This window comes from Pseudophryne corroboree, unplaced genomic scaffold (assembly GCF_028390025.1).
Source record: "Pseudophryne corroboree isolate aPseCor3 unplaced genomic scaffold, aPseCor3.hap2 scaffold_1488, whole genome shotgun sequence".
Classification (NCBI taxonomy): Eukaryota; Metazoa; Chordata; class Amphibia; order Anura; family Myobatrachidae; genus Pseudophryne; species Pseudophryne corroboree.
Window position 1 is genome coordinate 28,595 of NW_026968118.1, and position 72,089 is coordinate 100,683.

The 72,089-nt window shown below is 47.3% G+C and overlaps 1 protein-coding gene across 1 annotated transcript; it reads left to right on the forward strand.

Moving 5' to 3' along the window:
* The first annotated feature begins 11,480 nt into the window (after positions 1 to 11,480).
* On the forward strand, positions 11,481 to 59,995 carry LOC134998295 (gastrula zinc finger protein XlCGF26.1-like). Its single transcript, XM_063951351.1, has 6 exons — positions 11,481 to 11,563; positions 13,305 to 13,336; positions 16,510 to 16,627; positions 16,707 to 16,804; positions 16,959 to 17,310; positions 57,631 to 59,995. The coding sequence occupies exons 3-6, from the start codon at positions 16,555 to 16,557 to the stop codon at positions 58,959 to 58,961; spliced, it is 1,854 nt and encodes a 617-aa protein (XP_063807421.1). The 5' UTR covers positions 11,481 to 11,563; positions 13,305 to 13,336; positions 16,510 to 16,554; the 3' UTR covers positions 58,962 to 59,995.
* Positions 59,996 to 72,089: the final 12,094 nt, after the last annotated feature.

The window sequence follows — 72,089 nt, forward strand, 5'->3', positions numbered from 1 at the left end:
TGGAGACAGGATTATCCGCTGATGCATCTGAAGATGCGATCCGGACCATTCGTCCAGCAGATCCCACTGAAAAATTCTTGCGTGAAATCTGCCGAATGGAATCGCTTCGTAAGAAGCCACCATTTTTCCCAGGACTCTTGTGCATTGATGCACTGACACTTGGCCTGGTTTTAGGAGGTTTCTGACTAGCTCGGATAACTCCCTGGCTTTCTCCTCCGGGAGAAACACCTTTTTCTGGACTGTGTCCAGAATCATCCCTAGGAACAGCAGACGTGTCGTCGGAATCAGCTGCGATTTTGGAATATTTAGAATCCACCCGTTCTGTCGTAGAACTACTTGAGATAGTGCTACTCCGACCTCCAACTGTTCTCTGGACCTTGCCCTTATCAGGAGATCGTCCAAGTAAGGGATAATTAAGACGCCTTTTCTTTGAAGAAGAATCATCATTTCGGCCATTACCTTGGTAAAGACCCGGGGTGCCGTGGACAATCCAAACGGCAGCGTCTGAAACTGATAGTGACAGTTCTGTACCACGAACCTGAGGTACCCTTGGTGAGAAGGGCAAATTGGGACATGGAGGTAAGCATCCTTGATGTCCAGGGACACCATATAGTCCCCTTCTTCCTGGTTCGCTATCACTGCTCTGAGTGACTCCATCTTGATTTGAACCTTTGTATGTAAGTGTTCAAAGATTTCAGATTTAGAATAGGTCTCACCGAGCCGTCTGGCTTCAGTACCACAAATAGTGTGGAATAATACCCCTTTCCTTGTTGTAGGAGGGGTACTTTGATTATCACCTGCTGGGAATACAGCTTGTGAATTGTTTCCAATACTGCCTCCCTGTCGGAGGGAGACGTTGGTAAAGCAGACTTCAGGAACCTGCGAGGGGGAGACGTCTCGAATTTCCAATCTGTACCCCTGGTATACTACTTGTAGGATCCAGGGGTCCACTTGCGAGTGAGACCACTGCGCGCTGAAACTCTTGAGACGACCCCCCACCGCACCTGAGTCCGCTTGTACGGCCCCAGCGTCATGCTGAGGACTTGGCAGAAGCGGTGGAGGGCTTCTGTTCCTGGGAAGGGGCTGCCTGCTGCAGTCTTCTTCCCTTTCCTCTACCCCTGGGCAGATATGACTGGCCTTTTGCCCGCTTGCCCTTATGGGGACGAAAGGACTGAGGCTGAAAAGACGGTGTCTTTTTCTGCTGAGATGTGACTTGGGGTAAAAAAGGTGGATTTTCCAGCTGTTGCCGTGGCCACCAGGTCCGATGGACCGACCCCAAATAACTCCTCCCCCTTATACGGCAATACTTCCATGTGCCGTTTGGAATCTGCATCACCTGACCACTGTCGTGTCCATAAACATCTTCTGGCAGACATGGACATCGCACTTACTCTTGATGCCCGAGTGCAAATATCCCTCTGTGCATCTCGCATATATAGAAATGCATCTCTATAGTCAATAAAATACTGTCCCTGTCAAGGGTATCAATATTTTCAGTCAGGGAATCCGACCAAGCCACCCCAGCGCTGCACATCCAGGCTGAGGCGATCGCTGGTCGCAGTATAACACCAGTATGTGTGTATATACTTTTTAGGATATTTTCCAGCCTCCTATCAGCTGGCTCCTTGAGGGCGGCCGTATCTGGAGACGGTAACGCCACTTGTTTTGATAAGCGTGTGAGCGCCTTATCCACCCTAGGGGGTGTTTCCCAACGCGCCCTAACTTCTGGCGGGAAAGGGTATAACGCCAATAATTTTCTATCGGGGGAAACCCACGCATCATCACACACTTCATTTAATTTATCTGATTCAGGAAAAACTACAGGTAGTTTTTTCACACCCCACATAATACCCTTTTTTGTGGTACTTGTAGTATCAGAAATATGTAACACCTCCTTCATTGCCCTTAACATGTAACGTGTGGCCCTAATGGAAAATACGTTTGTTTCTTCACCGTCGACACTGGAGTCAGTGTCCGTGTCTGTGTCGACCGACTGAGGTAATGGGCGTTTTAAAGCCCCTGACGGTGTTTGAGACGCCTGGACAGGTACTAATTGGTTTGCCGGCCGTCTCATGTCGTCAACCGACCTTGCAGCGTGTTGACATTATCACGTAATTCCCTAAATAAGCCATCCATTCCGGTGTCGACTCCCTAGAGAGTGACATCACCATTACAGGCAATTGCTCCGCCTCCTCACCAACATCGTCCTCATACATGTCGACACACACGTACCGACACACAGCACACACACAGGGAATGCTCTGATAGAGGACAGGACCCCACTAGCCCTTTGGGGAGACAGAGGGAGAGTTTGCCAGCGCACACCAAAATGCTATAATTATACAGGGACAACCTTATATAAGTGTTTTCCCTTATAGCATCTTAATATATTATAATATCGCCACATAAAATGCCACCCCTCTCTGTTTTAACCCTGTTTCTGTAGTGCAGTGCAGGGGAGAGCCTTCCTAGCAGCGGAGCTGTGTAGGAAAATGGCGCTGTGTGCTGAGGAGAATAGGCCCCGCCCCCTTTTCGGCGGGCTTCTTCTCCCGTTTTTCTGACAACCTGGCAGGGGTTAAATACATCCATATAGCCCCAGAGGCTATATGTGATGTATTTTTAGCCAGCATAGGTACTTTCATTGCTGTCCAGGGCGCCCCCCCCAGCGCCCTGCACCCTCAGTGACCGCAGTGTGAAGTGTGCTGAGAGCAATGGCGCACAGCTGCAGTGCTGTGCGCTACCTTAAGAAGACTGAAAAGTCTTCAGCCGCCGATTTCTGGACCTCTTCTCTCTTCAGCATCTGCAAGGGGTCGGCGGCGCGGCTCCGGTGACCATCCAGGCTGTACCTGTGATCGTCCCTCTGGAGCTAGTGTCCAGTAGCCTAAGAAGCCAATCCATCCTGCACGCAGGTGAGTTCACTTCTTCTCCCCTAAGTCCCTCGTTGCAGTGAGCCTGTTGCCAGCAGGACTCACTGAAAATAAAAAACCTAACAAAACTTTTACTCTAAGCAGCTCTTTAGGAGAGCCACCTAGATTGCACCCTTCTCGGCCGGGCACAAAAACCTAACTGAGGCTTGGAGGAGGGTCATAGGGGGAGGAGCCAGTGCACACCACCTGATCCTAAAGCTTTTACTTTTGTGCCCTGTCTCCTGCGGAGCCGCTATTCCCCATGGTCCTTACGGAGTCCCCAGCATCCACTTAGGACGTCATAGAAAATAACATTCAAAACTCATGTCGACCTTTTGATCTGCAGACCTAGAACATGTCGACCTAAAGACCCTGTCGACCTAGACACCCTGTCGACCTAGTTACTGTCGACCAATAGTGGTCGACCTAGACACTGTCGACTTTCAATACCACACCCTAAACAAATAGCATCTGCGCTGCCTAGCCAAAGTCTATGTGTGTCTGTGAGTGAGCATGTGTGGTCATGCTGCTCACCTTTCTGTGATACAATCACTGTCCTATTAGTCCAGATGTCCAAACACTTGCTGCTACTTCTGGTACTACTGGCTTCTGTGCATACTGCTGTGCTAAACCTTCTGCTGGGTGTTGTGTAGGTGCAGCTGCAGCAGCACTGTTGTTATTCAGCTCTCACTCAGCAATACTCATGAGTCAGTACATCTCTGCTGCCACAGGGGGCACTGCTGTGCTCAGACATGGAGTGGACTCACTCTGTGGAGCTGATACTGAGCTGCATTGTCCTGACGACTCATCAGTCACTCTCCTTGTAAGTACAAAGGATAATAATTAATTATCAGAGAGCGCATATAGCTTTATAGCTCAAATTTATTGCATATGTATTAAAAATAAATAATATTAAATAAAGTAAACACATGTACAAAATAATAACAATCAATAAAAAATCAATAAAAAATTCCCCCTGCTGCAGCGGATACCTGGACACTAGTTCTATGTCCAGATTAATAGCACTTGGTATAACCTTATTAGCAATTAAAAAGTCCAGAACGGTATACCGTCCAATTTAAGAACAATTTTTGATGCTTGCTGTTTGAATTCAGCTGTAGGTATTTTCCACTTGTTAATAGAGATCTCCTTGTATATCTGATAACAGCAGGCTTTCCACTCCGTTAATTACTGCCGCTGAACGGCCAAGACCTTTAAATGCTTATGCTCCGGTATCTGTGTCAAAATTACCTTTTCCATCCACTCTCACTGTGCTAATAGGCCATACTTGCAAAAATGTCCACTTTATACTCACAGCCAGGAGTATATCCTTTAATTATCCGTGGACGGCCCCCGTTGTAGGTCTCAGTCACAGTTGCGAGGAGAGCACCTTTAGCGAGGTGCACCGGAGAGTCTCTGAAGCCGATCAGCATGCAAACGGATACAGCATCGAAAAGTATTACTTGACCATAAGCCGCTAGTAGCAGGAAGGACACCAATGTGAAACCGCACATTCACATTGGCGGAGAAACGCGTAAGGACCGGGGCTTACTTCACATCCCAATCAGCTAAAGACACAGCGCTGAGTCCCTGTAGGGTCAGATGACTCCACACAAGACACAGGGGGATATGTACTATGCCCCTTCAAGTAACATAAAGTGGAGCAGTTGCCCCTAGCAACCAATCAGCTTCTGTCACTTTATATACTGTTGAAGATAAATGACAGAAGCTGATTGGTTACTTTAAAACATCTCCACTTTCTCTCTCTCTAAGGTCTGTTACATTGCGGCAAAGAGACTTTTTTTCTTTTAATTATTGTATTTCAAAAGCGGAAAAAGTGACTTATGAGGTTACTCTGAATTTGGGTCACTTGCATATTATGAAGTAAATAGGAGTACCACCAATGGGAGTAATATGGCAGAGATACGTGTGTCACTATAAGGTTGCTATATAACTTATTGCTTTTCTTACATATAAAACAATCTGACATATTACACACATCTGATCATTTACTCCTACAATGAGCTAGTATTAGAAATCCCTCCTCTATGTGTAATAGTCTAGACTAGTTCTACATCCAATCATTCCTCTCAGTCTCAGAGTCAGTGAGTGACAGGATGAACTACATGAACTAAACTTCTGATAGAACTAGATTTCCCATCACTGCCCTCACCCTCCCATACGCCGCAGCCCCGCCCCCTCTTCCTCCCATACGTCACAGCCCCGCCTCCTCTTCCTCCCATATGTCACAGCCCCACCCCCTTTTCCTCCCATACGCCACAGCCCCGCCCCCTCTTCCTCCCATACGCCACAGCCCAACCCCCTCTTCCTCCCATACGCCACAGCCCCGCCCCCTCTTCCTCCCATACGCCACAGCCCCGCCTCCTCTTCCTCCCATATGTCACAGCCTCACCCCCTCTTCCTCCCATACGCCGCAGCACAACCCCGCCCCCTATCCCTCCTATTGGCAGCAGCCCAGTCCCCGCCCACAGCTGCCTCCTGCACAGCGCATGGGATCAGCCACCAGCCCGGCCCACTCTCTCATAGGCTGCAGCATCCCGTCACTCAGCCAGCACCGCCCCTGTCTCTAGCTATTGGTCGCAGGGTCCAGTAACTCAGTCACCTTTCTCCCGCTCATTGCTCGCAGTCCAGCCCCCTCTACCTCCCAACACGTCATGATGAGTGACGGGACGCTCAAATCAATGGCGGGTAGAATGGGAGGGGCTGGATGATGAGTATCTGCGGCCTGTGTCGGGAGACTGGGCGGGGCTGCTCCTGGTTGCTTAGTGACTGCGGCTGTCCCTACCCATAATCCCATGCACTATGCACACATAGGGGGAGGTATACACACATAGGGGGCGGTATATACACATAGGGGGAGGTATACACACATAGGGGGCGGTATACACACATAGTGGGACGGTATACACATAGGAGGTGCGGTATACACACATAGGAGGGCGGTATACACACATAGGGGGGCGGTATACACACATAGGGGGCGGTATACACACATAGGGGGCGGTATACACACATAGGGGGCGGTATACACACATAGGGGGCGGTATACACACATAGGGGGAGGTATACACACATAGGGGGCGGTATATACACATAGGGGGAGGTATACACACATAGGGGGCGGTATACACACATAGTGGGACGGTATACACATAGAGGTATACACACATAGGGGGGCGGTATACACACATAGGGGGGCGATGTATCTGTGGGGGTTGGTGCCGACTTCCCGCTTATTTAGTGTGCTATAATGTGAATTTCACCTTGTACTGTGTGCTATAATGTGAAAGAGGCACCAGTACTAGATAGTATAAGGGCTTCTACTACACTAAACATGCCCCCTTTTAAGTGACCACGCCCCCTTTTCTGGAGCGCACGCGCATGATTGAGTCCTTGACTTTTGCATACCCCCACTTCAAAATTTCCACTTTGACCACTGATGCTACCCCTGTATATTATGACAACACAGGCCGCTCCCCCTGTATACTATGACAGCACAGGATGCTACCCCCTGTATACTATAACAGCACAGGCTGCTCCCCTGTATACTATGACAGTATAATCTGCTACCCCTGTATATTATGACAACACAGGCTGCTCCCCCTGTATACTATGACAGCACAGGATGCTACCCCCTGTATACTATAACAGCACAGGCTGCTCCCCTGTATACTATGACAGCACAGGATGCTACCCCCTGTATATTATGACAACACTGGCCGCTCCTCCTGTATACAATGACAGCACAGGATGCTACCCCTCTATATTATGACAACACAGGCTGCTCCCCCTGTATACTATGACAGCACAGGATGCTACCCCCTGTATACTATAACAGCACAGGCTGCTCCCCTGTATACTATGACAGTATAATCTGCTACCTCTGTATATTATGACAACACAGGCCACTCTCCCTCAATACGATGACAACACAGGCCGCTACCACTGTATATAACAACACAGGCCGCTACCCCTGTATACTATGACAGCACAGGATGCGACCCCTGTATATTATGACAACACAGGCCACTCTCCCTCTATACCAGGCCTGGCCAACCTGTGGCTCTACAGATGTTGTGAAACTACACATCCCAGCATGCCCTGCCACACTTTTAGCATTCCCTAATATTAAAACTGTGGCAAAGCATGATGGGACTTGTAGTTTTACAACAGCTGGAGAGCCACAGGTTGGCCAGGCCTGCTCTATACAATGACAACACAGGATGCTAACCCTGTATATAACAACACAGGCCGCTACCCCTGTATACTATGACAGCACAGGATGCTCCCCCTGTATATTATGATAACACAGGACACTCCCCCTGTATATTATGACAACACAGGATGCTACCCCTGTATATTATGACAGCACAGGATGCTACCATTGTATACTATAACAGCACAGGATGCTACCCCCTGTATTTTATGACAACACAGGCTGCTCCTCCTGTATACTATGACAGCACAGGATGCTACCCCTGTATATTATGACAACACGGGCCGCTCCTCCTGTATACTATAACAGCACAGTATGCTACCCCTGTATATTATGGCAACACAGGCCGCTCCTCCTGTATACTATGACAGCACAGGATGCTACCCCTGTATATTATGACAACATAGGCTGCTCCTCCTGTATACTATGACATCACAGGATGCTAACCCTGTATATTATGGCAACACAGGATGCTACCCCTGTATATTATGACAACACAGGCCACTCCCCCTGTATATTATGACAACACAGGCCACTCCCCCTGTATATTATGACAACACAGGCCACTCCCCCTGTATATTATGACAACACAGGCCGCTCCCCCTGTATATTATGACAGCACAGGATCCTACCCCTGTATATTATGACAACACAGGCTGCTCCTCCTGTATACTATGACATCACAGGATGCTAACCCTGTATATTATGGCAACACAGGATGCTACCCCTGTATATTATGACAACACAGGCCACTCCCCCTGTATATTATGACAACACAGGCCACTCCCCCTGTATATTATGACAACACAGGCCACTCCCCCTGTATATTATGACAACACAGGCCGCTCCCCCTGTATATTATGACAGCACAGGATCCTACCCTTGTATATTATGACAACACAGGCCGCTCCTCCTGTATACTATGACAGCACAGGATGCTACCCCTGTATATTATGCCAACACAGGCCGCTCCTCCTGTATACTATAACAGCACAGGATGCTACCCCTGTATACTATGACAATACAGGCCACTCCCCCTGTATATTATGACAATACAGGCCAATCCCCCTGTCTATTATGACACTACAGGTCGCTCCCCCTGTATACTATGACAGCACAGGATGTTACCCCTGTATATTATGACAACACAGGTCGCTCCCCCTGTATACTATGACAGCACAGGATGTTACCCCTGTATATTATGACAACACAGGCCGCTCCTCCTGTATACTATAACAGCACATTATGCTACCCCCTGTATTTTATGACAACACAGGCCGCTTCTCCTGTATATTATGACAACACAGGCTGCTCCCCTGTATACTAAGACAACACAGGCCACTCTCCCTGTATATTATGACAACACAGGCAGCTCCCCCTGTATACTATGACAACATAGGATGCTACCCCTGTATATTATGACAACACAGGCCGCTCCTCCTGTATACTATGACAGCACAGGATGCTACCCCTGTATATTATGACAACACAGGCCGCTCCCCCTGTATACTATGACAGCACAGGATGCTACCCCCTGTATACTATAACAGCACAGGCTGCTCCCCTGTATACTATGACAGTATAATCTGCTACCCCTGTATATTATGACAACACAGGCCACTCTCCCTCAATACGATGACAACACAGGCCGCTACCACTGTATATAACAACACAGGCCGCTACCCCTGTATACTATGACAGCACAGGATGCTACCCCTGTATATTATGACAACACAGGCCACTCTCCCTCAATACAATGACAACACAGGATGCTAACCCTGTATATAACAACACAGGCCGCTACCCCTGTATACTATGACAGCACAGGATGCTCCCCCTGTATATTATGACAACACAGGACACTCCCTCTGTATATTATGACAACACAGGATGCTACCCCTGTATATTATGACAGCACAGGATGCTACCATTGTATACTATAACAGCACAGGATGCTACCCCCTGTATTTTATGACAACACAGGCCGCTCCTCCTGTATACTATGACAGCACAGGACACTCCCCCTGTATATTATGACAGCACAGGATGCTACCATTGTATACTATAACAACACAGGCTGCTCCCCTGTATACTATGACAGTATAAGCTGCTACCCCTGTATATTATGACAACACAGGCCGCTCCTCCTGTATAGTATGACAGCACAGGATGCTACCCCTGTATATTATGACAACACGGGCCGCTCCTCCTGTATACTATGACAGCACAGGATGCTACCCCTGTATATTATGACAACATAGGCTGCTCCTCCTGTATACTATGACATCACAGGATGCTAACCCTGTATATTATGGCAACACAGGATGCTACCCCTGTATATTATGACAACACAGGCCACTCCCGCTGTATATTATGACAACACAGGCCACTCCCCCTGTATATTATGACAACACAGGCCACTCTCCCTCTATACAATGACAACACAGGATGCTAACCCTGTATATAACAACACAGGCCGCTACCCCTGTATACTATGACAGCACAGGATGCTCCCCCTGTATATTATGACAACACAGGACACTCCCCCTGTATATTATGACAACACAGGATGCTACCCCTGTATATTATGACAGCACAGGATGCTACCATTGTATACTATAACAGCACAGGATGCTACCCCCTGTATTTTATGACAACACAGGCCGCTCCTCCTGTATAGTATGACAGCACAGGATGCTACCCCTGTATATTATGACAACACGGGCCGCTCCTCCTGTATACTATGACAGCACAGGATGCTACCCCTGTATATTATGACAACATAGGCTGCTCCTCCTGTATTCTATGACATCACAGGATGCTAACCCTGTATATTATGGCAACACAGGATGCTACCCCCTGTATATTATGACAACACAGGCCACTCCCCCTGTATATTATGACAACACAGGCCGCTCCCCCTGTATATTATGACAACACAGGCCGCTCCCCCTGTATATTATGACAGCACAGGATCCTACCCTTGTATATTATGACAACACAGGCCGCTCTACCTGTATACTAAGACAACACAGGCTGCTCCCCCTGTATACTATGGCAACACAGGATGCTACCCCTGTATATTATGACAACACAGGCCACTCCCCCTGTATATTATGACAACACAGGCCACTCCCCCTGTATATTATGACAACACAGGCCGCTCCCCCTGTATATTATGACAGCACAGGATCCTACCCTTGTATATTATGACAACACAGGCCGCTCTACCTGTATACTAAGACAACACAGGCTGCTCCCCCTGTATACTATGGCAACACAGGATGCTACCCCTGTATATTATGACAACACAGGCCACTCCCCCTGTATGTTATGACAGCACAGGATCCTACCCTTGTATATTATGACAACACAGGCCGCTATACCTGTATACTAAGACAACACAGGCTGCTTCCCCTGTATACTATGACAACATAGGCTGCTCCCGCTGTATACTATGACAGCTCACGATGCTACCCCTGTATATTATGACAACACATGCCACTCCTTCTGTATAGAAAGACATTACATGCCGCTCACCCTATATAATAATAGTAACAAGACACCACAGGCACTTACCCCTGTATAAAAGGGCAACACAGGCTGCTCCCCCTGTGTAGTAGGATGTCATAATCCACTACCCCTGTATCGGAGGATGCCCCAGGTCGCTTCCCCTGTAGTGTAGTACAACACATAGCGCTCCACTGTATAGTACAATGCCATTATATGTATAGAATAACGGTAGCGGCGGGGTCTGCTCCACCTGTATTACGGTAACGGCGGGGTCTGCGCCACCTGTATTACGGTAACGGCGGAATCTGCGCCACCTGTATTACGGTAACGGCGGGGTGTGCGCCACCTGTATTACGGTAATAGGACACTAGAGTGTCAGCCACCTGTACAGGGATAATGCAGCACCAGAGGCTGCTCCAGCTGCACTATAACAAGGCACCAGAGGCTGCTCCCCCTGTAGTACAGAACCTGACACCAGAGCTGCTCAGCCTATAGAATAATAATAATAATATCATTACCTGCTGCCAGACACAGCAATGGCTGCTCTCTGCTCCTGCTGCCTTGTGGGAATGATAGCAGGAGCTGAGACCAGGGGAAAATGGCCGCCGCTCCTGACGTCACTACACGGCCAGGGAACCTCTTGATGCTGCAGCTGATGCCGGACTGGTCTACCAGATAATGGCCGCCGGCCTCCTGCACTGAGGACATGTATTGTAATAGTCATTACAGAGGGCGGGGCTGTGGGAGGGGTGTACGAGGGGAGGGGCCAGTAACCTGTAAGCAGCTTTTGCCAATCATGCCCTGCTTCCTGCCTGTGCGTTCCACCTGACTTCCGGACTGTGCGTTCCACATGCAGGAAGTGAGTTTTCATCGACTGCTGCTGCCTCCCAGTGTCCGTGGAGATCAGGTAATGGCGTCTTACTATACAGGGGGAGCAGCCTGTGGTGTCCTGATATTATTATTATACAGGGGGAGCAGCCTGTGGTGTCCTGTTATTATTATACAGGGGGAGCAGCCTGTGGTGTTCTGTTATTAATACTATACAGGGGGAGCAGCCTGTGTTGTCCTGTTGTTGTTATTATTATACAGTGGGAGCAGCCTATGGTGTCCTGTTATTATTATACAGAGGGAGCGGCCTGTGGTGTCCTGTTGTTGTTGTTATTATTATTATTATTATTATTATTATACAGGGGGAGCAGCCTGTGGTGTCCTATTATTATTATACAGGGGGAGCAGCATGTGGTGTCCTGTTTTTATTATTTTACAGGAGGAGCAGCCTGTGGTGTCCTGTTATTATTATTATTGTTATACAGGAGGAGCAGCCTGTGGTGTCCTGTTATTATTAGTGTTATACAGGTGGAGCAGGTTTTTGTGTACAGTTATTATTATACAGGGACACCAGCTTGTGGTGTCCTGGTATTATTATTATTATGTGTTGGGAGTGGTGGTGATGTCCTACAATACAGGAGGAATGGTCTGATGTGTCCTGCTTTTAAAGACATCTATTATTATTTTTATACTGGGGTGCAGCCTTTAGTGTCATTATTATTATTATTAATTTTATTATATGTAATTGTGAGGATTGAAAATATTGCTCAGTATGAAGCAAATGTATATCAGACTCCTGGGAGTGTCACTGTGACATCACTTATATCTATAGTAATAATACAGGGACATGACTGGGGAGGTGAGGGGAACTGGGAGTGTCACAGTGACATCACTTATATCTATAGTAATAATACAGGGACATGACTGGGGAGGTGAGGGGATCTGGGAGTGTCACTGTGACATCACTTATATCTATAGTAATAATACAGGGACATGACTGGGGAGGTGAGGGGAACTGGGAGCGTCACAGTGACATCACTTATATCTATAGTAATAATACAGGGGCATGACTGGGGAGGTGAGGGGAACTGGGAGTGTCACATTGACATCACTTATATCTATAGTAATAATACAGGGACATGACTGGTGAGGTGAGGGGAACTGGGAGCGTCACAGTGACATCACTTATATCTATAGTAATAATACAGGGGCATGACTGGGGAGGTGAGGGGAACTGGGAGTGTCACAGTGACATCACATATCTATTGTAATAATATAGAGACATGACTGGTGAGGTGAGGGGATCTGGGAGCGTCACAGTGACGTCACTTATATCTATAGTAATAATACAGGGACATGACTGGTGAGGTGAGGGGAACTGGGAGCGTCACAGTGACATCACATATCTATAGTAATAATACAGGGACATGACTGGTGAGGTGAGGGGAACTGGGAGCGTCACAGTGACATCACTTATGTCTATAGTAATAATACAGGGACATGACTGGTGAGGTGAGGGGAACTGGCAGTGTCACAGTGACATGACATATCTATAGTAATAATACAGGAACATGACGGGAGGTGAGGGGAACTGGGAGTGTCACAGTGACATCACATATCTATAGTAATGTAACCCCTCTTTTACCTAGGGGTACAGTGTATATGTGCAACGTGCCTCCACCAAAGCTATTTAGAGCCCAATACTCTAATTGCTTAAGAAATACCCTACCCCTGTAGTGGTCGCCTATAACATTAGTATGTGATGTAAGCAGATAGGACTATGCACATTTACCTATCGTACCTTTCCTTTGTGATTTCAGGCTCTTCCACAGATACTGAGACAGTTCCACCGGTAAGTATACTGGTTTTATATGTAAGAAGTTTAGTGTTCACTCTAGGAGTGAACTGGGGCAGGGCGCCGGACTCAGCGGGGGCACACGTGTGCGCGCGGCGTAGCCGCGCGCGCGCGCCCGAAATGGGGGTGTGGCCACGCAAATTAGGGGGCGTGGTCACGCCTCCGTCATTTTAGGGGGCGGTGCGGCTCACAGACGCTACTATAGAGAGCGTCTGTGGCCGGCGACGTCACTGTTGGGGGCGTGCCCAGCACCTCCGTCGGTGCTGGGCTTCCCCCAGCCCTCTCCCAATGCGTAAATGGATGCCGCGCGCATGCGCACGGCATCTATACACGCCGGGAGGGCAGGGAGCGGGCGGCTGTTATAGCAGGGCGCCGCAAAAGGGCAGGGCGGGTTTTGCCTGTTAAAAAACGGGCAGGGCGCGGCGCCCTGCTAAAACAGCCTAGAGGGAACACTAAAGTTATAGGCCACCTTATACAGTTATATCATATAATACTCAAACCATGAACCATTCTAATAATATACCTCACCTATACATAATAATATACCCCACCTATACATAATAATATACCCCACCTATACATAATAATATATCCCACCTATACATAATAATATACCCCACCTATACATAATATACCCCACCTATACATAATAATATACCCCACCTATACATAATAATATACCTCACCTATACATAATAATATACTCCACCTATACATAATAATATACCCCTCCTATACATAATAATATACCCCACCTATACATTATAATATACCCCACCTATACATAATAATATACCTCACCTATACATAATAATATACCCCACCTATACATAATAGTATACCCCACCTATACATAATAATATACCCCACCTATACATAATAATATACCCCTCCTATACATAATAATATACCCCACCTATACATAATATACCCCACCTATACATAATAATATACCCCACCTATACATAATAATATACCCCACCTATACATAATAATATACCCCTCCTATACATAATAATATACCCCACCTATACATAATAATATACCCCACCTATACATAATAATATACCCCACCTATACATAATAATATACCCCACCTATACATAAGGTAATGCATGCAATACAAAGAATACGATTCCACAAGAAAGTTGTGGGGCTGTGTTTGAAAAACCACCCGGGTTCTCTTACTATAATCGTGCACTGTTGGGGCCCTTTCATGTCTGTGTATAAGAAGTACTCTTGGTTATATGGGTATCTACTTGGAGTAATTGTCCTCACGATTGTTGAGCAATCCCTACTTCACGGCAATGAATAGCATGGTTTCCATGGAAGATCTAATTGTAGCGCTCCTAGACAACCTGAAACAGGAAGGTAGTACGTGGAGCTGTCCACCCTGGAATCCCTGACACCCGTGGTCTACTCGTTACATATAGTGGGGTGATGATCTGTGTTTCCTGTCCCAGTATAAGCATAGCCCCACTGTAGATCCGTGGGGGTGGCTCCAGAACATACAGAAGTCCCGGTTATTGGCACCTGTCTCTGATAGGTGAGGGGTGCTTAGTCTCCCCAGTGTACCATTTCCAAGTTTAGGTGACCCTGCGCCCTCTCTGAGCTGCTTTCATCATTATACACCACCACACTCTATGACTGCTACCCGGCTGGTCATTATCTAATGTATATGGAGTCTCTAGAGGTGATATTTATACTCCTCCGATCCACCGATGTTGCTGGTCCCTGTGCTACTGTGCTGGGGGCTGGTACTTTAATAGTTAAAGGCTGATAGGGGAGTATGCAGATTAGCAGGATTTATATGGGGGCATCCTGCACTTACAATGATAGTGTGCCCGGTCTGGCCCTCCCCCCGACTCCGCCTCCACCAACAACCGGGCTCTTCCTGCGGGTTGGATGGGATGAGGGACTCAGCTCTGCCTCGGGGGGGGGGGGGGGGGGAACTGTCTGCTACTGCTGGAGTCCTGGTAGCTGTTGCCCGCACTGCTGTCTCCTCCCATGTACTAACCTGCCCCGCCAGCGCTCTACCTCCCAGCATTCTCCGTGACAACCAGCCACCGGGACGTCCCTGCTCGGCGTCCACCAGGGGAAATTAACACAGCGCTTCTCACCCGTAGCGGGAGACATCCAATTCCTTTCCCCCACAGGGGCTCTCTCACTCTCAGGGAACCGCCTTCCTGTAAGCTCCCTCGTCTCAGCCGCCAGCCTTTTTCTCTCCCCTTAGTCAGCCCACCAACAAAACCGCCACTACACGCGCCCAGCCACCTCTCTCAGCACACGGGACCTCTGGAAGCTTCTCCACGATCTCCCCCGCACACTGCACGCTTACCAGAGTCCCCTCACCTTCAGCAGGCACAGAATAATAACATGCATAAACACACTATACATTATTGGATCACTAGAAAGATCCAAGTTATTATCACATATATGGTATACATCAGTTGGCAGCATCTCTATTACCTTATAGATCTACACATTCATTCATTGATTTGCCCCATCATAGTGTCCCAAGGCCTTCAAATCACTAGGGTACTACAGTAATAGTACAGGGACATGACTGGGGAGGTGAGGGGATCTGGGAGCGTCACAATAACGTCTCTTCTATCTATAGTAATAATACAGGGACATGACTGGGGAGGTGAGGGGATCTGGGAGCATCACAATAACGTCACTTCTATCTATAGTAATAATACAGGGACATGACTGGGGTCTGAGGAGACTTGGGAGTACAGTAACACCAGGATATGTGTCTGGGTGATGACTGGAGAGGTGACTGCTGGGAATGGGACATAATACAGTAACACCAGGGGATGTGTCTGGGTGATGACTGGAGAGGTGACTGCTGGGAATGGGACATTATACAGTAACACCAGGGGCTGTGTCTGGGTGATGACTGTATCACTGTGTGTGTCAGGTTCCTATAAGACAGAGCTGGCCAAACTAGTCCTCGAGATCTACCAACAGTTCACATTTTCCAGACCACCTAGCTGGTGCACAGGTGTAGTCATTACTAATTAAGATGTGCTGAATTCATTCCTAAATGACAATTCTACAGATCTCCAGGAGGCCTGGAAAACATGAACTGTTGGTAGATCTCGAGGACCGGTTTGGCCAGCCCTGCTATAAGGTGTCAGGATGTCACTGTCTATGTCTCCATACAGGAGGAGGAGTATATAGAGGAACACAGGGGTCTGTATGAGGACGTGATGATGGAGAATCACCGGCCCCTCACATCACTGGGTAAGAGGAGACTGTCCTGTATTGTACAGGGAAGAGCAGGTATGGGGGCCCCTATATACACACATCATCTGATAATCCCATATATACATTGTACTCAGTCACTGTGTGTCTCCTACAGATGGGCCCAGTAACAGAGATACCCCAGAGAGATGTCCCCGTCCTCTGTATTCCCAGGACTGTACAGAGGAGAATCACAGGATCCCACAGGAGGATCAGGTAGGTGGGCTATGGGTTCTCACCAATAAACCTAAGTGACTGTCACTATATGATCTGTAGAGGAGCTGTGTGTCTTATACACTGATATTATACTGTTTCACCTCAGTTTAATCAAACAGTATGCAAATGTCTTTGTATTTTTTGGGTTATTTAGGTAGAACGTCTTTCTCGTATAAAGGCAGAAGATATAGAGGAAGAAGAAGAAACGTATGTGACTGATATTAAGGTAGAAGATACAGAGGGAGAAGAAGAGACGTATGTGACTTATATGAAGGCAGAAGATACAGAGGGAGAAGAAGAGACATATGTGGCTGATATAAAGGCAGAAGATATAGAGGGAGAAGAAGAGACGTATGTGACTGATATAAAGGCAGAAGATATAGAGGGAGAAGAAGAGACGTATGTGACTGATATAAAGGCAGAAAGTATAGAGGGAGAAGAAGAGACGTATGTGAGGGGTGATCAGCAGTGTAAGGAAGAGGAGATCCCTACAGATATCAGCACAGGTGAGTAATAAACACTTATTACAGAAAAGAGTCACATATTCTCCTTGGTCAGTCACTACAGCAATCTCTTATACTACACCCTCCTCTGTCAGTACAAACTAATGAGGAATATGTATTTTCCCAGTGGGGGAGTCAGGAGCCATCAGCCCCTATTATACTCCTGCTCGCCCCCTCACATCATGTCACTGTGTGTTACCAGCCCAGAGATCTGACCAGTCTCCTCCCCACACTCTCTGGTGGATCTCAGACATCAAGAGCCATCAGCACCTATTATACTTCTGCTCTAACCTCACATCATGTCACTGTGTATTACCAGCCCAGAGATCTGACCAGTCTCCTCCCCACACTCTCTGGTATATCTCATACATCAGGAGCCATCAGCTCCTATTATACTCCTCTCCCCCTCACATCATGTCACTGTGTGTTACCAGCCCAGAGATCTGACCAGTCTCTTCCCCACACTCTCTGGTGTATCTCGTACATCAGGAGCCATCAGCCTCTATTATTCTCCTTCTCTCCCCCTCACATCATGTCACTGTGTGGTACCTATGTTTTCACCTGCAGGGTTCACAGTAGTATCCACAGGATATACATTGGGATATGAGGTATCGTCAGCGGATTGGCAGTAATGATCAAAAGGTTTCGGCCTCCCAGAATGCAACAGGCCAGTCTCCTATATCCCGCCTCCTGGCTCAGGGAATTCAGTTTTTTTGTTGGTGCGGCAGGAGCTGGAACACGATCTTTGGACTGCTGATTTTGGAAGCCCTAAGCTCGTTATTAAATTTATTTTTGTTGTCTTAACTTTTTTGAGCGAGTTTTCTAAAAAGCGTCTTACACGCCACCTTAGAATGAGTCGCTCCAACAACTTCCCGCCCGGCCACGACAACGCTTACGCACGTGTTCAGTGCTGTTTCAGCGGGCACCTGTGTAGGATGTACTAGCAAGTCCAGCTGACGTTACCAGGCTGCGGCCGGAGAATGGGAAGAAGGTCAGGCGTCAGTTCTGCTTAGTGGGGGAGATGCGAGACACAGCCGCACTGTTCTCGGGGTGGGGACTACTGAACAGTCGCTGATGCGGCTGCCACCTCGGGTGCACCAGCAGTAGGCCCTAGGGATCATAGGCTTCAGGGATTAGTGTGAGGCCGTGTTCCCTGGGGTTGATGTCAGCAGTGTGGAGTAAGACGCTCCCCATGTCACCCCTCCCCCCGCTTCATGACCAGTTTCCTCTGAGTTTCCCATCATGAACTGATTTACCGCTTCCGTCTGAGACGCAGTGTATCTAAAAGGACCCGGTCGCAGTATAGGCGGCTGTGTGACTGGTGCATCTGTGTTCACTGTTGCGTTCACTGGGCATTGGTGTACAATATTTGCGTCTGGATCCCCTCAGTGTTCACTAAAGTATTGATCGATCCTGGAAGCGGGGGTGAAATCTCCCTGTATCCCACTCTCCTGAGCCAGGTGATAGAGCACTAAGTCTCTACCTACCATTGGGTACAAGGGGTTAGATAAGTGCCTGATGCATATGAGTCTGTAAACTATTACTGCTGTTTCATTCACTGTGAGACTGAATACGTTAAATATCCTATACAAGGTAATGCAGTAATATGTTTCTCCTACATACTTGAAATGTATCTGTAGTTTATTATGTGCTCATATTGCTTATTATACTAATGTATAACCTGTGACTGATTGCTACTGTGATTGCTGACTTTACTATTTCTGTCAGGTTTTTGGGTATATTTCAATCCTCAATGCTGGTGCAAAGCAGGGAAGTATCAGATTGTATGTCACTTTATAGCTTGTTAAAGTGATTTCAGTCACAAATTGTGTAGTTAACACCGTACAGGTGTGTGATTTGTTTACCATTGTGATCGGACGGTTCTTACGAAAGCCCTCACCGCCTTGCGTCCCGGCCCCAGTCACAGAATGGAGTTTAGGTCACACGGGACCTGGCCCAAATAGGGGATTCCCGCTTACCGCCAGTAACCGCCTGTTACTGACTCCACCCACTACGCAGTGGGCGGATTACTATGCAGCCACCACCAGACTCCTATTTACAGTAGGGTCTGGAACCACTGCTTTGCTCTGTATGCGTCGACACGCTGTCTTACCACCCCTGTGTGGTATTGACGAATCTCCAATAGTTGCTTGCCCAAGCATGGCACGGTAGCAGGAGGAAGGCGGAGCTTGGAGATGCTGGGTGTACCCTGGATAGCCGAAAAAATGAGCTAAGTTTCGCTTAGCCCTGCAAGTCACAAGATGAAACAGTCGTCTTGAGGCAGAAGATGTTTTATTTACCCAGTCTTAAAAGAGACTGTTCCCTATTGCTACCGGCAACTGCAATACAGCAAGTTTACAGCAGAGTGAAAATGGTATAATCCACCTCTGAAGCTCATAGGCCTCATCTTTTTATCTCAAACCAACATACAGTTCATCAGGGGGTAGTCCCACCCTGAGTCTTTTTAACCAATTGTTTTAGCTTTCACCAAAGCCTCCTGAATAATCTAAGGCATGCACAGGTTCAAGTTGAACCCCCATGGGCTTCTTTTGCACAGACATTTTACAATATAGCTGAGTGGATAATGCCAGCTCCTATACTAGGGATATGTTACCCTGTTAACCCTTACAAGAAAAACAGGCTGAAAGGTCTATGGAAAATAAATCACACAAACATGAAACAACATACTCACAGTCTACACATGTTTCAGAAGGAGACATTTGGGAGGATGAGGATTCCTCACATTCTGGGTCTGCATACAGAGATGAGGATGAAGGTCCCAGCTCAGTGGATATACCTGAGATAATTATTGCTATGAAAGCCATTCTGTCCTTAGTGGAGGCCGCAGAGCCTTTGTTAAAATCCACGGCTCCTGTGTTTAAATGTCCCAAAACAGTCAGAACTGAATTTCTGGGGTCAGAACATCTGACGGAGATTATGGAAGAGGCTTGGGTCACATCCAGCAAGAAGTTTAGAATTCCAAAGAAATGGAATTCCCTTTATCCTCTTCCAGCTGGGGACTGTTTAAAAAGGGAGGTGGCTCCCAAAATAGATACGCATGTCATTCGATTAGTGTGAAAATCTACATTACTTCTGCCTTCAACATCATTAAATGATGTTACGGATAGAAAAAGAGATGTTTTTAAAAAAAACATTTTCTCCTTGTCTGGGGCAATTGTGAGACCAGCCATGGCTTCAGCCTGGATGGCAAAAGCAATGGCCGCTGGGCTGATGCATTGGAGGATGATCTCTCATTGGCATCTAGAGAGCAAAAATCCCATTTTGCACATATTAAACAGGCGGCTATGTTTATGGAAGAAGCAGCCTTGGACATGGGTACTATTGCCTCTCAAGCATCAGCCTCAGCAGTAGCAGCTCGCAGAGCGGTCTGGCTACGTACATGGGAAGCTGTCTCAGAGTCCAAGGAGGTTCTAGAGTCTTTGCCTTTTACTGGAGATATTCTTTTTGGTAAAGAATGAAACAGTATTTTGGAGTCAGAAGCAGACTCTAAGAAAGCGAGTCTAAACCTAATTTTTCAGCTTTTCGGTTCTTTCGGACCCAAGGAAAAGCGAAAAGGAAAAGTTTTTCGGCAAACAGTCCCAATCAGACAAGTCTGGAAAGACTAAAAAGCACTGGGCTTACCAGAAGGCCTGCTTCCAAACCAGAAGATAAGCCATCAGGCTGATGGTGCGGGCCTCCACCTGGAGGACCCCAGGGTGGGAGGCCGACTTCTTCATTTTGCACAGATCTGGCAGCAGTCCACCACAGATGCCTGGGTGGAAGAAGCGGTATCTCACAGTTATGCGTTTGCCTGCAAGAAGCACCCTCCACAAAGGTTTTTTTGTCCCAGCCTATCTGCAGTAGAAACAAAGCCCAGGGCCTTACAAGAGGCAGTTCAGAGGTTGCTTCAATCAGGAGTGATAATTTCAGTTCCTCCTGCGCAACAAGGACAAGGTTTCTATTCCAACCTGTTTCTAGTTCAGAAACCAAATGGGTCGTTTCGGCCTATACTCAGTCTCAAAGTTCTGAACAAGTACATTTGGGTGCCTCACTTTCATATGGAGACTTTACCTTCCATTATTTTGGCCAAGGAGCTGGAGGATTTTATGGTATCTCTGGATATTCAGGATGCTTACCTGCATGTTCCTATAGCACAGTCCCATCAGTGCTATCTCAGGTTTACCATCCTCCAGCAACACTTTCAGTTTCAGGCCCTACCATGTGGAATCACCACAGCTCCAAAGTGTTCACCAAAAATATGGTGGTAATGGCGGCTTATCTCCGTTGACAGGGGATAAGGATTTTTCCATACCTCGACGATTTATTAATTCTTGCACAATCTCAGGAATTGCTTCAGTGTCATCTGCAACAGAAAATAGCTTGTTTACAGAGACAGGGTTGGCTCAAAAATTGGGCAAAGTCGTCCCTGGGTCCGTCACAACGGATGATGCACTTAGGGGGCTGTATTGGATTCCAGTCTTCAGAGAGTGTTTTTACCTCTGAACAAAATATCTACAATACAGTTGAGAATTCAGGATTTGCTACAAAGTCAAAGGGTATCAATTTATGCAGCTATGTATGTGATGGGATCAATGGTGTCGACATTCAACATGGTGGAGTATGCTCAATTCCATTCAAGTCCTCTTCAATGTCTGATCCTTTCCAAATGGAATGGGTTACATCAGACAATAAAAACTCAAACTATGGTCCTTCCTCTGGAAGTATGGAGGTCATTAGCCTGGTGTCCCATCTGACCAAAGGGAGACCCTATTGGCGCTCAGATTGGGAGGTGCTGATTACGGATGCAAGTTTTCAGGGCTGGGGAGCAGTGTCAGAAAAAGGTAGCTTCCAGGGGCTCAAGGAAGAAAATTGCCTGCCGATAAATTTATTGGAACTTTGGGTCATATATATGGCACTCACTCAGGCAAAGGACTTTCTTCAGGGGAAACCGGTTCAAATTTGTTCTGACAATGCAACGGCAGTAGCGTGCCTCAATCATCAAGGAGGAACGCGCAGTCAAAAGGCAATGAAGGAGGTAAGACGCACATTAAGATGGGCAGAACTTCATCATCCAGCGTTGTCCGCAGTATTTGTTCCGGGGGTCCTAAACTGGCCATTCATGCAAGCGGATGGGTTTTACACCCAGAGGTCTTCCAGAGTCTGGGAGACAAGTGGGGGCTGCCGGAGATAGACCTCAAGGCCTCTCAGCAGAATTTCGAAGTACCCGCATATGGGTCAAGAACAAAGGATACCAAAGCGATCTTCGTGGATGTTCGGTCAGTGAGATGGGACTTTCAGCTAGCCTATGTGTTTCCACCAATCGCCCTGTTACCCATGGTGATTCGGAAGGTCAAACAAGGAAAGGGCACTGGGATTCTAATAGCTCCAGCATGGCCCAGAAGGCGCTGGTACACAGATCTACAGAGACTATCAGTGGACACTCCGTGGCTACTGCATCAACGTCCAGATCTACTGTTGCAGGGTCCTTGTTGTCACAGGCATTGGGATTGGCTGTCTTTGGTGGTGTGGCTCTTAAGACGTCCATCCTTAAATCTAGAGGATTTTCTCAATAGCTATTTCAAACAATGCTTAGAACAAGGAAACTATCTTCTGCTTGTATTTATTACTGTGTGTGGCAAGAATATATCCAACTCTCTTTGTGCTCTATGGATTCCACAAGAGGGTATTGTCTGCGGACAAGCAAACGCTGGCGAGGTGGCTTCAAAATACTATCCCGGAAGGTTACTCTCGTGCTGATCTCCCTATTCCGGCTAATGTCTCATTCTACCTGTATAGTAGTGGTGCCTCAGCTGAACTGATATATAAGGCAGCCACATGGTCTTCCATCGACATATTCATTAGGCATTATGCCTTTGATACCTTTGCCTCTCAGGATGCTACATTTGGGGCGAAGGATTCTCCTGTCCAATCAGGAGCGTCCCCTCCACTAAATTTGCTTTGGGACATCCCAATGTATATCCTGTGGATACTACTGTGGACCCTGCAGGAGAAATATGTAACTATGGTAGACTTACCGTCGATAACTCTATTTCTCCTAAGTCCACCTGGATTCCACCCTGACGCACCTGATTTGCTGATTCTTACACCTACTAACCTTTTCCTTCTTGTACGGAAGGGTGTGCATGTGTGTTCTTCTCGCCTGATTAGGGCTCTCAATGATGCTCCTGCCTTGAGCTTTGGAAAAGAACTGAATTGCTTGAACCAGGAGGTGGGGATATAGAAGACTGGCCCATTGCATTCTCGGAGGTCGAAAGCTTTTGATCGTTGGTGCCAATCCTCTGATGCTACCTCATATCCCAATGTATATCCTGTGGATACTGTGGACTTAAGAGTAATAGAGTTAATGATGGTATGTCTACTATAACTACATATATTACATGCTATATTATGTACGCTATGAATGTGTATTATTTGTGGCATGGTGCGGCTGCTTGCTGGGGCGCAGGCTCGGGGCTCCTCATGCCTCGTAATGCTTAGGAAATATCTGGCGCAGCCCCTGTCATGTATCCACATGCTCCTGTAGCAGCCGGCCTCAGGGAATTGGCTAATGAACGGCTCCTGTTACTGAGTTGGCAGCATCTGAGTCTTCCTACCGTCACCTTAGGTATATAATACATTTATTGAGCTTGTGTATGGGAACCAGCATTGAGGATCCTGCACATTCCCTGCTGATTACCTGTCCCCTGGCACTAGAATGACGGCCTTCTCTGGCTTCTGATCCATGGCCTTAAGGGCACACCAGTGGTTCCTATTGGAAGTATCTTCAGGAGCGTTCACGTCTAAGTAGGAGGACAGTGTCTTTTGCAAAATTCTAGTGCCTTCCGCATCCATTACTATATAATCTTACAATCTCCAAGGTGCTAAAGGAGGAGTAGCGGGGAAAAGGCGACCAGGACCCTATCAGAGGGGTGTGATCAGACCATGAAATTACTGTCGGTAGAAAAATTCAAGTCACCAGGTTCTGGGATACAATGTGATAAATATGGAGACTGACACAGGACATATTATAAAGGATAAGCATTTATTTCTCTAAGTTACAACAATGAGAACCTGCAAATAACAAGTTATACTCAGTTACAGTAATAGGAAGAACAAATTAGAATACTCCGCTCCTATCTCAGATATTTCATGATCTGTCCCAGATGATGGTCATCGATTACGTAGTTTAAACAATATAGTTCAGTCGCCCTCAGGGTCCCTCTTGAATAACTCTGAATTTATTAAACTGTGGTGGGTTTATAGAAGTCTATATCCGCTGCAGACAGAACTAGCTTCACTCGGAACTAACCTGCTATGTGTAATTCTCTAGGCTTTATACCCTGCAAGGATACGCTAACATTGTCTTACCAGATATTACACTCAGGTCTGTGATGCTGGGTGCAGTAGTCATTCAGTATAACGTCATTTATCTTATCCTGGACAACTGTCCCCTTTCACCTACTTATGAATACAATACCCCAAACATCTTACTAGACAGTTTCCATCTGAGATACTGATAATAGGAAGATATATCTATTATAATCAGCCAGCTTAAAAGCTGTGTATATTCTTCTCACTCACTATGTCCTTCACACTAGGTCAAAGGTGAGAGATATATATTTCTAACTGGTGTCTAAAGCACTAATCCTAATAAAATGTACATATATAGAGCAATGAGGTCATACATATACAAAATGGAGTTACACATGGACAAAATGGCATCTAAAAAGTAGTTACAAATATCAGCCCATACAGAAATATATCAATGCGAGGAATCAATTGTAATGACCTAGAAGAAGGTCTATTCTCTAATATGACCTGTGTACAGCAGAGTAATAACTATAAGGGAGCATGAGGAAGATAAGGAACGGGCGTCATTACTGGTCTGTTCATCAGTGGTGGAGGATCTATCAAGATGAGGGTCTGGAGCAAGAGTAACATCTCCCATAAGGAGAAGTGCAATTAGTTGTAGCTTTTGAAAAAAAAAAAATTTAATAAATTGGGGCTGTCTGGCATTAGGGGCATAGAGAAAAGTGAGGGTGACATATTTATAATGAATTTTCCCAACTAGAATCCAAAATCTACCACTGCATTCCACCCACTTGCTTTCCAGGTGAAAGGGGCAGGATCTATGGGAAAGGATGGCTACACCACAGGAGATATAGCATGTTGGGTAGTTATTGGTAAACTGAGGGGGAGAGTGCAATGGAACATGTGATTCCTGAGTGGCTACCACCGCCTTCTGGTCAGTGAAATATTTTAATGCAAGGCCTCCCTTACGGGGAGAATTGAGACCTTTTACATTAAGACTTAAAAACTTCACCGTGATACAGAGAGATCAGATCATGGTATGAAACATCTAGGATCATCTGTGTAAAGTCCAATAGAGTCTGTAGGGCATGTGCATACTTCAAACTATCAAATCACAGAAAAAATAAAATAGGGAACAAAAATTGTAGACAAACAGAAATAGCGTCCATAAAGGAGCTACAGATTCCGTCACTAGGGAATCGTGACAGAAAGGTAGAAAAAGGTGGCGGCCGGGCCTAAAAGGGAAACTCACCGACTACCCCAAGTAGCCATACGAGAGTGCAAAATCTAGTCATCATAGTAACAACTTGTGACCGGACGGTCTTGTACGAAAGTCCTCACCGCTTTCGCGTCCCGTCCCCAGTACACAGAATGGATGCTCAGTTCACACGGGACCTGGCCACATAGGGGATTCCCGCTTACCGTCAGTAACTGCCTGTTACTGACTCCACCCACAGCGCTGTGGGCGGGTTTATGCTGCCACCACCAAACTCCTAACCTGCCGTGGCGTTTGGAAGCACGGTTCTGCTCTGTATGTGTCGACACGCTGCCTTATCTGTGTGGTATGGACGAATCCCCACTAGGCCTCTACCAGTAGCTGGCGGAAGGCGGAACTTGGAGACGTTGGGGTATTCCCGGGACAGCCGGAGAACGGGGCTATGTTTTGCATAGGCCTGAGGCAGATGATGTTTTAATGCCAACAAATAGTTCTAAAGAGAACTCTTCCCTATTGCTAGGGGAAACAGCATACAGCAAGATGTTCATAGCAGAAAGTAGTTGGTATAATACACTCTGCATGCTCACATGCCTCCTTTTTATGTCAATTTTCCACACAGTACACCAGGGGATCATGTCCTCCCTAAGCCCTTTCTATCCAATCAGGATATCTTACAAAATACCAAAAAGTAAATGACATTTCAAAAGGAGATAAGTGCAATAAAACAATATCCTCCTTCCTGTCACACAGACAACGTTTGGTATCAGTTTAACATTCACTATTGATAAATTTATCACGTAGCTTCAAAATACAAATGTTTCTGGTCATTCACATCTCCAGGCAAACCCAGTGTTTGGGATTACAACAGGAAAGGCTGCAATACAACAATCAGTCTTCCTTCCTGCATCTGCCATTCAGGGTTCGTATATCAATTAAATCAGCTACATGATGAAACAGGTTCCAAGCCCATAGACTTTATATATGGGATAAAGAGATCCCCCGTGAGGAATATCTTTCTCTAAGGAACTTACACATCAAAAGGTATTGTCATTCACACCTCTCTGCTAGGACAGGGCCATTAGCATGTCACTTCTTATATCCAGAGGATAGGAGATCCTTATTCAAAGCAGATATAGTAAGTGCATATTCCCCTCTAAAATACAGGTGACCATATCTTGAATATAAATACAGTTAAACATGCAATCCTACAATTGTGCACAGAGCACTACATATGACATGTTAAAACACATCATTAAACAAACTTTTAAACAGTCCACGCCCAGCGCCATAAGTACGTTTAACAGCGACGCCAAGCGCCTATTGTCCAAATGGTGCCTGGCAGCTGAGGATTGACCCCTTCAGTGCCGCGGCCGCCATTACACGTGTGGCTGGTTAGTCTCTCCGGTCACACAACTGTACAAAGAAAGATCAAATCTCAATGTAACCAATGTATCCAAAGGAGGTAAAGGCCAAGAACCTGGTCTGTTATCCAGTTTAGGTTCTACCAACACAGGTATAAGGGCAACAGGATGTTAGATGGATCAGCCATGCTTTGCCTGAACACCCAAACATTCTAGAAAGGTATTATGAAACGTAACAGTGGAAAGAATATCAGACCATATACCATATAGCAATTATATAGCACAGGAAATAAAGATAAAAATATACGTTTTATACCCATAACAAGAGCAAATAAATCTGGGCCAAAAATAGATCCATGTCCAGTAACTTAGTCCCAGTTGTCACATGTTACAGTAGGAAACAAACTCTGAGTGTCTCTAACAGTCTTACTCCTTTATCATATTACTTTGAGATGGAAGACAACTCCTCCGGGATTGGTTTAGGTAAAGTGTCAACAAGAATATCCCACTTTCTCTTACGTTCTAGAGCAGGCATTCCCAACCGCGGTCCTCAAGGCACACCAACAGTGCAGGTTTTAGTGATATCCAGGCTTCAGCACAGATGGTTAAATTAAAATAACTGAGGTACTAATTAAGTCACCTGTGTTCAAGCCTGGATATCACTAAAACCAGAACTGTTAGTGTGCCTTGAGGACCGTGGTTGGGAAACACTGTTCTAGAGGATGCTGGGGTCCATATTAGTACTATGGGGTATAGACGGGTCCACCAGGAGCCATTGGCACTTTAAGAGTTTAATAGTGTGGGCTGGCTCCTCCCTCTATGCCCCTCCTACCAGAACCAGTTTAGAATATGTGCCCGGAGGAGCCGGTCACAGCTAGGGGAGCTCTCCTGAGCTTTTCTAGTGAAGTTTAGTTTAGAGTTTATTTTTTTACAGGGAGGCTGCTGGCAACAGCCTCCCTGCAGCGAGGAACTAAGGGGGGGAGTAGTGTCCACCCTGCGGGGTCTGAGCCACTGTCTCCGCTGACTGGACACTGAGCTCCGGGGGGGGGGGGCGGGGGGTCTGATTCTTCTCTGCCACAGGGGACCGCTCGCCCCAGCAGCATGCTGCCACCCCCTTACAGAGCTGAAGAAGTGGTGAGTGAGTCACTGACAAGCGGGGGGCCGGTGTAAAGATGACGGCAGCGGGGAGGGAGCTCCTGGGAACGCTCAGCAGCACATGGTGCGGCGCTGTGAGGGGCGCCCTGGGCCAGCGCTTACCCTTCCACTGGTCCAGCAGCCTGTCGGGGTCCACGGATCTCAGCCAGCACCTTTTCCTCAGGCCAGTATAATCCATGAAGAGCGGGAAGACAGCGCCATTACGGGGGTGGAGCTTCTCAGAACGGACCCAGCAGCGTTCCAGCGCCATTTTCTTTCCTGGAAGGAAGAACAGGTCCCTCCACAGCAACTCCAGTTATCTGTATACGGTACCAGGGGGCTGTAGAAGGGGGGGGGGGGGGCTGTAATAAGACTGTGTGTCCTATTAAGGAGCAGTCAGCGCTGACAGGGGGTCTCCCTTGGCTAGCAAGCGCTGTGTGTGGGTTGGCTCCAATCTCTGTGTCTTTCTGCCATTCTTGGGGGGGGGGGAGGAAAACTCTGTCTGCCCTCCCCTGTGTGTGTGTGGGGTATAGCAGCAAACATGTCTAGAGTCTCTGTCTCATATGCTGCAGAGGATATCTCTTCACAGGAAGATCCCACCCCATGTAATCAGGATTGCACTGTTGTAGCGCAGATCCCGGCTAGGGAACCGGAGTGGTTAGCCTCTCTTAGGGGGACTATTTCTCAGATTTCTGACCGTGTTGCTAGGACTGAAACTGCCACTCAGGTATTACAGTCCTCTATGGCTGTAGGGCCCGGTCCTGTTCCCTCGGGGTCCCCTGCGGTACATTCTCACACACGTGATCTTGCCCACATTACGCAGGATGACACGGATACCGATTCTGACATGGCAGACGGTGATGGGGATGTGTTGAGGGGAAGGCATCACTTGCTAAGGGGGTGCAGTTGATAACTGAGGCCATGTGGGATGTGTTGAACATTACTGACACAACCCCCTGAGCAGGTTGAGGAGGCTTTTTTCACGGATAGTAAGAAAGGAATTAAATGCTATATTTTAAAAATCCTGGGAAAACCCAGAGAAAAAAATCCAGATTCCTAAAAGGGTTCTGGTAGCTTTTCCCTTTCCTGTGGAAGATAGAAAAAAAATGGGAGACCCCGCCTATAGTTGACGCGTCTGTCTCCAGACTGTCGAAGCAGGTGGTCTTACCGATCCCGGGATCCACCGCGTTGAAAGACCCGGCAGATCGCAGGGTTGATGCTACGCTCAAATATATTTACGCCTGTGCATGGCTTTCTAAAGCAAGAGCGAAGTGATCACTCTCTCTGCAGGAGGACTTGACTATAATGGATAAAGGTGACGTTGATTTGTTTTTAAGTAACATACAGGATTCTGCAGGGTTCCTGGTAGAATCTAATGTATGAAGGATCTGGGTTCCATGGCTGTGGGGATCTCCGCCATGTCTGTCTCGGCTCGCAGCGGTCTCTGGCTGCACCAATGGTCTGCGGACGCGGAATCCAGGAAAAGTGTGGAGAACCTACCCTATACAGGTCAGGCTCTTTTTGGGGAGGCGCTGGATGTGTGAATTGCCACGGCTACTGAGGGTAAGTCTACTTTTCTTCCCTCAGCTGCACCGGCTATGAAGAAACCTTTTACTCCCAACACGTCACAGGCCTTTCGGCCCGCTTGGACTAGAAAGAACAAACCCGCTCACACCTTCTTCAGAGGTGGTCGAGCCGAATCCAAGAAATCTGCACCCGCAGGTTCCCAGGACAGGAAGCCTGCTTCTGGTGCCTCAGAGTCTACAGCATGACGGTGGACTGCCCAGCCTGGAGGTCAGTCAGGTGGGAGCAAGACTCCGACATTTCAGCCACGTCTGGGTGTCGTCCAGCCTGGATCCCTGGGTGCAGGATATTGTGTCCCGGGGGTACAGGGTGGAGTTTCAAACTCTTCCACCTCACCGATTCTTCAAGCCAGGCTTGCTGGCTTTGCTGGCAGACAGGGAAATCCTTCTGCACACCATAAAAAAATTGGTGTGTCAGAAGTCATTGTTCGAGTTCCGCCTCATCAGCTGAACAAGGGTTACTATTCAAACCTTTTTATGGTACCGAAGCCGGATGGTTCGGTCAGGCCAATCTTGAACTTGAAGTTGTTGAACCCTTATCTAAAGGAGTTCAAGTTCAAAATGGAGCCTCTGAAAGAAGTGATCTGCGGTCTGATGGAGGGCGAGTTCTTGGTGTCCCTGGACATCAAGGATGCGTACCTCCACATTCCGAGTTGGTCGCCGCATCAGGCTTATCTCAGGTTTGCACTGTTAGACGATCACTATCAGTTTCAAGCACTACCATTCGGTCTCTCCTCAGCACCGAGGGTCTTCACCAAGGTGATGGCAGAGATGATGGTTCTCCTTCGCAAGCAGGGGTGAACAAAATTCCATATCTGGACGATCTGCTGATCAAGGCGTCATCCAGGGAGAAGTTGTTACGGTCCATTGCTCTCACGACGCATCTGCTCAGGGAGCACGGTTGGATCCTCAACCTTCCCAAGTCTCATCTGGAGCCGTCAAGTAGGCTGTCTTTCCTGGGGATGATCCTCGACACGGAGGTGCAGATGGTGTTTCTCCCGGCGGAGATAGCGTGGGTGATACAAACAGTGATCCGGGATGTCTTGAAGCCTACCCGGGTATCAGTTCATCAGTGCATCCGCCTTCTGGGGAAGATGGTTGCCTCATACGAGGCTTTGCAGTACAGAAGGTTTCATGCTCAGTCCTTTCAACTGGATCTCCTGGACCAGTGGTCAGGATCTCGCCTACACATGCACCAGAGGATACGTCTGTCACCAAAAGCAAGGAGTTTGCTCCTCTGGTGGCTGCAACTGCCTCACCTTCTGGGGGGCCGAAGGTACGGGGTTCAGGACTGGATCCTTCTGACCACGGATGCAAGTCTCAGAGGTTGGGGAGCAGTCACTCAAGGGATAACCTTCCAAGGAATGTGGTCAAGTCAGGAATCCCTTCTTCCAATAAATATTCTGGAGCTAAGAGCCGTGTACAACCGCCTTCTTCAAGCACACCTTCTACAGGATCGGGCTGTTCAGGTGCATTCGGACAACGTGACCACAGTGGCCTACATAAACCTACAAGGCGGAACGAAGAGCAGGGCTGCAATGTCAGAGGTGACAAGAATCCTCCTCTGGGCAGAAAGACACGCGGTGGCGATGTCAGCAATCTTAATTCCGGGAGTGGACACTGGGAAGCAGACTTCCTTAGCAGACACCATCTCCATCCAGGAGCGTGGGGCCTCGACTCGGAGGTGTTTGACGAGGTAACCAGTTGGTGGGGGGTTCCTCCCATAGACATGGTGGCCTCCCACCTCAACAAGAAGCTGCAGAGGTACTATTCCAGGTCGAGAGACCCACAAGCAGTGGCGGTGGACGCACTGGTGACACCGTGGGTGTTTCCGTCAGTGTATGTGTTCCCACCACTTCCTCTCATTTCAAGAGTTCTACAGCTCGTAAAAAGAACAAAGGTTCTGGCAATCCTCATTGCTCCGGATTGGCCAAGGAGGGCTTGGTACGCGGACCTGCTGGTTCTACTACTGGAAGATCGAAGGCCTCTGCCTCTTCGGGAGGATCTTCTAATACAGGGGCCGTTCACTTATCAGGACTTACCACAGCTACGTTTGACGGCATGGCGGTTGAACGCCAGATCTTAGCTCGGAAGGGTATTCCTAGCACTGTTATTCCTACTCTAATACAGACTAGGAAGGGGGTAATGTCTAAACATTACCATCGCATTTGGAACAAATGTGTCTTGGTGTGAATCCAAGAAGCTTCCTGTGGTGGAGTTTCAACTGGAACGTTTTCTCCTATTCCTGCAAGCAGGTGTGTATATGGGCCTGAGATTGGGATCCCTCAAGGTTCAGATTTTGGCTTTATCCATTTTTTTCCAGAAACAACTGGCTGCCCTCCCTGAGGTTCAGACATTTTTGAAAGGGGTTCTGCATATCCAGCCTCCCTTTGTGGCACCGACGGCACCCTGGGATTTGGATGTGGTGTTGCATTTCCTGCAATCAGATTGGTTTGAGCCTCTACAGGAAGTTGAGGTCAAGTTTCTCACATGGAAGGCTGTCACTTTGTTGGCCTTAGCTTCCGCGCGACGTGTGTCAGAATTGGGAGCCTTGTACTGTTAAAGTCCCTATTTGGTCTTACATGAGGATAGGGTGGAACTCGGGACACATCAACAGTTCCTTCCTAAGGTTGTGTCAGCTTTTCATATCAACCAACCTATAGTGGTGCCAATGGCTACTGTCTCCTCAATTGCTTCAAAGGCTTTGGATGTTGTGAGTGCTTTGAAGATCAATGTGAAGAAGACTGCTCATCACAGAAAGTCGGACTCTCTGTTTGTCCTGTATGATCCCAAGAAAATTGGATGTCCTGCTTCTAAGCAGACGATTTCTCGCTGGATCATGTTCACCATCCAGCATGCATATTCTACGGCAGTATTGCCGTGTCCAAAATCTGTTAAGGCCCACTCTACTCGTAAAGTGGGTTCTTCCTGGGCGGTTGCCCAGGGTGTCTCAGCTTTGCAACTTTGCCGAGAGGCTACTTGGTCTGGATTGAAAACGTTTGCTAAGTTTTGCAAGTTCGATACCTTGGCCTCTGATGACCTCAAATTTGGTCAAGCAGTTCTGCAGAAGCCTGCATGCTCTCCTGCACGTTCTGGGTTCTTTGGTACCATAATGTGGACACCAGCATCCTCTAGGACGTATGAGAAAATAGGATTTTATATACCTACCGGTAAATCCTTTTCACGTAGCCCAGCGCGTCTTTATCCTGCAGTGGTTTAGTTCAGTACTGCCTGGTTCCTAGGTAAGTTCTGCATTCTTTACTGTTTCAGTATTGTTTCAGCTGTTGCTGAGTTTTCCGGCCTGTTGCCGGATTTGCATTGTTGTGTGAGCTGGTATGAATTTTGCAACTATCTGTGTATTTCCTTCTCTCGAAGATGTCCGTCTCCTCGGGCACAGTTTCTAGACTGAATCTGGTAGGAGGGGCATAGAGGGAGCCCACACTCTCAAACTCTTAAAGTGCCAATGGCTCCTGGTGAACTCGTCTTTACCCTATGGTACTATTATGGACCCCAGCATCCTCTGCGGACTACAAGAAAAGGATTTACCGGTAGGTATGTAAAATCCTATTTTCTCTAACATCCTAGGAGATACTGGTATTGTCTTAGTACTATGGGGTATAGATGGGGTCCATTGGAGCCTGGCACTTTAAAACTTCTTCAGAGTGTGCTGGCTCCTCCCCTCTATGCCCCTCCTACCAGACTCAGTTTACAAAAATGTGCCCAAGGAGCTCCAGAGAGTTTTCTTCAAAATGTATTTTAATTCGTTATTTTCAGGCAGGACCGGTTGGCACCAGTCTGCCTGCGTCGTGAGCTCTTCCTCACAGCATGCCACCACCCCTAATTGAGTGGTGAGTACTAAACCGGGGTCCCCGGTACAGATGGCGGCATTAGGGCAGCGGGCACACGGCTTAAGTGCTGCTGTTGTCCCTCTATGCAAGCCCACACTGGCACTGATGCTGAAAAGGGGTTTTAATCCCATTTTCTTTGCAAATATTACCTTGCCAGTATAAACTATTGCGGGAACACTGCACGCCATTAAGGGGGCGGGGCTTCCTGAAGAGCGGGACCAGCGGATCAGTGCGCTATTTCCTACCCAAGGTACAAGGGGGTTTGTGGTTGGGTGGAGCGATATACTGTATGTGTATATAATAATCTAGGTCACTTATCTGAGGTTCCTAGTTACTGCCCGGCACAGCGCTGCTTTGGCTGTAGAGGCAAGGTGTGCTGGTTTCTCCCTCTCTCTCATTCCTAGCAGGCTCTCTGGATTACTGTGTTATGTAACCTGTTCCTGTGTGTGTATTATGCTGTACAGTATGTCAGGTAAGAAGGTCATATGCCAGTCCTGCAGCACAAGGTTTTCCCCTCCCCCGGGGGGATCTCTGTTGTGTGCACAGTGCAGCCCTCCTTCACAAGGAAGCAGCACTCAAGAGCCAGCGTGGCTGGACTCAATAAAAGGAATGATTACAGACATCTCATCTGTACTGGATACTGCCAAGCAGGAGAGGCCAGATATTAAAAGAAGTCTATGGCTGATTTTTATGATCAAGAATTCAGAACACAGACCATCCTCTCAGCCCCCTATACTTATTTTCCAAAAAGGAACACTACCACAAGTTCTCCAGTCTGTCTGTCTGTGATGTCAAGATGCCAGATCTGGAAGAGGGGGAGGTGAATGTAAAAAGGGGCACGCTAATGTCTCAGGGAGTGGAAGCTCTTATCTACTCTATTTGAGATGTAATGAATATCCCTGATAAGGAGACAGACACAGTTCAAAAAAATATGTTTAATTGTAAATCAGAAGCTACTGCTACTTTCCTATCTCAAAGAAATGAAACACACTCTTTAGAGTAATGTGGGTTAATCATGACAAGAAATTTCAGATTCCTATGAGGTTGCTGTCATCCTTTCCTTTCCCCCCTGAGGATGGGAAGGTGTGGGTAAATCCACCTGCAGTGGATACTTCAATGTCCTGGCTGTCACATAAACTTCTTGCTGCCAGTGCCAGGAGCTATTTCCTTAAAGACTCTGCTGATTATAACATTGAGACTACTTTTAAATACATTTACACAGCAGTGGGAGTTGCTCAGAGACCCACAATTGCATATGGATGTATTACAAGGGCCATTAGTAAGTGGACAAGTAATATACTGAAAGGTTTTGACACGACTCAGGTTGAGCTTCTCACACTCCTGTGACATGTACAGGATTCTGCAATGGGTAGCAATCTAGGAAATAGCCCTGATCAATGCTCGCTCAGTGGCTATGGCGGTGTCGGTGTGCAGAGCGTTATGGCTGCGGCAGTGGACAGCAAACGCTGATTCCAAGAGAGGTGTAGAGAGCCTTCTCTTTACGGGTGAGGCTTTGTTCGGTGATGAATTGGTCAAGTGGATTTCACATGCCACGGCTGGTAAGTCCACATATCCCCCGTCTGCAGCTCCGCCGCCTGGACGTGCTTACCCAGGCACCATTCTGCAGTCCTTTCAGGTTGCCAGATTTAAGGGCAAGGCCAGAGGTACCTCCAACGCCGCTAGAGGACCCAGAGGTAAACCGCTCAGAACACCGGCCGCTGGTTCACAGGAGCAGTGCTCAGGCTCAGCCTCTTCCATAACCTCAGCATGAGGGTTGGCCCCAGATTCTGGGGGCCTTACATGTGGGAGCTCGCCTCAAATGTTTCAGTCACATTTGGGCAAGCTCCTGCCAGGACCCCTGGGTGACAGACCTACTCTCCCAGAGCTACAGGTTAGAGTATCAAACGCTCCCACCTCAGATTCTTCAGCTTGGGCTTACCAGTTTCACACAAAACAGTAACCTTGCAGAAGACATACGAAGACTGTTACGGACGCAGGTCATTGTTCCAGTTCCGCCTCAACTCCAATACAGGGGTTATTTTTCCGGCCTGTTTGTGATGCCGAAACCGGGTGGTTCGGTAGGGACGATCTTAAATTCAAATCACTGATCCCGTTCTTCTGAGTTTTCCACTTCAAAATGGAGTCTCTGAGAGCGGTGGTCTCAGGTCTGGAATGTCAGCATCCGGAGTCTTGCCTCCGGTTCTGGTCCCTGCGGCCTTCCTGTTAGCTGGCTGGTGTCGCTGCGGCGGATAGGAGCTGCAGCAGCGAGGTCCTCCAGTGCAGCTTCCGGGCGTCTGGAGGCCAGGGTCCAGGTCCTGTGGAGTGGAGCATGTCAGCCGGAGGTGTCTGTTTTCAAGTGTCCTGTTGCTGGAGTGCTGCGTCTGGGAGGCTGAGGCCAGCGGTAGTGGCTGTGTGCTGGCTCCACATGTGTCCTCTGTGCAGGGAGCCACCATGTTGGAGACCAAGCCAAGCCAATAGGTATCCCAGTTCACGTGCAGTCTTCCCTTATAAAAAGGGGTTGATGGTTAGTCATGGTGCCAGTTCTTCAAGTTACTTGCTGCTGTAAGGTACCCAAGCTCCGCGCTCACAGGTTAACCCCTGGTATCCTGGTTCTCTTGAGTCCGCCCGGTGGTTGGTTCTGTTATTGCAGTCCTTTGCTCCTAGTCCACCTGCTCTTGCGGTTTAACCGCTGGGTCCTCATCTGGTAGAGGGTCTCCATGTTTTTTATGGTGCTCACAGCGATCTTCTCTTCAAAAGTAGACTCAAGGCATTATGGGCATCTAGTGATGCCATCGGTCTCTGCAATGCTCCAGCGGTCTTCCAGAACTTTGTGAACGAGATATTCAGAGATCTTCTTTACAGTTTTCTAGTGGTATACTTGGACAATATTCTCATATTTTTTCTAAAGATTTGAAGGTCCATCGTAAGCAAGTCAAAGAGGTCTTAGGAAGAATTTTTTTTTGCAAGTTAGAAAAGTGCACCTTTTGAGGTACCCTTCATCTCCTTTCTCGGTTATGTCATCTCCAGACAGGAGCTACAGATGGATTCAACCAAGGTCCAAGCGATTCGTGATTGGACTCTTCCTACCACTCTAAAAGGGATCCAGCGATTTTTTGGCTTTGCCAACTTTTACTGAAAAATTTATCAAGAACTACTCCACTGTCATCGCCCGAATTACCATATTAACCAGGAAAAGAGCTAATCCTTCGATTTGGCCACCCGAGGCTCTGAAAGCCTTCATGTTCTTAAGAGGCCTTTTATGTCTGCTCCAATTCTTTGCCAACCCGATCTCAGTCGCCCCTTTCAGGTGGAAGTTGATGCTTCTTCGGTGGGAGTCGGGCGGTTCTCTCTCAGCTCTTTGAAGATAAGAAAAGTCATCCTTGTGCATATTTTGCTCATAGATTCTCCCAAGCAGAGCAAAATGATGCTATTGGTGAACAAGAACTGTTGGCCATAAAATTAGCTTTTGAAGAGTGGCGATATTTATTAGAGGGTGCTCAACACCCTATCCCTGTTATCATGGATCACAAGAATATTCTGTACCTCCAGACAGCTTGTTGTTTAAACCCATGGCTAGCCAGGTGGGCTCTCTTCTTCTCTTGGTTCTCCTTCAAACTCTTTAACCACCCAGGAACTTTAAATCGAAGAGCAGATGCACTTTCTCGTTCTTTTCAAATGGATGATTCACTCAACTCCTCTGAGAAACAATTTATTCTGAATCCGGCTTCATTTGCTTCAACTCGTACTGTTCCTCTAGCTCGTCTGGGGAGAACTTTTGTGGCACCTTAACTTTGCAGGAAATTGCTTACGTGGTCTCATTCTTCATCTTTCATGAGTCATACCGGTGGTCTTAAGACTCTCAAGTTCATTCAGCGATTCTACTGGTGGCCTCATCTTAAAACGGATGTCTTTGAATTTGTAGCAGCCTGTTCCAAGTGTGCTCAACATACAAGTCCACGAACATCTCCCTCGGATCATCTTCATCCACTTCCAACACCTCAAAAGCCTTGGCCTCACATCTCTATTGATTTCATAACCGATTTGCCAGTCTCCAGAGGGCACAACACCATTTGGGTCATTGTGTAATGATTTTTGAAGATGGCTCACTTCATACCCCTCACCGGTCTTACCCTCTGCTCCTCAGCTATCCAAATTGTTTTTCTCATAAAATTTTCATTTGCATGGCCTTCCACAGGAAATAGTTTCTGATCAGGGTCCTCCAATTCCTCACCATGTTCTGGAAAGCTCTCAGCTCTGTCCTAGGAATCAAGTTGAACTTCTCTTCAGCCTACTATCCCCAGACTGACGGACAGACTGAAAGAGTCAACCAAGATCTGGAAACTTTGTTACGGATGTTCATGTCCCCTGCTCAGGAAGACTGGATGGATTACCTCCCATTTGCTGAGTTTGCATACAATAGCCTATATCATTCTTCTACCAATTCCACTCCTTTCTTCATTAACTGTAGTTTTCATCCACGAGTTCCTTCTTTCTAATCTCTCCCACCTCTTGAGGTTCCTGCTGCTGAATCCACTCTTCGTCAGTTCACTAAGATTTGGAGACAAATTCATAAGGCGCTACTTAAGACTTCCCAGAAATAAAAGACCTACGCTGATCGGAAACATAGGGCTGTTACTAGTCTCAAAGTGGAAGATCGTGTTTGGATATCCACCAGAAACCTCAGACTCAAAGTTTCTACCAAAAAGTTTGCTCCAAGATTCATCGGTCTGTATCCTATTAAAAAAGTGTTGAATCCTGTTTCTTACAAGGTGAAACTGCCTCCCTATTTGAAAATTCCCGATACCTTTCACATTTCTCTGTTAAATCCTCTTGTACCAAATAATTTTTGGGCAGCCTTCCCTTAATCTCCCAAGGTTCAAGCTGCTGAAAATGATGAATTCGAAGTTCATAAGTTTCTTGACTTCCGCAAGAGGTATGGTCGTCTCCAGTATCTCTTAGATTGGAGAGGATATGGTCCGGAGGAAAGATCTTGGGTGGCTGCAGAGGATGTTCATGCTCCAAGACTGAGTTGTGCCTTTCATGCCAAGAATCTCACTAAGCAGCGTGGGTGTTCGGAGACCACCCTAAAAAGGGGGATACTGTCAGCATCGGGAGTCTTGCCACGGGTTCTGGTCCCTGCAGCCTTCCTCTTAGCTGGTTGGTTTCACTGCGATCGATAGGAGCTACAGCAGCAAGGTCCTTCGGTGCGGCTGCCGGGTGTATAGAGGCAAGGGTCTGGGTCCTGGGGAGCGGAGCATGGCAGCCGAAGGTGTCTTTCCAAGTGTCCTGTTGCTGGAGTGCTGCGTCTGGGAGGCTGAGGCCAGAGGTAGTGGCTGTGTGCTAGTTCCACATGTGTCCTCTGTGTAGGGAGCCACCATGTTGGAGACCAATCCAAGTCAATAGCTATCCCAGTTCATAACCAGCCAATCCGATACAGGCTTCCCTTATAAAAAGGGGTTGATGCTTAGCTATGTTGCCAGTACTTCAAGCTACTTGCTGCTGTAAGGTGCCCTGCAGAGCACTCTGCCAGGTTAACCCCTGGTATCCCAGGTCTGTTGTGTCCACCTGGTGGTCAGTTCTGTTATTGCAGTCCTTTGCTCCCAGTTCACCTGCTCTTGTGATTTAACCACTGGGCCCTCTGTCTGGTAGAGGGTCTCCGTTTACGGATGGTGCTCTCAGCGATCCTCTCTTCAGCATTGTTTAAAAATCACAAGTCATCTTTTCATTCAGTATTCTTCAGCATCGTTTACAAGTCACTAACCTTTCAGAATTCACTCAGGCCTCTCCTAGTCGTTGTGTATGATTGAGGTCTCATTAAAACTGAATTCCCCTTTATTCAGTGTATCATTCTCGGTCATTGTCCTCATTGCCTACTCCTCTACATCTTCAGGCCCAAGTCTTCAATCCATGTGTAAGAACTGCATTCAGCCACCTTGTCTCCTTCCTTTGCCGATAGCTGCTCCCCCAGTCAATGATCAGTCGTCAGATCCCCAACTCAAGCCAAGCGTGACATGGAAGAAGGGGAATTCCTGGTTCCTCTGGATATTAAGGATGCATATCTTCACATCCCAATATGGCTGCCTCTTCAGGCTTACCTCATGTTTGCACTGCAGGACAGTCACTACTAGATCCAGAAGGCAAAATATAAATGGAACAGAGAATAGCGCTTAATAAAAATGGAGGCGGCCTGGGTGTATTCTGGTGACTCCCAATCACCCAAAAGACTAAGGCGGCACTGCATGATCCATCTACCTGCATCTAAAGTACCAGGAGAACCCTACCAGGTCCTGCGGCCGGTGTTTTGCATGAGGGGAGGAGGAAGGAATTCCGGAACCTTCCAATTTTTTGCTCTTCTCATCGCCCCATGCTGGGAGCATGACACGGTACGGTTCCAATTTTACTATACAGTGAATCTGTCACTTTTATTGGATACGAGTATCTTATGAATTTTAACTAAATAAACCAACTTTTTTGAACTACTACACTATGGGGTATATTTACTAAGCTCCCGATTTTGACCGAGATGGCGTTTTTTCTTCAAAGTGTCATCTCGTTCAATCTCGGTCATTTACTAAACACTAATCACGGCAGTGATGAGGGCATTCGTAATTTTTTCCAAGTTCAGGTAAAAAATTACGAATGAATACACCATCGGTCAAAACGCGGCTGTTTAAGTATGAATCTCGGTCATTTACTAAGAAGTGCAAAGCAAAAAAACACAAAACACTGCCGTGAAAAATTACAACTCGTAAAAAAGTGCTAAAAAAAAACAGACCTGCTTTTTTTTTCCGTGATTTGAGAGGCATGCAGGGATCCATGAGATCCGTGCATGTATATCAGTGGGAAGGGGTGGGAAAGTGCTTATTTTTGCAATAAAAATTGCGTGGGGTCCCCCCTCCTAAGCATAACCAGCCTCGGGCTCTTTGAGCCGATCCTGGTTGCAGAAATATGGGGAAAAAAATGACAGGGGTTCCCCCATATTTAAGCAACCAGCATCGGGCTCTGCGCCTGGTCCTGGTCCCAAAAATACGGGGGACAAAAAGAGTAGGGGTCCCCCGTATTTTTAAAACCAGCACCGGGCTCCACTAGCTGGACAGATAATGCCACAGCCGGGGGTCACTTTTATATAGTGCCCTGCGGCCGTGGCATCAAAAATCCAACTAGTCACCCCTGGCCGGGGTACCCTGGGGGAGTGGGGACCCCTTCAATCAAGGGGTCTTCCCCCCCAGCCACCCAAGGGCCAGGGGTGAAGCCCGAGGCTGTCCCCCCCCATCCAATGGGCTGCGGATGGGAGGGCTGATAGCCTTTGTTGTAAAATAAAAGATATTGTTTTTAGTAGCAGTACTACAAGTCCCAGCAAGCCTCCCCCGCATGCAGGTACTTGGAGAACCACAAGTACCAGCATGCGGCGGAAAAACTGGCCCGCTGGTACCTGTAGTACTACCACTAAAAAAATACCCAAAAAAACACAAGACACACACACCGTGAAAGTATAATTTTATTACATACATACACACATACATACATACTTACCTTATGTTCCCACGCAGGTCGGTCCTCTTCTCCAGTAGAATCCAAGGGGTACCTGTTGAAGAAATTATACTCACCAGATCCAGTGGTCCAGGCTCCTCGGCAAATCCAGGGTTAATCCACGTACTTGAATAAAAAAAAAAAACGGTGTCCCGACCACGAACTGAAAGGGGACCCATGTTTGCACATGGGCCACCTTTCCACGAATGCCAGAAACCCACTTTGACTTCTGTCTAAGTGGGTTTCTTCAGCCAATCAGGGAGTGCCACGTTGTAGCACTCTCCTGATCAGCTGTGTGCTGCTGTCCTCACTGACAGGCAGCACGCGGCAGTGTTACAATGTAGCGCCTATGCGCTACATTGTAACCAATGATGGGAACTTTCTGCCCTGCGGTTGACCTAAAGTGACGTCACCGCTGAGCAGAAAGTTCCCATCATTGGTTACAATGTAGCGCATAGGCGCTACATTGTAACACTGCCGCGTGCTGCCTGTCAGTGAGGACAGCAGCACACAGCTGATCAGGAGAGTGCTACAACGTGGCACTCCCTGATTGGCTGAAGAAACCCACTTAGACAGAAGTCAAAGTGGGTTTCTGGCATTCGTGGAAAGGTGGCCCATGTGCAAACATGGGTCCCCTTTCAGTTCGTGGTCGGGACACCGTTGTTTTTTTTTATTCAAGTACGTGGATTAACCCTGGATTTGCCGAGGAGCCTGGACCACTGGATCTGGTGAGTATAATTTCTTCAACAGGTACCCCTTGGATTCTACTGGAGAAGAGGACCGACCTGCGTGGGAACATAAGGTAAGTATGTATGTATGTGTGTATGTATGTATTAAAATTATACTTTCACGGTGTGTGTGTCTTGTGTTTTTTTGGGTATTTTTTTAGTGGTAGTACTACAGGTACCAGCGGGCCAGTTTTTCCGCCGCATGCTGGTACTTGTGGTTCTCCAAGTACCTGCATGCGGGGGAGGCTTGCTGGGACTTGTAGTACTGCTACTAAAAACAATATCTTTTATTTTACAACAAAGGCTATCAGCCCTCCCATCCGCAGCCCATTGGATGGGGGGGGAACAGCCTCGGGCTTCACCCCTGGCCCTTGGGTGGCTGGGGGGGGGGACCCCTTGATTGAAGGGGTCCCCACTCCCCCAGGGAACCCCGGCCAGGGGTGACTAGTTGGATTTTTGATGCCACGGCCGCAGGGCGCTGTATAAAAGTGACCCCCGGCTGTGGCATTATCTGTCCAGCTAGTGGAGCCCGGTGCTGGTTTTAAAAATACGGGGGACCCCTACTCTTTTTGTCCCCCGTATTTTTGGGACCAGGACCAGGCGCAGAGCCCGATGCTGGTTGCTTAAATATGGGGGAACCCCTGTCAATTTTTCCCCCATATTTTTGCAACCAGGATCGGCTCAAAGAGCCCGAGGCTGGTTATGCTTAGGAGGGGGGACCCCACGCATTTTTATTTTTTATTTTACATTGTTTAATTTTTAAAAAAAAAAATACGAAGCCCAGCACGGATCACACAGATCCAGCCGAGATTGATTGTAAAAAAAAAACGGCAGTGTTTTGCTAATCACTGCCGTAAAATTAGGTAAAAAAACACGAATGACATCGACATCGGAAGCAAAGAAAAACCCAAATACGACAGCTTAGTAAATCCATCGTAATCAATTCAAAAAGTTGCAGTTTTACACTGTCGATGTCATTCGTGATTGAACTTTGACCTTTTTTCGGAAATTACGAATCTTAGTAAATATACCCCTATATGTGCTTTTCTCTTCTCTTTATGACAAATACCTCCATATAAGGAATAATTCTGAACTAGTTGTGGGAGAAGAATTGTCATCTAGAAAGAAGAAGAAGAAAAAAAGAATTTTCCAAGTGAAACACAGAATTTATTTTTTGAACTATCCATTAAGACTTTCACATAATTTTCTTAGAGTGGGAGCGCCAACGGTGTATTCAACAATTTACTGTTGACTACTAGATCCAGGCCTTGCCTTTTGGTCTCTCAATGACACTGAGGGTGTTATCAGGGGTGATGGCAGAGATGTTGCTACAACTCCGCAAGCAGGAAGTGAACATCGTTCCATACTTGGACGATCTCCTCATAATGGCTATATTCAGAGCACAGTTGATGGAAAAGATCAGCCTTCCAACACGACTACTCACGGATCATGGGTGGATTCTCAATCTGCAGAAATCCCACCTAGAACCTACGCAGAGGCTTCAGTTCCTAGTAAGGATACTGGACACGGTGTCTCAGAAGGTGTTCCTTCCTATGGACAAGGCAAAGATAATTCAGACGATGGTACGTTCCATTTTGAAGCTGAACAAAATCTCGGTACATCTTTGCATATGCTTACTGGGAAAGATAATGGCCTCCTACGACGCAATTCGGTACGGTAGAGACCATGCATGACCATTCCAGCTGGATCTGCTGGACAAATGGTCTGGGTCACATCTGCACATGCGCCAGATGATATGCCTTTCACCAAACGCCAGGATTTCCCTCTTATGGTGGTTGCTGATCTCCCTCCTGGAGGGTCGACACTTCCGAATTCAGGATTGGATTCTGTTGACAATGGATGCAAGCCTCCATGGCTGGGGTGCAGTGACCCTAGGGGCTTGGTTCCAATGAAGGTGGTCTGATCAAGAGGCTTCCCTTTCAATAAATGTTTTGGCACTCAAGGCAATTTATAATGCCCTTTTGCTGACCTCTTTATATCCTTCATTATCAGGCCATACAGGTATGGTCGGAAAACGCACCAACTGTGGCTTACATAAACCAACAATGAGGTCCAAACAGCAGTGCTGCAATAAGGGAGGTGTCACATATACTCCTCTGGGTGGAGCGTAATCCTAAGGCCATTTCCGCCATATTAATTCCGGGAGTAGACAATTGTGGAGCAGACTTCCTCGGTAGACACGATCTGCACCTGGGGGAATGGGGCCTCTACCCGCAAGTGTTTCAGAAGATATTTCATCAATGTGGGCTACCCGCAAATCGACTTGTTGGTTTCTCAGCTGACCAAGAAGCTTCTGCGTTACTGTTCTGGTACAAGGGATCCACAGGCCACAGCAGTGGACTCTCTGGCGACACCGTGGATTTACTGGTTGGTGTACTTGTTCCCTCCAGTTCCTATAATTCCAAGAGTTCTCAAAGGACTTAAAGGGACAGGGTTCAGGCAATTCTGAGTGCCCCAGACTGGCCCCGCAGGGCTTGGTATGTAGACATTCTAGCCTTATTACTCGTAGGACCCTGGCCTCTGCCAATTCAGGATGATCGTCTTACACAGGGGGCGTTCGTCTATCCAGACTTACCACGGCTACGTTTGATGCAATGGAAGTATATTGGGAGGATTTTTGCCAGGAAAGAGATTCCGGGCTAGGTTATCTCGACTATGCTCCAAGCCGGCCAGATGGTCGCATCAAAACATTACCATTGCATATGGAAGAAATGTGTCTCTTGGTTTGAGGGTCAACAGTATTCTACTGTGGATTTTCATCTGGGACATATCTTGCACTTCCTGCAGGCTGTTGTGGATGTGGGCCTACGTTTTGGCTCCATAAAATTTAAAATCTCAGCCTTGTCTTTTTCTCCATGGAACAATTGGCTGTTTTCCCAGTGGTCCAGATGTTCTTGACAGGTGTCCTTCATATTCGACCACCCTTTGTGCCTCCCACAGCGCCGTGAGTTCTCAAGTTGATTCTGGCCTTTCTCCAATCGGTTTGATTGAACCTTTCCACAAGGTGGACATGGAGTATTTGACATGGCAGGCTGTCATGTTGTTGGCCTTGGCCTCAGTGAGGCGTGTTTTGGGATTAGGGGCCTTATCCTGTAAGAGTCCTTCTCTCGTGTTTCATGAGGATAGAGCGGTGCCTAAAATTCGCTAGAAGTTCTTGCCTAAGGTGGTATTAGCATTTCATATCAATTGGCCGATGATGGTTCTGGTTGTCACTGACACGTCTGTTACACCAATGTCCTTGGACGTGGTTCGGGCTTTGGAGATTTATGTCAAGAGGCCAGCTCGACTCAGAAAATCAGACTGCTTTTTGTTCTCTATGATGCTTCAAAGATTGGTTGTCCTGTTTCGAAGCAGTCTATTGCGTGTTGGATCAGGCTTACGATCCAACAGGCTCACTCTTCGGCGGCTTTGCCGCTGCCTAGGTCTGTTCAAGCCCACTCACACAGTCAGTGGGTTCTTCCTAGGTGGCTTCCCGGGGTGTCTCGGCTTTGTAGTTATGCTGGGCAGCTACTTGGTTGGGTTCGAACACGCTGTAAAGTTTTAAAGGTTTAACACCTTGGCTACTGAGGATCTTCAGTTTGGTCAATCAGTTTTGATGGGGTCTCAGCACTCTCCCACCCAGTTTGGGATTTTGCAACTTCTCCATGGTACTAAGACCATCCCAGTATCCCCTTGAACATTAGGATTTTAATACCTACCGGTAAATCCTTTTCTCGTAGTCCATAGGGGATACTGGGTGCCCACCTCTGTGCTTTGATATTTTTCAGCAAGAGTTGTTCTTGTGTGTTGTAGTTTGGGTCTGCTTTTGCTGTCCCTATGTTCAAGTTGTGGTTAGTGTTGCTATCCTCTTGTTATGTTGTGTGCTGGTTCGTTCTCTCACCACTTTCTTGTCTCTTTTCCTCCTTTCAAAGTATGTCCGTCTCCTCGGGCACAGTTTTCCTAGACTATGTCTACAGAGGGGCATAGAGGGGAGGAGCCATCACACTCTGAAGAAGTTTTAAAGTGCAGGCTCCAATGGACCCCATCTATACCCCATGGTACTAAAACCATCCCAGTATCCCCTACGCACTACAAGAAAAGGATTTTCCAGTAGGTATTAAAATCCTATTATTTCAGAATAGCAGGGCCATCCTCAGTTTAAGGTATCACTGCGAAGACGCCGTTTCGCATAACAATAACCTTAGTAGGAACTACCCATTTGTATTGCACATTTCCTTGGGTGGAATAGACGCCTTTTGGCCAGCGTCACAGGAGAAATATCTGGAAATATCTGCAGATTATCCAGGCACTCAGCTGTGGATGAGGAAGGCAAAGCAGCCTGTAGAATTCGTTCTTTAATATGAAAAAAGTGGACCCTGAGCAGAGTGTCCCTCGGTGCTTGGATAGGGGCCTGTTTGGACTTTGGGAGTCTATGGATCCTATCAATAAGAAGGTCCGCGGCAGAAGCCTTCAGTGGAAGTTTCTGAAAAGAGGACCGTGGCATAATCATAAAGCTCAGCATTTGTAACAGAATCCGGAACGCCCATTATTTTGATATTATTTCTCCGAGACCTGTCTTCTAAATCAATGACTTTATCACGTATAGAGACCATGTCTTCCTGAAGGGTGTCATGTGCTGAAATCAGATCTTTGTGAGATGCAACAATCTCTTTCATCTTATTCTGTACGATGTATAGAGCGTAGAGTAACAGGACCATCTAGAGTGTCCTAAGACGTATTCAGCCATTACAGCTGGGCTGTGCGTCTGACAAGAAGAAGCAGATGATGTAGTGGTCTCAGAAGAACCACCTGAATTTAAGGTACCAAAGAGATGGACAGGTGGGGCCGATTTGGTACCTTTTAACCTTTTTTGGAGGCATGATAAGCCGGCTACAAAGAGACTGACCTCTCAGAGATAGGAAAATACAAACGATCTATAAATAAAAGGAGCAGTAGTAAGCTGTCAGGATGACTCCGTTCAAAATGACATTCTTAGTGTGACGGGGGCATCCGTGCCAAAATTTCAAGTAAACATGATTTATTGCAACTCAAATAACACAGTAATGACCGAGAAATTCCATTAGAGGTCAGCGTGATCACAGACGTGAAGTACTCAGTCCAGAGAGACACAAATGGAAAAATATATTCAGTGGATAAAGCCACAAAATAATGGCACTTATTCCGAGTTGATCGCTCGCTAGCTGCTTTTAGCAGCAGTGCACATGCTAGGCTGCCGCCCTCTGGGAGTGTATCTTAGCTTAGCAGAAGTGCGAACGAAAGGTTAGCACTTCTGCTACTAAATATTTTCCTGCAGTTTCAGAGTGGCTCGAGACTTACTCCTTCCTTGCGATCACTGCAGTCTGTTTAGTTCCTGGTTTGACGTCACAAACGCCCTGCGTTCGGCCAGCCACTCATGCGTTTTTACCTGGCACGCCTGCGTTTTTTAGCGCACTCCCGGAAAACGGTCAGTTTACGCCCAGAAACACCCTTTTCCTGTCAATCACACAACGATCACTTGAGCGATGAAAAAACGTCGGTCGGCCTTGTGTAAAACTGCATAGTTTTGTGTGAAAGTACTTAGTGCTGCGTACCATGCGCAGAATTGCCGATTTTTCACCTAATCGCAGCGCTGCGAAAAACGTCAATGAGCGATCAACTCGGAATGAGGGCCAATATACTGTGAGGTTGTAATCAGAGTGTAATGAGCTGTACTCAGATGATACTTGATACTGGGCTCTGCATGTAGACTGAGAGGAAGTAGATGATAGTGGTACCATATAAATAGAAGGTAGTTTCACCTCCAGGCAAATGCTTCAATTTAATGTAGTGACCCCGGTCCAGCCATCAGGACACTTATTTATATTAAGCCTTATTGAAGGCAGAAGGCAAAGCATGCGATGGCCGACACCAGGATATAAAATGGCAGCCACCTTACTTCCCAATACCACCGCCGGGCGCCAGTGACTGTGGGCAGACCGTTCTGTCCCCAGCAGTAGCGGGAGCTGAGCACCTGTGTTATATGGAGAGCAAGTACTCCCGCCTTAGCCAAAAGCGCCTCCCAGTCAGGTATCCGGAGCATGCAGGAAAGTCTGGGCGCACTTAGCCCCAGAATACAGCCCGTGGCTTTATAGGCGTCACTAGGCTGCGGCAGTGAACGTGGCTGGGAGTGAGCGGAGCGAGCGGCTTTAGGGCAGTAGGAGTGGGGGACTTAATAGATTGGGCCTTGGTCCCAGCGGTGGCTGAGAGCTATCAGGTACGTTAGATAAGAAGCCACTTAGTGAGGAGAGCTCCAGAAAGCACGTCTGGATGGACCACGCCCCTCTTATTTATTGTTTTATATACTAACAGGGGTGACAGGTGTGGTACATCTCTGCAAAGGCAGATCCAATCTCTTTCTCATCAGACTCTGCTGTCTTCCCTGCACTCTCACTCAGATGTTCACTGCTGCCAGTAGCACACGTATGAGAAGCAGAAGTATGGCGGCAGCTGTATAGATTCTGATATGTAATTCTCTATATCATACTTCCTGTACACACATCATCCTTATTACTATTGAGGATTTAGAGGTAAGACACTGATGATGGGGGTGTAAAAATAGAATTTTAAGTACCTATCAGTAAATCCTTTTCTCTTAGTCTGTAGAGGATGCTGGGTTCCATTTAGTACCCTTGGGTATAGATGGGTCCTTTGGGAGCCACTGGCACTTTAAGAGTTTAATAGTGTAAGCTGACCCTTCCCTCTAGAAACTGTGCCAGAGGAGACGTACATACTTCGAGAGAAGGAAATACACAGATGGTGAGATTCACACCAGCTCACACATAACAAAAAGGAAAGCCAAGCTAACCAACTTGGAACAGTTCAGCAACAGCTGAACCAACAATACTGAACCAAATAACAATGCCGGAATACGAAGCACAGGGCGGCCGCCCAGCATCCTCTACGGACTACGAGAAAAGGATTTACTGGTTGGTAATTAAAATCCTATTTTTTCTTACGTCCTAGAGGATCCTGGGGTCCATTTAGTACCATGAGGATGTAGCAAAGCTCCCAGTACAGGCGGGAGAGTGCTAAGGTTCCTGCAGAAATGCTTGACCAAACATGAGGTACTTAGAGGCCAAAGTATAGAACTTATAAAACTTAGCAAACGTGTTCGACCCTGACGAAGTAGCTGCTCGACAAAGCTGAATAGACCGAGACACTCCGGGCAGCTGCCGAGGAAGAACCCACTTTACGGGTAGAGTGGGCCTGAACAGATTTTGGAATTGTCAGTCCTGCCGTGGAATAAGCATGCTGGATAGTAAGCCTGATCCAGCGTGAATTGTCTGCTTAGAATCAGGACACCCAATCTTGTTAGGATCATAAAATACAAATAGTGCATACGACTTCCTGAGACGAGTAGTTCTCTTCACATAGATTTTCAAAGCCCGCACGACATCCAAGGACTTTGAGGTAATTGAGGTGTCAGTAGCCACTGGCACCACAATAGGTTGGTTGAAAAGCCTACACAACCTTAGGGAGAAATTGCTGACGCGTTCTGAGCTCAGCTCTATCCTCATGGAAAATCAAGTAGGGGCTCTTGTGCGACAATGCGCCCAATTCTGACAGACGTCTGGCAGAAGCCAAGGCCAACAACATGACCGTCTTCCAAGTAAGAAACTTTATGTCAACCTCCTGTAAAGGATCGAACCAATCCGATTGCATGGACTGCAGCACCACATTAAGATACGAAGGTGCCATAGGAGGCACAAAGGGTGGTTGGATGTGCAGAACTCCTTTCAAGAAAGTCTGAACCTCAGGGATAGCAGCCAATTGTTTCTGGAAGAAAATAGACAATTCCGAAATCTGGACCTTGATGGAGCCCAAGCTGAACAAAATCTCGGTACATCTTTGCATATGCTTACTGGGAAAGATAATGGCCTCCTACGACGCAATTCGGTACGGTAGAGACCATGCATGACCATTCCAGCTGGATCTGCTGGACAAATGGTCTGGGTCACATCTGCACATGCGCCAGATGATATGCCTTTCACCAAACGCCAGGATTTCCCTCTTATGGTGGTTGCTGATCTCCCTCCTGGAGGGTCGACACTTCCGAATTCAGGATTGGATTCTGTTGACAATGGATGCAAGCCTCCATGGCTGGGGTGCAGTGACCCTAGGGGCTTGGTTCCAATGAAGGTGGTCTGATCAAGAGGCTTCCCTTTCAATAAATGTTTTGGCACTCAAGGCAATTTATAATGCCCTTTTGCTGACCTCTTTATATCCTTCATTATCAGGCCATACAGGTATGGTCGGAAAACGCACCAACTGTGGCTTACATAAACCAACAATGAGGTCCAAACAGCAGTGCTGCAATAAGGGAGGTGTCACATATACTCCTCTGGGTGGAGCGTAATCCTAAGGCCATTTCCGCCATATTAATTCCGGGAGTAGACAATTGTGGAGCAGACTTCCTCGGTAGACACGATCTGCACCTGGGGGAATGGGGCCTCTACCCGCAAGTGTTTCAGAAGATATTTCATCAATGTGGGCTACCCGCAAATCGACTTGTTGGTTTCTCAGCTGACCAAGAAGCTTCTGCGTTACTGTTCTGGTACAAGGGATCCACAGGCCACAGCAGTGGACTCTCTGGCGACACCGTGGATTTACTGGTTGGTGTACTTGTTCCCTCCAGTTCCTATAATTCCAAGAGTTCTCAAAGGACTTAAAGGGACAGGGTTCAGGCAATTCTGAGTGCCCCAGACTGGCCCCGCAGGGCTTGGTATGTAGACATTCTAGCCTTATTACTCGTAGGACCCTGGCCTCTGCCAATTCAGGATGATCGTCTTACACAGGGGGCGTTCGTCTATCCAGACTTACCACGGCTACGTTTGATGCAATGGAAGTATATTGGGAGGATTTTTGCCAGGAAAGAGATTCCGGGCTAGGTTATCTCGACTATGCTCCAAGCCGGCCAGATGGTCGCATCAAAACATTACCATTGCATATGGAAGAAATGTGTCTCTTGGTTTGAGGGTCAACAGTATTCTACTGTGGATTTTCATCTGGGACATATCTTGCACTTCCTGCAGGCTGTTGTGGATGTGGGCCTACGTTTTGGCTCCATAAAATTTAAAATCTCAGCCTTGTCTTTTTCTCCATGGAACAATTGGCTGTTTTCCCAGTGGTCCAGATGTTCTTGACAGGTGTCCTTCATATTCGACCACCCTTTGTGCCTCCCACAGCGCCGTGAGTTCTCAAGTTGATTCTGGCCTTTCTCCAATCGGTTTGATTGAACCTTTCCACAAGGTGGACATGGAGTATTTGACATGGCAGGCTGTCATGTTGTTGGCCTTGGCCTCAGTGAGGCGTGTTTTGGGATTAGGGGCCTTATCCTGTAAGAGTCCTTCTCTCGTGTTTCATGAGGATAGAGCGGTGCCTAAAATTCGCTAGAAGTTCTTGCCTAAGGTGGTATTAGCATTTCATATCAATTGGCCGATGATGGTTCTGGTTGTCACTGACACGTCTGTTACACCAATGTCCTTGGACGTGGTTCGGGCTTTGGAGATTTATGTCAAGAGGCCAGCTCGACTCAGAAAATCAGACTGCTTTTTGTTCTCTATGATGCTTCAAAGATTGGTTGTCCTGTTTCGAAGCAGTCTATTGCGTGTTGGATCAGGCTTACGATCCAACAGGCTCACTCTTCGGCGGCTTTGCCGCTGCCTAGGTCTGTTCAAGCCCACTCACACAGTCAGTGGGTTCTTCCTAGGTGGCTTCCCGGGGTGTCTCGGCTTTGTAGTTATGCTGGGCAGCTACTTGGTTGGGTTCGAACACGCTGTAAAGTTTTAAAGGTTTAACACCTTGGCTACTGAGGATCTTCAGTTTGGTCAATCAGTTTTGATGGGGTCTCAGCACTCTCCCACCCAGTTTGGGATTTTGCAACTTCTCCATGGTACTAAGACCATCCCAGTATCCCCTTGAACATTAGGATTTTAATACCTACCGGTAAATCCTTTTCTCGTAGTCCATAGGGGATACTGGGTGCCCACCTCTGTGCTTTGATATTTTTCAGCAAGAGTTGTTCTTGTGTGTTGTAGTTTGGGTCTGCTTTTGCTGTCCCTATGTTCAAGTTGTGGTTAGTGTTGCTATCCTCTTGTTATGTTGTGTGCTGGTTCGTTCTCTCACCACTTTCTTGTCTCTTTTCCTCCTTTCAAAGTATGTCCGTCTCCTCGGGCACAGTTTTCCTAGACTATGTCTACAGAGGGGCATAGAGGGGAGGAGCCATCACACTCTGAAGAAGTTTTAAAGTGCAGGCTCCAATGGACCCCATCTATACCCCATGGTACTAAAACCATCCCAGTATCCCCTACGCACTACAAGAAAAGGATTTTCCAGTAGGTATTAAAATCCTATTATTTCAGAATAGCAGGGCCATCCTCAGTTTAAGGTATCACTGCGAAGACGCCGTTTCGCATAACAATAACCTTAGTAGGAACTACCCATTTGTATTGCACATTTCCTTGGGTGGAATAGACGCCTTTTGGCCAGCGTCACAGGAGAAATATCTGGAAATATCTGCAGATTATCCAGGCACTCAGCTGTGGATGAGGAAGGCAAAGCAGCCTGTAGAATTCGTTCTTTAATATGAAAAAAGTGGACCCTGAGCAGAGTGTCCCTCGGTGCTTGGATAGGGGCCTGTTTGGACTTTGGGAGTCTATGGATCCTATCAATAAGAAGGTCCGCGGCAGAAGCCTTCAGTGGAAGTTTCTGAAAAGAGGACCGTGGCATAATCATAAAGCTCAGCATTTGTAGCAGAATCCGGAGCGCCCATTATTCTGATATTATTTCTCCGAGACCTGTCTTCTAAATCAATGACTTTATCACGTATAGAGACCATGTCTTCCTGAAGGGTGTCATGTGCTGAAATCAGATCTTTGTGAGATGCAACAATCTCTTTCATCTTATTCTGTACGATGTATAGAGCGTAGAGTAACAGGACCATCTAGAGTGTCCTAAGACGTATTCAGCCATTACAGCTGGGCTGTGCGTCTGACAAGAAGAAGCAGATGATGTAGTGGTCTCAGAAGAACCACCTGAATTTAAGGTACCAAAGAGATGGACAGGTGGGGCCGATTTGGTACCTTTTAACCTTTTTTGGAGGCATGATAAGCCGGCTACAAAGAGACTGACCTCTCAGAGATAGGAAAATACAAACGATCTATAAATAAAAGGAGCAGTAGTAAGCTGTCAGGATGACTCCGTTCAAAATGACATTCTTAGTGTGACGGGGGCATCCGTGCCAAAATTTCAAGTAAACATGATTTATTGCAACTCAAATAACACAGTAATGACCGAGAAATTCCATTAGAGGTCAGCGTGATCACAGACGTGAAGTACTCAGTCCAGAGAGACACAAATGGAAAAATATATTCAGTGGATAAAGCCACAAAATAATGGCACTTATTCCGAGTTGATCGCTCGCTAGCTGCTTTTAGCAGCAGTGCACATGCTAGGCTGCCGCCCTCTGGGAGTGTATCTTAGCTTAGCAGAAGTGCGAACGAAAGGTTAGCACTTCTGCTACTAAATATTTTCCTGCAGTTTCAGAGTGGCTCGAGACTTACTCCTTCCTTGCGATCACTGCAGTCTGTTTAGTTCCTGGTTTGACGTCACAAACGCCCTGCGTTCGGCCAGCCACTCATGCGTTTTTACCTGGCACGCCTGCGTTTTTTAGCGCACTCCCGGAAAACGGTCAGTTTACGCCCAGAAACACCCTTTTCCTGTCAATCACACAACGATCACTTGAGCGATGAAAAAACGTCGGTCGGCCTTGTGTAAAACTGCATAGTTTTGTGTGAAAGTACTTAGTGCTGCGTACCATGCGCAGAATTGCCGATTTTTCACCTAATCGCAGCGCTGCGAAAAACGGCAATGAGCGATCAACTCGGAATGAGGGCCAATATACTGTGAGGTTGTAATCAGAGTGTAATGAGCTGTACTCAGATGATACTTGATACTGGGCTCTGCATGTAGACTGAGAGGAAGTAGATGATAGTGGTACCATATAAATAGAAGGTAGTTTCACCTCCAGGCAAATGCTTCAATTTAATGTAGTGACCCCGGTCCAGCCATCAGGACACTTATTTATATTAAGCCTTATTGAAGGCAGAAGGCAAAGCATGCGATGGCCGACACCAGGATATAAAATGGCAGCCACCTTACTTCCCAATACCACCGCCGGGCGCCAGTGACTGTGGGCAGACCGTTCTGTCCCCAGCAGTAGCGGGAGCTGAGCACCTGTGTTATATGGAGAGCAAGTACTCCCGCCTTAGCCAAAAGCGCCTCCCAGTCAGGTATCCGGAGCATGCAGGAAAGTCTGGGCGCACTTAGCCCCAGAATACAGCCCGTGGCTTTATAGGCGTCACTAGGCTGCGGCAGTGAACGTGGCTGGGAGTGAGCGGAGCGAGCGGCTTTAGGGCAGTAGGAGTGGGGGACTTAATAGATTGGGCCTTGGTCCCAGCGGTGGCTGAGAGCTATCAGGTACGTTAGATAAGAAGCCACTTAGTGTGGAGAGCTCAAGAAAGCACGTCTGGATGGACCACGCCCCTCTTATTTATTGTTTTATATACTAACAGGGGTGACAGGTGTGGTACATCTCTGCAAAGGCAGATCCAATCTCTTTCTCATCAGACTCTGCTGTCTTCCCTGCACTCTCACTCAGATGTTCACTGCTGCCAGTAGCACACGTATGAGAAGCAGAAGTATGGCGGCAGCTGTATAGATTCTGATATGTAATTCTCTATATCATACTTCCTGTACACACATCATCCTTATTACTATTGAGGATTTAGAGGTAAGACACTGATGATGGGGGTGTAAAAATAGAATTTTAAGTACCTATCAGTAAATCCTTTTCTCTTAGTCTGTAGAGGATGCTGGGTTCCATTTAGTACCCTTGGGTATAGATGGGTCCTTTGGGAGCCACTGGCACTTTAAGAGTTTAATAGTGTAAGCTGACCCTTCCCTCTAGAAACTGTGCCAGAGGAGACGTACATACTTCGAGAGAAGGAAATACACAGATGGTGAGATTCACACCAGCTCACACATAACAAAAAGGAAAGCCAAGCTAACCAACTTGGAACAGTTCAGCAACAGCTGAACCAACAATACTGAACCAAATAACAATGCCGGAATACGAAGCACAGGGCGGCCGCCCAGCATCCTCTACGGACTACGAGAAAAGGATTTACTGGTTGGTAATTAAAATCCTATTTTTTCTTACGTCCTAGAGGATCCTGGGGTCCATTTAGTACCATGAGGATGTAGCAAAGCTCCCAGTACAGGCGGGAGAGTGCTAAGGTTCCTGCAGAAATGCTTGACCAAACATGAGGTACTTAGAGGCCAAAGTATAGAACTTATAAAACTTAGCAAACGTGTTCGACCCTGACGAAGTAGCTGCTCGACAAAGCTGAATAGACCGAGACACTCCGGGCAGCTGCCGAGGAAGAACCCACTTTACGGGTAGAGTGGGCCTGAACAGATTTTGGAATTGTCAGTCCTGCCGTGGAATAAGCATGCTGGATAGTAAGCCTGATCCAGCGTGAATTGTCTGCTTAGAATCAGGACACCCAATCTTGTTAGGATCATAAAATACAAATAGTGCATACGACTTCCTGAGACGAGTAGTTCTCTTCACATAGATTTTCAAAGCCCGCACGACATCCAAGGACTTTGAGGTAATTGAGGTGTCAGTAGCCACTGGCACCACAATAGGTTGGTTGAAAAGCCTACACAACCTTAGGGAGAAATTGCTGACGCGTTCTGAGCTCAGCTCTATCCTCATGGAAAATCAAGTAGGGGCTCTTGTGCGACAATGCGCCCAATTCTGACACACGTCTGGCAGAAGCCAAGGCCAACAACATGACCGTCTTCCAAGTAAGAAACTTTATGTCAACCTCCTGTAAAGGATCGAACCAATCCGATTGCAGGGACTGCAGCACCACATTAAGATACGAAGGTGCCATAGGAGGCACAAAGGGTGGTTGGATGTGCAGAACTCCTTTCAAGAAAGTCTGAACCTCAGGGATAGCAGCCAATTGTTTCTGGAAGAAAATAGACAATTCCGAAATCTGGACCTTGATGGAGCCCAAGCGTAGGCCAACATCCACACTCGACTTCAGAAAGAGGAGAAAATGTCCCTGTTAAAACTCCACCATAGGAAACTTCTTGGATTCACACCAAGACACATACTTTTTCCAAATCCGATGGTAATGCTTAGACGTTACCCCCTTCCTAGCTTGGATCAGAGTAGGAATAACCTTATTCGGAATGCCCTTTCGAGCTAAGATCTGGTGTTCAACTTCTATGCCGTCAAACGTAGCTGCTGTAAGTCTTGATAGGCAAACAGCCCCTGCAGTAGAAGGTCCTCTTGAAGAGGAAGAGGCCTCTGATCCTCCAGCAGTAATGCTAGAAGATCCGCATACCAAGCACACCTTGGCCAGTTCAGAGCAATGACGGTCGCTGGAACTCTTGATCTTTTTATTAGTTTGAGAATCCTTGGGATGAGTGGAAGTGGAGGGAACACATACACTGACTGACACCACTTTACTTTCTTCTGGCTTTGTTAGGGGGTGGTGGCCATGCTGCGGGAGTGAGCAGTCGCCTCGTGGTCTTGCGATCAGCACCCTCAGAAGCTCAGTGTCCTGTCAGCGGACTAGGGAACCATTAACTCTTCAGGAAGTTGGTTCCTATTCCCGACCCCCCCCCTAAGTCCCACGAAGCAGGGAGGTTGTTGCCAGCAGCCTTCCTGAAACCTAACTAACTCTAGAAAATAAAAAACTAATAAAACTCCTAGGAGCTCCCATAGCTGTGACTGGCTCCCCGGGCACATTTTCTAAACTGAGTCTGGCAGGAGTGGCATAGAGGGAGGGGCCAGCCCACACTATTAAACTCTTAAAGTGGCAGTGGCTCTCAAAGGACCCGTCTATACCCCATGGTACTAAATGGACCCCAGCTTCCTCTAGGATGTCAGAGAAAGTAGATTATAACCTAGCAGGTGATGATGATGATTACAGGGTATCATATGGTGTATTGCATGTAAAGTACCTTGTTCCACACCTACTCTGCTGTAGCAATATACGTTATATAAGGGTAACACATGTACAGGCTTACCAGCGTATGAGCACACACATAAAGGAATGCTACCTTACCAATGCTTCCAGGAGTAACGTTAGGAGACATTTCTCTGATCCATCAGCTCATACGACTGATGTTATTGTTCATCTAGAATCTCCAATTCATACGATATGTTCCCCATCCATTGTTTTACATTGGTGCTGACATAGGACTTGGCGAGTGACTACATCTCCATTTATACTTCATGGTTAGTTACCAGTACAAGAGAGAGATATATCTAAGTCTTATTATAATATTACATTTGTTATTGTGAGTGTTCTCAGGAGGGTGGACACAATGATAGTCTGAGACACAATATTATAAAGCCTTCATTAAAAGTTATGTTTTATTACACACAGACATTTACAATTAAGTGTCCCAGAGTCGTCTTCTCCTATTGTTTACAAGATTAATATTGTTACAGAAATGTCACATTTCCATAATGTATTTTATTTCCAGCAGATGGACACACAAGCAGGAATATCTCAGAAGGACATCTAATGTTATCCCCGGATTGTGACATAAAAGATAATGAAAGTAGACAGGATTCTCCAGGAGATAAACCCATTACCCCAATTATACATCCACCTCTATCAGCTGATCCCTCTGATCCTGGGAAATGTTCTCCTGATCACTCTGATATTGGAGCATCTGTTACAGCTCTGACTGTAGATACAGTGTTTCCGTGTTCTATAGATGCCAAATGTTTTACACAGAACACAAAGCCTATTAACCCACGCACAGGTAAGGCAGGTGAAAGGCCACTGATATGTTCAGAGTTTGGGAAATGTTTTGCACACAAATCAGATCTTGTTACACATCACAGAAGTCACACAGGTGAGAAGCCATTTTCTTGCTCTGAGTGTGGGAAAAGTTTTACCTGGAAATCCCACCTTGTTATACATCAGAGAAGTCACACAGGTGAGAAGCCTTTTCCATGTTCTGAGTGTGGAAAATGTTTTGCACACAAATCAGGTCTTGTTATACATCACAGAAGTCACACAGGTGAGGAGCCATATCCATGTTCTGAGTGTGGGAAATGTTTTACCTGCAAATCACAACTTGTTACACATCAGCGAAGTCACACAGGTGAGAAGCCATTTTCTTGCTCTGAGTGTGGGAAATGTTGTGTAAGTAAATCACATCTTGTTATACATAACAGAAGTCACACAGGTGAGAAACCATTTTCTTGTTCTGAGTGTGGGAAATGTTTTACACGGAAATCACATCTTGTTACACATCAGCAAAGTCACGCAGGTGAGAAGGCATTTCCATGTTCTGAGTGTGGGAATTGTTTTGCAAACAAATCAGATCTTGTTAGACATAACAGAAGTCACACAGGTGAGAAGCTGTTTTCCTGCTCTGAGTGCGGGAAATGTTTTGTAAGTAAATCACATCTTGTTATACATCACAGAAGTCACACAGGTGAGAAGCCATTTTCTTGCACTGAGTGTGGGAAATGTTTTACACAAAAATTAAATCTTGTTAGACATAACAAAAGTCACACAGGTGAGAAGCCATTTACATGCTCTGAGTGTGGGAAATGTTTTGCTCACAAATTACATCTTGTTAGACATCAGAGGAGACACACAGGTGAGAAACCATTTTCTTGCTCTGAGTGTAGGAAATGTTTTACACGGAAATCACAACTTGTTACACATCAGCAAAGTCACACAGGTGAGAAGGCATTTCCATGTTCTGAGTGTGGGAAATGGTTTGCACAGAAATCAGGTCTTGTTAAACATCAGAGAAGTCACACAGGTGAGAGTCCATTTCCAAACTCTGAGAAATAAATAAGCTCTTGCTGCACACAATAGACATCACTCAGGTGAGGAACCATTTTAATCTTCTGGAGTATACTCATTGCCATGCGTTGTTCTTCAAGGTTCTTATCCTATCTCCTATGCTTTTTGCAATATACATGTTACCACTGGGTGAAATAATCAGATGTCATGCCCTCATCTACCACTGCTCTGCAGATGACCTGTCTTTTGCTCCAGGTACTGAGAACCCAGTACCAATCCTAAATGGTTGTCTAGCTGAGCTCCAGGTGTGGGTGATGCCAGTTGGCTGTGACACAGTCCTGGTGAAACAGGTCCATATGGTAGAAGCTCACCAACAAAGGGCAGGGCTACAGCTCAGCTTTGCCTACCAACCAGACTTACGTTTGGGTGTTCAGAGTTACAAAATGCTGATCCTATGCGTAATCTTGGTGTCCTGGATGGCGGAGTGACACTTAGACATCACGTATCAGCCACAATCAGATCCTCATCTGAGGAACATAGCCAGACTCCAGCACTTATTTCCCTCAGAAGATCTACCTACAGTCATACATGCACTTGTATCATCACACATAGACTACTACAATGTCCTCTACCTGGGTCTCCCAGCAAAATAATTGCACCGCTTGTAGCTTGTACAGAATGCAGCAGCCAGGCTGTTACCTAACCAGCCCGTTCCTGCCACATAACACCCAATCTCTGCTCCCTTCACCGGCTGCCTGTAAGATGGTGACTATTACATAATCTTACTGACTCTCCCAGCCCTACATGACCAGGGTCCATGGTACCAGAAGCAGCTTCTGCCTCCTTACTGCCCAGTTACTACCATCTGCAGATGAAGGACTGTTACCAGCAGTACCAAGAATCCCCAAGAAGTTCTGAGATGTCAGAGGGGCAGAGAGGGTGGTGGCAGTAGTGCTGTAGCGGGGGCTGCAGGAGGCACTGTCTGTGGGTAATATTGTCCCCAAGCAGCGCTAAGGTGTCAGAGGGGGAGACGAGGCAGTAGTAGGGGAGGATAAGGAGGATGGCAGTAGTGACAGAGGACAAGGTGGGTGGCAGTTGTGGGGTGAGATGTGGCAGTAGTGGGGGGGGGGGGACAGGGTGGATGGCTGCAGTGCAGTACCAGGGGCTGCTGGAGACAGTAACGAGGTGTATGGGTCCCACACCGAATCAGTTGATAATTAGACATAGTGATGATTATACCTCCTTATTTCTAATTAATCCCTTGTATGTGTTACTGTTATTTGCTGTGTCAGCCTTTATGTGTGTTCTGTGTAATAATCCTGAAAGTAGTGCTGCTACAGATCTCATATCATTTGTAGTAACTTGGAAAAGATGAGATATAAGGTGCACTCTGGAAGCTTATAGGGGGTTAATCAGAGATGATCGCAGATGTGACATCATGCAGCCCCTGGAAAATGGTCCTGGCCCGCCTGCGTTTACCCCTCAGGGATGCGACCACAATGTGTGTGCACGGCCGCTGCACATGTGTATTTTGCCACCACCAGCAAACTGCTGGGGGCCGCTATTGCGGCTGGGTCTGAATGACCCCCATAGTGTTTTAGCTCTTCTGATATGTATCTGTTTTACTTACCTGCAATACTATAATGTAACTTGAATTGTTTATGTGCTTTAAGGATATTTTATCCATGTTGTGCAGAGTAAAGTATTTTTTAAATTTAAAATATAGAGAAAAATCTGTGTATTAAAGATATGAAATGAAGTTAAAAACAAAAGATTTCCATTGTCTTTTTATGTGTCTGTGTATTATCTTATATCCAGATAATTGTCGCTATGGTGACAGAAACAATTTCCTGTTAATGTGTCACTTGTATTGTTACTTTTGTGTCCAGCGGGTGGGCTCGGAAATGTTATCCTTTTCCTTACAGCCCCAGTTGCTGGAGAAAATGAAGGAGGAGCTGGGGACGGGTCACGTTCCGCTTGAGCTGACAATTTTCTCACCAGCAGGTCTTTCCCCCTCTGCAGACTTGTGTCTGGAAAGAGAGATACAACGTAGGCTTTAAACCTAGGATCGAGCACGGTGGCCAAAATGTAGTGTTCTGATTTCAACAGATTGTCAACCCTTGAATCCCGGCAAAGCGAATGAAGGGCTCCATCCACAAGTGTTTCCAGGGAAGACGTTAAATCCGAGGGACTATGCACAGGCCCAAATGATAATTGTTTTATGATCCTTCTATGTATGAACCAACCGATAGAGGGAATAATCCAAAAGTGTTAATACCAAAGATTAGCTAATCAGGTTGGAGGTGCGCCATTAAGCAAATTGCAATGACTGGTTAGGGGGTTTAGAAAAAACACTAGTGGGCTTATATCTAAAGAAGCCTTAATGTGTGGTGCACTCTTTTCTTTATGTTTCAGGGTAAAGATTTTTCAATAGGCAAGACATAAGGCAATTGATTGTCAGAATGGAAAGACAAATACTTGATAAAGCCTATTGTTTATCTTATAACATTCACTATATATTGGTAAGAGACTCTGTACGCAATTGGCGTACGGGGGTACCGTAATGGTACGCACTTAGCATAGCAGATGCTAGACCGTGAGTGCGACGCACGAGCGACACATACGCTCACGGGTTTACGCTTGGTATCGAGCACGCTATAGGCGGCCAACTACCGTAATGCTACGCTACTAGCGTAGCGGACGCTGTGCCCACGAGAGGAACACGAGCGGCGCAGACGCTCACGGGATGACACACAGTAAACCTTGTTAGCAATACACTGAAAGGATATACTTATACTGTAAACCTTAATACTGAAATTCTGTAATGATATAACGCTTCTTAACCTTGTTAATATAAAAGCTGCTTGAGCGATTGAGACGCTCAGAGTACCCTTAGCAATGTAATGATAAACACACAATACCTTGTAAGGTTCCAAAACCTTTATCTAGATGATTTTAGTATGTAAAAAGGGGAAAACAGTTACAGCTTATACACTACAAAACTAACATTAATACCTAAACAGAATAACTATACATAAATATACAATATCGACACAATCGCAAATAATAACAGAGAGAAAGAGTAAATGGCTAACACAGAAGGAGAACAAGATGATTACAGAGAAACTTACACACGTGGGGATGAATCGCAAGCGCAGTCCTGGACCAGGGACCCAGGCTTCAGTGTGAAAACCTTGCAGAGTCTTGTGTGACCAAGCCTATTGCAAGCTGCACCTGGGATCATTGGTTAGTTCAAGAAGTGGGCGATGGCTAGGACTTGTTAGTATTCTAAATTCCTCTTTGTCTGGTTATATTGAGGAAAGCTATTGTTTTGGATCTTCCAAACAAACTCTGTCTCTGGGCTTTGTTCACCCCACTGTCCCCTCCTTCAGTTGAGACAATGACATCTCAGCACTCATTCTTCTGGAGAGAAACCTGGTCCTATTCATAAACAAAGGTGTAAGCCCTCTTCATAGAATCTCAAAGCTTAGTGTAAATAAGGCCATTGTGTCTTAGTCTGCGGGAAATTCATGCCTGCATTCCATTCACTTACCCTCCACTTATGTGTAATTTATAGATAAAATACAATTTATCTATTTTCTACTTCTGGCAATAACTATGCGAAGGAATATGCAAATCTTTCCTAGCTATGATAGGAATATTACCCTTACAATACTCTACAGCTGGATACTAAACACAACTGTTCAACCCCTATCTGACCCTTCGTATCATGCAAAGAGGAATCCCTCTGTCCAAAAACCGTTTATACTAAACAAACTTACTGACATTGTTAAGGGGAATATTATCTACAAAACGCCCTATAAAGGTTAAATATGTTGCGATCGAGTCGCTCGCTAGTCGCACACAAACACCGCCGTAAATACACATCTCGGTGCGCCGTCGACGTCGGAGCATCCCTTACGCAACCTGAGGGGATGCGTACGCATGGGGGAGTCGGTGCACGAGCAGCGGGCATGTGCATTGGGGTTAGTACAAGGAAATAGTGAATCATGATATTTTTCGACTTTGACATAAGAATGAAAGATATAAAATAATTTATATACCAGCACTACCTATGTATGGGTATATGGGTAGCGCAATAATTGATATAAGCAAGTGAAATATAAAAAGAAATTTAAACATAGGTTTTATTTATCAAATTTATTAGATCCTTTCACAGCGGAATTGTGATCTCAGAAAAAAAACATTTTACAGCTGCTCCCTGCAGAGCGTTACTACTGCATACTACCTAAGTGCTCCCTGCAGAGCGTTACTACTGCGTACAACCTAATTGCTCCCTGCAGAGCGTTACTACTGCATACAACCTAAGTGCTCCCTGCAGAGCGTTACTACTGCATACAACCTAAGTGCACCCTGCAGAGCGTTACTACTGCATACAACCTAAGTGCTCCCTGCAGAGCGTTAATACTGCATACAATCTAAGTGCTCCCTGCAGAGCGTTACTACTGCATACAACCTAAGTGCACCCTGCAGAGCGTTACTACTGCATACAACCTAAGTGCACCCTGCAGAGCGTTACTACTGCGTACAACCTAATTGCTCCCTGCAGAGCGTTACTACTGCATACAACCTAAGTGCTCCCTGCAGAGCGTTACTACTGCATACTACCTAAGTGCTCCCTGCAGAGCGTTACTACTGCGTACAACCTAATTGCTCCCTGCAGAGCGTTACTACTGCATACAACCTAAGTGCTCCCTGCAGAGCGTTACCACTGCATACAATCTAAGTGCTCCCTGCAGAGCGTTACTACTGCATACAACCAAAGTGCTCCCTGCAGAGCGTTACTACTGCATACAACCTAAGTGCTCCCTGCAGAGCGTTACTACTGCATACAATCTAAGTGCTCCCTGCAGAGCGTCACTACTGCATACAACCTAAGTGCTCCCTGCAGAGCGTTACCACTGCATACAACCTAAGTGGCCTTTTCTGGTAACCACTATGTCTTACAATGACCACTTTGTTACTACCCGTAGCGTATCACACGTTACTACCTATAATGTATAACAGTGGGATCGTTCTCAAAGGTACAAAGAAACATATATGTACAATTCATGGCACTAATATGGACCCCAGAATCCTCTAGGACATAAGAGAACACACAATACAGTGAAATAACACAGCAACCCCAGACAGCTGGACTGAGACACAGAGAGGAATGAGACCAGAACACAAACCCTCAAGTCATAGCTCTGCTGGGCATAAGCCAGTGCCTGAGATAAAGGAGCTGGTGTATTTACTATTTATATGCTCCCCCTGGTACCAGTACAAGGCTGTGTAGCAGGGTCTGTGGAGGAGCAGCGCTCTGCTGGACATAAGCCAGTGCCTGAGATAAAGGAGCTGGTGTATTTACTATTTATATGCTCCCCCCTGGTACCAGTACAGGCTGTGTAGCAGGGTCTGTGGAGGAGCAGTGCTCTGCTGGACATAAGCCAGTGCCTGAGATAAAGGAGCTGGTGTATTTACTATTTATATGCTCCCCCCTGGTACCAGTACAGGCTGTGTAGCAGGGTCTGTGGAGGAGCAGTGCTCTGCTGGGCATAAGCCAGTGCCTGAGATAAAGGAGCTGGTGTATTTACTATTTATATGCTCCCCCCTGGTACCAGTACAAGGCTGTGTAGCAGGGTCTGTGGAGGAGCAGTGCTCTGCTGGGCATAAGCCAGTGCCTGAGATAAAGGAGCTGGTGTATTTACTATTTATATGCCCCCCCTGGTACCAGTACAGGCTGTGTAGCAGGGTCTGTGGAGGAGCAGCGCTCTGCTGGACATAAGCCAGTGCCTGAGATAAAGGAGCTGGTGTATTTACTATTTATATGCTCCCCCTTGGTACCAGTACAGGCTGTGTAGCAGGGTCTGTGGAGGAGCAGTGCTCTGCTGGGCATAAGCCAGTGCCTGAGATAAAGGAGCTGGTGTATTTACTATTTATATGCTCCCCCCTGGTACCAGTACAGGCTGTGTAGCAGGGTCTGTGGAGGAGCAGTGCTCTGCTGGACATAAGCCAGTGCCTGAGATAAAGGAGCTGGTGTATTTACTATTTATATGCTCCCCCTGGTACCAGTACAGGCTGTGTAGCAGGGTCTGTGGAGGAGCAGTGCTCTGCTGGGCATAAGCCAGTGCCTGAGATAAAGGAGCTGGTGTATTTACTATTTATATGCTCCCCCCTGGTACCAGTACAAGGCTGTGTAGCAGGGTCTGTGGAGGAGCAGTGCTCTGCTGGGCATAAGCCAGTGCCTGAGATAAAGGAGCTGGTGTATTTACTATTTATATGCTCCCCCTGGTACCAGTACAAGGCTCTGTAGCAGGGTCTGTGGAGGAGCAGCGCTGTGCTGGGCATAAGCCAGTGCCTGAGATAAAGGAGCTGGTGTATTTACTATTTATATGCTCCCCCCTGGTACCAGTACAAGGCTGTGTAGCAGAGTCTGTGGAGGAGCAGTGCTCTGCTGGACATAAGCCAGTGCCTGAGATAAAGGAGCTGGTGTATTTACTATTTATATGCCCCCCCCTGGTACCAGTACAAGGCTGTGTAGCAGGGTCTGTGGAGGAGCAGCGCTCTGCTGGACATAAGCCAGTGCCTGAGATAAAGGAGCTGGTGTATTTACTATTTATATGCTCCCCCCTGGTACCAGTACAGGCTGTGTAGCAGGGTCTGTGGAGGAGCAGTGCTCTGCTGGACATAAGCCAGTGCCTGAGATAAAGGAGCTGGTGTATTTACTATTTATATGCTCCCCCCTGGTACCAGTACAGGCTGTGTAGCAGGGTCTGTGGAGGAGCAGTGCTCTGCTGGACATAAGCCAGTGCCTGAGATAAAGGACCTGGTGTATTTACTATTTATATACTCCCCCTTGGTACCAGTACAAGGCTGTGTAGCAGGGTCTGTAGAGGAGCAGTGCTCTGCTGGGCATAAGCCAGTGCCTGAGATAAAGGAGCTGGTGTATTTACTATTTATATGCTCCCCCCTGGTACCAGTACAAGGCTGTGTAGCAGGGTCTGTGGAGGAGCAGTGCTCTGCTGGGCATAAGCCAGTGCCTGAGATAAAGGAGCTGGTGTATTTACTATTTATATGCTCCCCCCTGGTACCAGTACAGGCTGTGTAGCAGGGTCTGTGGAGGAGCAGTGCTCTGCTGGACATAAGCCAGTGCCTGAGATAAAGGAGCTGGTGTATTTACTATTTATATGCTCCCCCCTGGTACCAGTACAGGCTGTGTAGCAGGGTCTGTGGAGGAGCAGTGCTCTGCTGGGCATAAGCCAGTGCCTGAGATAAAGGAGCTGGTGTATTTACTATTTATATGCTCCCCCCTGGTACCAGTACAAGGCTGTGTAGCAGGGTCTGTGGAGGAGCAGTGCTCTGCTGGGCATAAGCCAGTGCCTGAGATAAAGGAGCTGGTGTATTTACTATTTATATGCTCCCCCTTGGTACCAGTACAAGGCTGTGTAGCAGGGTCTGTGGAGGAGCAGTGCTCTGCTGGACATAAGCCAGTGCCTGAGATAAAGGAGCTGGTATATTTACTATTTATATGCTCCCACCTGGTACCAGTACAGGCTGTGTAGCAGGGTCTGTGGAGGAGCAGTGCTCTGCTGGACATAAGCCAGTGCCTGAGATAAAGGAGCTGGTGTATTTACTATTTATATGCTCCCCCTGGTACCAGTACAGGCTGTGTAGCAGGGTCTGTGGAGGAGCAGCGCTCTGCTGGACATAAGCCAGTGCCTGAGATAAAGGAGCTGGTGTATTTACTATTTATATGCTCCCCCCTGGTACCAGTACAAGGCTCTGTAGCAGGGTCTGTGGAGGAGCAGCGCTGTGCTGGACATAAGCCAGTGCCTGAGATAAAGGAGCTGGTGTATTTACTATTTATATGCTCCCCCTGGTACCAGTACAAGGCTCTGTAGCAGGGTCTGTGGAGGAGCAGCGCTGTGCTGGGCATAAGCCAGTGCCTGAGATAAAGGAGCTGGTGTATTTACTATTTATATGCTCCCCCCTGGTACCAGTACAAGGCTGTGTAGCAGAGTCTGTGGAGGAGCAGTGCTCTGCTGGACATAAGCCAGTGCCTGAGATAAAGGAGCTGGTGTATTTACTATTTATATGCCCCCCCTGGTACCAGTACAGGCTGTGTAGTAGGGTCTGTGGAGGAGCAGCGCTCTGCTGGGCATAAGCCAGTGCCTGAGATAAAGGAGCTGGTGTATTTACTATTTATATGCTCCCCCCTGGTACCAGTACAGGCTGTGTAGCAGGGTCTGTGGAGGAGCAGTGCTCTGCTGGACATAAGCCAGTGCCTGAGATAAAGGAGCTGGTGTATTTACTATTTATATGCCCCCCCTGGTACCAGTACAAGGCTGTGTAGCAGGGTCTGTGGAGGAGCAGCGCTCTGCTGGACATAAGCCAGTGCCTGAGATAAAGGAGCTGGTGTATTTACTATTTATATGCTCCCCCCTGGTACCAGTACAGGCTGTGTAGCAGGGTCTGTGGAGGAGCAGTGCTCTGCTGGGCATAAGCCAGTGCCTGAGATAAAGGAGCTGGTGTATTTACTATTTATATGCTCCCCCTGGTACCAGTACAAGGCTGTGTAGCAGGGTCTGTGGAGGTGCAGTGCTCTGCTGGGCATAAGCCAGTGCCTGAGATAAAGGAGCTGGTGTATTTACTATTTATATGCTCCCCCCTGGTACCAGTACAGGCTGTGTAGCAGGGTCTGTGGAGGAGCAGTGCTCTGCTGGGCATAAGCCAGTGCCTGAGATAAAGGAGCTGGTGTATTTACTATTTATATGCTCCCCCTGGTACCAGTACAAGGCTGTGTAGCAGGGTCTGTGGAGGAGCAGCGCTCTGCTGGACATAAGCCAGTGCCTGAGATAAAGGAGCTGGTGTATTTACTATTTATATGCTCCCCCCTGGTACCAGTACAGGCTGTGTAGCAGGGTCTGTGGAGGAGCAGCGCTCTGCTGGGCATAAGCCAGTGCCTGAGATAAAGGAGCTGGTGTATTTACTATTTATATGCTCCCCCCTGGTACCAGTACAAGGCTGTGTAGCAGGGTCTGGGGAGGAGCAGCGCTCTGCTGGGCATAAGCCAGTGCCTGAGATAAAGGAGCTGGTGTATTTACTATTTATATGCTCCCCCCTGGTACCAGTACAGGCTGTGTAGCAGGGTCTGTGGAGGAGCAGCGCTCTGCTGGACATAAGCCAGTGCCTGAGATAAAGGAGCTGGTGTATTTACTATTTATATGCTCCCCCCTGGTACCAGTACAAGGCTGTGTAGCAGGGTCTGTGGAGGAGCAGTGCTCTGCTGGGCATAAGCCAGTGCCTGAGATAAAGGAGCTGGTGTAGTTACTATTTATATGCTCCCCCCTGGTACCAGTACAAGGCTGTGTAGCAGGGTCTGTGGAGGAGCAGTGCTCTGCTGGACATAAGCCAGTGCCTGAGATAAAGGAGCTGGTGTATTTACTATTTATATGCTCCCCCCTGGTACCAGTACAAGGCTGTGTAGCAGGGTCTGGGGAGGAGCAGTGCTCTGCTGGGCATAAGCCAGTGCCTGAGATAAAGGAGCTGGTGTATTTACTATTTATATGCTCCCCCCTGGTACCAGTACAGGCTGTGTAGCAGGGTCTGTGGAGGAGCAGCGCTCTGCTGGACATAAGCCAGTGCCTGAGATAAAGGAGCTGGTGTATTTACTATTTATATGCTCCCCCCTGGTACCAGTACAGGCTGTGTAGCAGGGTCTGTGGAGGAGCAGCGCTCTGCTGGGCATAAGCCAGTGCCTGAGATAAAGGAGCTGGTGTATTTACTATTTATATGCTCCCCCCTGGTACCAGTACAAGGCTGTGTAGCAGAGTCTGTGGAGGAGCAGTGCTCTGCTGGACATAAGCCAGTGCCTGAGATAAAGGAGCTGGTGTATTTACTATTTATATGCCCCCCCCCTGGTACCAGTACAGGCTGTGTAGCAGGGTCTGTGGAGGAGCAGCGCTGTGCTGGGCATAAGCCAGTGCCTGAGATAAAGGAGCTGGTGTATTTACTATTTATATGCTCCCCCCTGGTACCAGTACAAGGCTGTGTAGCAGAGTCTGTGGAGGAGCAGTGCTCTGCTGGACATAAGCCAGTGCCTGAGATAAAGGAGCTGGTGTATTTACTATTTATATGCCCCCCCTGGTACCAGTACAGGCTGTGTAGCAGGGTCTGTGGAGGAGCAGCGCTCTGCTGGGCATAAGCCAGTGCCTGAGATAAAGGAGCTGGTGTATTTACTATTTATATGCTCCCCCCTGGTACCAGTACAGGCTGTGTAGCAGGCTCTGGGGAGGAGCAGTGCTCTGCTGGACATAAGCCAGTGCCTGAGATAAAGGAGCTGGTGTATTTACTATTTATATGCTCCCCCCTGGTACCAGTACAGGCTGTGTAGCAGGGTCTGTGGAGGAGCAGTGCTCTGCTGGACATAAGCCAGTGCCTGAGATAAAGGAGCTGGTGTATTTACTATTTATATGCTCCCCCTGGTACCAGTACAGGCTGTGTAGCAGGGTCTGTGGAGGAGCAGTGCTCTGCTGGGCATAAGCCAGTGCCTGAGATAAAGGAGCTGGTGTATTTACTATTTATATGCTCCCCCTGGTACCAGTACAAGGCTGTGTAGCAGGGTCTGTGGAGGAGCAGCGCTCTGCTGGACATAAGCCAGTACCTGAGATAAAGGAGCTGGTGTATTTACTATTTATATGCTCCCCCCTGGTACCAGTACAGGCTGTGTAGCAGGGTCTGTGGAGGAGCAGTGCTCTGCTGGACATAAGCCAGTGCCTGAGATAAAGGAGCTGGTGTATTTACTATTTATATGCTCCCCCTGGTACCAGTACAGGCTGTGTAGCAGGCTCTGGGGAGGAGCAGTGCTCTGCTGGGCATAAGCCAGTGCCTGAGATAAAGGAGCTGGTGTATTTACTATTTATATGCTCCCCCTGGTACCAGTACAGGCTGTGTAGCAGGGTCTGTGGAGGAGCAGAGCTCTGCTGGGCATAAGCCAGTGCCTGAGATAAAGGAGCTGGTGTATTTACTATTTATATGCTCCCCCTGGTACCAGTACAAGGCTGTGTAGCAGGGTCTGTGGAGGAGCAGCGCTCTGCTGGACATAAGCCAGTGCCTGAGATAAAGGAGCTGGTGTATTTACTATTTATATGCTCCCCCCTGGTACCAGTACAGGCTGTGTAGCAGGGTCTGTGGAGGAGCAGTGCTCTGCTGGACATAAGCCAGTGCCTGAGATAAAGGAGCTGGTGTATTTACTATTTATATGCTCCCCCTGGTACCAGTACAGGCTGTGTAGCAGGCTCTGGGGAGGAGCAGTGCTCTGCTGGGCATAAGCCAGTGCCTGAGATAAAGGAGCTGGTGTATTTACTATTTATATGCTCCCCCCTGGTAGCAGTACAGGCTGTGTAGCAGGGTCTGTGGAGGAGCAGCGCTCTGCTGGACATAAGCCAGTGCCTGAGATAAAGGAGCTGGTGTATTTACTATTTATATGCTCCCCCCTGGTACCAGTACAGGCTGTGTAGCAGGGTCTGTGGAGGAGCAGTGCTCTGCTGGACATAAGCCAGTGCCTGAGATAAAGGAGCTGGTGTATTTACTATTTATATGCTCCCCCTGGTACCAGTACAGGGCTGTGTAGCAGGGTCTGTGGAGGAGCAGTGCTCTGCTGGGCATAAGCCAGTGCCTGAGATAAAGGAGCTGGTGTATTTACTATTTATATGCTCCCCCTGGTACCAGTACAAGGCAATGTAGCAGGGTCTGTGGAGGAGCAGTGCTCTGCTGGGCATAAGCCAGTGCCTGAGATAAAGGAGCTGGTGTATTTACTATTTATATGCTCCCCCTGGTACCAGTACAAGGCTGTGTAGCAGGGTCTGTGGAGGAGCAGTGCTCTGCTGGGCATAAGCCAGTGCCTGAGATAAAGGAGCTGGTGTATTTACTATTTATATGCTCCCCCTGGTACCAGTACAAGGCTGTGTAGCAGGCTCTGTGGAGGAGCAGCGCTCTGCTGGGCATAAGCCAGTGCCTGAGATAAAGGAGCTGGTGTATTTACTATTTACATGCCCCCCCTGGTACCAGTACAGGCTGTGTAGCAGGGTCTGTGGAGGAGCAGCGCTCTGCTGGGCATAAGCCAGTGCCTGAGATAAAGGAGCTGGTGTATTTACTATTTATATGCTCCCCCCTGGTACCAGTACAGGCTGTGTAGCAGGGTCTGTGGAGGAGCAGCGCTCTGCTGGACATAAGCCAGTGCCTGAGATAAAGGAGCTGGTGTATTTACTATTTATATGCTCCCCCCTGGTACCAGTACAGGCTGTGTAGCAGGGTCTGTGGAGGAGCAGCGCTCTGCTGGACATAAGCCAGTGCCTGAGATAAAGGAGCTGGTGTATTTACTATTTATATGCTCCCCCTGGTACCAGTACAAGGCTGTGTAGCAGGGTCTGGGAGGAGCAGCGCTCTGCTGGGCATAAGCCAGTGCCTGAGATAAAGGAGCTGGTGTATTTACTATTTATATGCTCCCCCTGGTACCAGTACAGGTTGTGTAGCAGGGTCTGTGGAGGAGCAGCGCTCTGCTGGGGATAAGCCAGTGCCTGAGATAAAGGAGCTGGTGTATTTACTATTTATATGCTCCCCCTGGTACCAGTACAGGCTGTGTAGCAGGGTCTGTGGAGGAGCAGTGCTCTGCTGGGCATAAGCCAGTGCCTGAGATAAAGGAGCTGGTGTATTTACTATTTATATGCTCCCCCCTGGTACCAGTACAATGCTGTGTAGCAGGGTCTGTGGAGGAGCAGTGCTCTGCTGGGCATAAGCCAGTGCCTGAGATAAAGGAGCTGGTGTAATTACTATTTATATGCTCCCCCCTGGTACCAGTACAGGCTGTGTAGCAGGGTCTGTGGAGGAGCAGTGCTCTGCTGGACATAAGCCAGTGCCTGAGATAAAGGAGCTGGTGTATTTACTATTTATATGCTCCCCCTGGTACCAGTACAAGGCTGTGTAGCAGGGTCTGTGGAGGAGCAGCGCTCTGCTGGGCATAAGCCAGTGCCTGAGATAAAGGAGCTGGTGTATTTACTATTTATATGCTCCCCCCTGGTACCAGTACAAGGCTGTGTAGCAGGGTCTGTGGAGGAGCAGTGCTCTGCTGGGCATAAGCCAGTGCCTGAGATAAAGGAGCTGGTGTATTTACTA

What these genes read in the sequence shown, in the direction of transcription:
- LOC134998295 (XM_063951351.1), top strand. Translation starts at nt 16,555, where the DNA reads ATGATGGAGAATCACCGGCCCCTCACATCACTGGGTAAGAGGAGACTG. An exon ending in TATTGTACAGGGAAGAGCAG is followed by an intron (nt 16,628 to 16,706) that starts GTATGGGGGCCC and finishes TGTCTCCTACAG; the next exon opens with ATGGGCCCAGTAACAGAGAT. An exon ending in GGATCCCACAGGAGGATCAG is followed by an intron (nt 16,805 to 16,958) that starts GTAGGTGGGCTA and finishes TGGGTTATTTAG; the next exon opens with GTAGAACGTCTTTCTCGTAT.